At 50.3% G+C, this 72089-nt stretch overlaps 1 protein-coding gene and 1 pseudogene across 1 annotated transcript; both read right to left on the reverse strand.

The window, feature by feature from the left end:
• Nucleotides 1-3560: 3560 nt before the first annotated feature.
• Nucleotides 3561-24190, reverse strand: LOC147119244 (uncharacterized). Its single transcript, XM_085984053.1, has 2 exons — nucleotides 24143-24190; nucleotides 3561-7157 (listed from the first exon to the last, which is right to left on the reverse strand). Exons 1-2 carry the CDS (start codon nucleotides 24188-24190, stop codon nucleotides 5961-5963), a joined length of 1245 nt encoding a protein of 414 aa, XP_085840179.1. The 3' UTR covers nucleotides 3561-5960.
• An 8237-nt stretch (nucleotides 24191-32427) lies between these two features.
• LOC147119245 (uncharacterized) lies at nucleotides 32428-33608 on the reverse strand (annotated as a pseudogene).
• Nucleotides 33609-72089: the final 38481 nt, after the last annotated feature.

A 72089-nucleotide genomic window follows, 5' to 3' on the forward strand; every position in this document is an offset into this window, starting at 1 on the left:
ATGACCTGACCTTCCACATCTGTAACACTCTCTGGCGCCCCTTGCATGCCTATCCGGTGTAGCTGCTACCCTGTACACTCTTGTTGCAGCCCCCAACAGCTGTGCATCTTTAGCTGCTAACTCCATAGACAGAGTGAGCTCCACTGCTGATTTAAGCATCAGTTTGTCAGTCGTGAGCAAGCGCTTCTGTGTTGCTTCACATCTTAATCCACACACAAACCTATCACGGACAGTGTCATTTAGAGTTTCACCAAACTCACAATGCTCAGTTAGCTTCTTTAGCACTGCAACATATTCGGCTATGGACTCACCCTCCCCTTGGTTTCGTTTGTGAAACCTGAACCTCTCGGCAATCAGCAACGGCTTGGGTGCGAAATGTGTTTCCAAAACTTCCACAATCTGATCATATGTCTTAGCGCCGGGCTTATCCGGGTGCATCAAACTCCGTAACAAGCCAAATGTTTTTGCTCCGATCACACTGAGGAACGTCGCCACTCTCACGTCATCTTTAATGCCATTAGCAGTCACGAAAAATCCGAAACGCTCTGTATAAGCACTCCATTGCTCCGCCGTTTCATCAAATGGTCCAAATGCTCCGGTTAGCATAGCCATTTTGTTTTCCTTTTTCTTTTAATCTTTAAAAAAAAAGTGGAGGAAAAGGACTGTAAATAGTCCTTTTCCTCCACTTCGTTTCACTGTATCGTTACTCTCCCCTTCTTATTTGTGTAACACACGAACCGCCACCTTTACGAGGCGATTGCACCAGCACTAAACTGCGGGCGCACCATTGAGAAAAGACAGGAACTTCTTACTTCAAATATCGTCGATTCCAGTGCAAAGTGATGCGCAAGTCCGTCGTCCTCGTCGCCAGTTTTATTGTGTCTCAAGGGGTTTTATACCCTTACCTATAAACGATTAAGAAGGACTCCGGGGTGGAGAGTTTAGTTAACGGCCATTTTATTTACAATGTGCTTCTTCACTCAATGCACTACATTTCCCATAGTGCACTGCAAATCACCACTACGGTATCCCATGTGGGACAATTCTAATACACATTCAAAATACACAACAGTCCCCAAATGTTGCCCCTCCAGTCTGGTACAGCAATCCCCTCGGCACGGGAATGGAGACAAGTCCAGTTATAGTGACGGGATGAGTTAAAGGTATTTACTCAGACGGCCGGAAGGTGGGAAGTGGTGTTCCACGGGGATCGGTGCTGGGACCACTGTTGTTCACCATTTACATGAATGTTGTTCACCATTTACATGAATGATTTGGACTCTGGAATCAGAAGTTCAATTTCAAAATTTGCTGATGACACTAAATTGGGGGGTGTAGTTAATACTGAGGAAGACTGCGATAGCATCCTTGTAGAATTATTCAGTTGTGTTCAGTAAATAGCAGCATCTTTTAATTTGCTTTGACTGATCACATCACTATATAGTTATGTGAAAAACAGAAATCATTAACAGCTCCCAATTTCAGAATTGTCAGATTCAAACTCAACTTCTTCCAAGTACAATCTAACATTTCAAAAATTGTAATGGATGTAGGCGAGATATTAGGACTGTTGTCTAACACAATCCAAACACAGTGACACACAGACAGATGGGCAGGTGTAGCTTCACAGCGAATTCTTTCAAGCCTCACTAAAAAGTTGCAGACTGGCAATCCATTGTTCACTAATGGAGTTGTGATCTTTGTAAATTAAGAAAGGAAATGCATGGAAATGTGTCAAAGAGTTGATTAACAGAATGGGGCATCATCTCCCTTTGATTTCTATTTCTGACACCAGGCAACAGAAAAATGTCATTACAACACGACATAAACAGACTCTTCAGGTGTGAGACATCAGACTTCAGAACAACACGTCTGCCAGCTCTGGCCACAAACCTCAGTACAGTCAACCTTTCAGCAGCTGCAGCCCCGATTAAATAACTAGTCGTTTAACATGTCTAGTAGAGCTTTTGTATCAAAATAGAAGAAATGTATTTGTGACACACACACACAATTAATAATTACATCACAATGTGATTGTGATGATGGGTTAAAGAGGCGATAATCAGAGGTGTCCACCATTCGAGGAAGGTATCAAGTGAACCGGTGGACACCGCCTGCTCCCTCTCCAGGGCCACCCGGGCAGGGACAAGACCGCGAAAGAGAGGCAGGCAGCCAGAGTGACCCCCCATGGGCCCCGCCCACCCTGGGCCTACAAATTGCTGTTTTCGCCAGGCCCAAGAGCAGGTCCAGGAGAAGATCCTCTGACTTACCCACCCCCCTCCGCACCGGGTGGCCAAAGATTAGGAGCGTGAGGCTAAAGTGTAACCAAGAGTTGAGGAGCAGCCCATTCAGGTAACTATACAGGGGCTGCAACCTCTCACACTGAATATATACACGGCCCATGGACTCCTCTAGGCCGCAAACATCACATCTGGCATTGGAGTCCGGAAAGGAGCTTAAAAACTGTTGCACACGACAGCTCCTTACAACAGTCTCCACCACAGATCCCCAATGGTGCAGGGAAGGACCCCCGCGTAGAGAGCCCTCCATTGGGGAACCTCACCTCCGCCGGACAGCAAGATGACCCGTCCGTCTGATTGAGATTGGGCAATAAACAAATTAATCAATAAATGATACAGAAACCAGAGTCCCCGGGTCCTCAGCCCTGGTGTGAAGTACGCTGGCCACCAATTTTTCGTTACTAACTCACACCTCAGGCCCCGCCCAATCTGGTTTAATTACTAAATGTTTTCTAACTCGGGTTCAGGCCTGTCAGTGAGGGAAACAAGGCCTCATTTATTGGTGTGTCCCACCCGAGTGGCTGTTAATGGCTTTAATAAACTGGCAGCAAGGTTGTTTTTAAAGGTGGAAAGTGGTGAAAAACGCCACTAGCGATGCTTCAAAACTCACGGACAGAGAAATCCACTTCATCAGTGCCCCTGCCACAGGACTCAATATCCACCCCCTCCACCACTGGTGCACTGTGTCTGCAGTATGTACGGTCTACAAGATGACCACAGTCAGGCCGTGTGGAGTCAAAGGTCAGGCAGCAGAATGGATGGAAAGATCACAACAAACTTCCCTTAACTCCAACCCTCTGATTTCTGTTTTGTAGCCATCTTTCCATCCATTCTGCTGCCTGGCCCTTCACTCCACACGGCCTGACCTTGGTCATCTTCTAGATCTTACATACTGTTTATGGATAGCAAGCTGGTTACAAAACAGAAAACAGAGAGCAGGGGTTGGGAGTAGCTACTCAGACTGGCAAAAGGTGGGAAGTGGTGTTCCACAGGGATCGATGCTGGGACCAGTGTTGTTCACCATTTACAGAAACAATTTGGACTCAGGAATCAGAGGTACAATTCCAAAATTTGTCCATGACACCAAATTGGGACAAATGTAAGAAGTCACACAACACCAGGTTATAGTCCAACAGCTTTATTTGAAATCACAAGCTTTCGGAGCGCTGCTCCTTCGTCAGGTGAAGTGGAGAAATGCACTTCTCCACTTCACCCGACGGAAGAGCAGCGCTCCGAAAGCTTGTGATTTGAAATAAAGCTGCTGGACTATAACCTGGTGTTGTGTGACTTCTTACATTTGTCCACCCCAGTCCAACTCCGGCATCTCCACACCATGACCAAATTGGGAGGTAGAGTTAACACTGAGGAAGACTGTGACAAAATCATGGGTTAAACTCCCTTCCTAACAGCACTGTGGGAGCAACTTCACCACACGGACTGCAGCGGTTCAAGGCGGCAGCTCCTCACCACCACCTTCACAAGGGCAACTAGGGATGGGCAATAAATGCTGGCCTTGCCAGCGACGCCCACATCCCATGAACGAATATTTAAAAAATGCAAGACTTCCAGAATGGGAGGGCAATTAGCAAATTAATTTTAAGAAAGGTGGTGCATTTTGGTAGGAATAATAAGGAGGCCGCATACTACTTAGAAAATAAGAATCTAAATGGGGTAGAGGAGCAAAGGGATCTCGGGGTCCAGATACACAAATCACTAAAAATAGCGACGCAGGTTAATGAGGCCATAACAGGAGCAAACAATGGACTGGGGATCATTTCTAGAGGGATAGAATTAAAAAGCAGAAAAGTTATGTTAAACTTGTATCGAACCTTGGTTAGACCACACTTGGCATACAGTGCACAGTTCTGGTCACCATATTATAAAAAGGATAGAGGCACTGCAGTGGGTGGAAAAAGGCTTTGCAAGGATGATCCCAGAACTGAGATGATATACTTATCAGGAAAGGCTGAACAGGCTGGGGCTCTTTTCTCTAAAATAAAGAGGAGGCCGATGGGTGACCTGATCGAGGTCTTTAAGATTATGAAAAGGTTATATAGGGTGGACCTGGAGAAAATGTTACCACTTGTGGGGGGAGTCCAAAACTACAGGTCAAAAATATAACAGTCTCCAATAAATCCAATGGGGAATTCAGGAGAAACTTCTTTACCCAAAGAGAGGTCAGAATGTGGAACGTGCTACCACAAGGAGTAGTTGAGGTGAATAGCACAGATACATTCATGGGGAAGGTAGATAAGCACATGAGGGAGAAAGGAATAGAAGGATATGCTAATAGGGTTAGATGAAGAGTGGTGGGAGGAGACTCGTGTGGAGCAGAAACACCGGCAGTGACCAGTTGGGCTGAATGGCCTGTTCCTGTGCTGTAGACTCTGTAATTCTATGTAACTCTGTGTAACTATGTCTTCTGACTCCTGACATAGCTGGAAAAGATTTTACTATTATTACCACAATTGTGCACCATCTTCATGTCCAAAGATCTCTGAGCCTCTCTAATGGCTGCTTTTGACTCCCTCAATTGTGGGTGATATTTGTCCCTATTCTCCTGTAAACTGAACTCATCTTGTTACAAATTGGGTTCAATGTAAGACAGTTCGGGGAGTCAGGCATCATAGACCTATGCTGGCCGGTAAAACCCCAGACGGTTCCTCAGTAAGGATTCCTCTGGTTCCTCGCCATATATTTGTCAGGATACCGAAGCCCAGCTTTCGCACCGTCCACTCCTGGAGGCCCCACTCCCTGAGCCTACAACCTTCAGCAGGGTCAGTGGTGGAGTTCCACAGCGGGAGTGATCCCAGAGTAACTGTCGGGATCGCACCCCGTGGATGTTCCGGGTTGTGTATTTTTAGTTATCCTGGTGACTAACACACACACATCAATAAAACAGGGAATTCCTGGAAACACGCTGCAGGTCCTTCTTTATCTGGAGATCAAATGTCTGTTGTATAATTGTACCAGCAGTTAACAGGCTCCTGTGAACTCCTCCCTCTGCTATTTTAATGCAGACTTTAACCAATTTATTTTAAACAGGTTTATTTTAAATGGGTTAATGCCTGCCTTAAAATGGTAGACTCAGGACTGTCAGGTAAACACTTTAAATCTTCATAGAATAATTGCCAATCATTTTTAGACTGGAAACTTAAACCTGCCATTTGACTTTCAGTCAGGAACAGATCGCAGTTTGACACCAATCTCTGATTTGACAGCACGTTCCCTGCATTCACCGTTGTTCATCCTGACTCTAAGCACAGTTGTAAAGGAGCCTTCTGTTCCGTGCCTTGGAGCTCTGAACCATGGAAGAGAGCGGATGGGACACATTTCTTACAGGCCTCAAGATTAACCCTCACGGAGCCGTTGCTGTCAATGAAGAGAGACGAGAAAGACCAAAGTGTCATTTGCCCCTCTCAGTGTGGCCCTGAAGGACTGTGTCCAGGCTGAAGTTCTGTTCCCGCCGTACGATCCTCCCCCAGATTGTCCTTTGAGCTCCGGCCAGGTGATGCTGAACACTCAGGTGGGAAAGACAAAAATCTACAACAATGTGTTTAACACAAAGCTGACACATATCCAGAATATTAAACTCCAGCCCAATTATAGGGGTTATTAACCTCAGCAGAAATAAATCCCAACTGTCACAATTAACATGGTTCAGTCCTGGATGTGATTAACAGCAGCAATAACAGCAGAATCCAACCCCTGCAGTGAATTGTGAACTCGCTGGTGTCTCAGCAGGGTGGATGACTGAGTGAATCCCTTCCCACATACGGAGCAGGTGAACGGCCTCTCCCCAGTGTGAACTGGCTGGTGTCTCAGCAGGGTGGATGACTGAGTGAATCCCTTCCCACACATGGAGCAGCTGAACGGCCAATCCCCAGTGTGAGTGCGTTTGTGTTGTATCAGTTTCCTTTTGCTTTTAAAACTCTTCTCACAGTCAGAACATTTAAAAGGTCTCTCATCAGTGTGAACAAGTTGATGATCAGTGAGGTGGGATGAGCGAGTGAATCCCTTCCCACACACGGAGCAGGTGAACGGTCTCTCTCCAGTGTGGGTGCGCTGGTGTACAGTGAGTTCAGATGACTGCCTGAACCCAGTCCCACAGTGAGAGCACCTGAACGGTCTCTCGTCAGTGTGAACACGTTGATGGCACATCAGTTCCCCGGAACTTTTATAGCACTTCCCGCAGTCCGAGCATTTAAAAGGTCTCTCCTCAGTGTGAACTCGCTGGTGTGTCAGCAGGTTGGATGAATTAGTGAATCCCTTCCCACACTCGGAGCAGGTGAACGGCCTCTCCCCGGTGTGAGTGCGCTGGTGTCTCAGCAGACCAGTTGCACTTTTAAAGCTCAGCTCACACTTAGAACATTTAAAAGGTCTCTTATCAGAGTGAACAAGCTGGTGTTTCAGCAGGTTGGATGACTGAGTGAATCTCTTCCCACACACGGAGCAGGTGAACGGCCTCTCCCCAGTGTGAACTCGCTGGTGTATCAGCAGTGTGGTTGAATGAGTGAATCCATTTCCACACACGGAGCAGGAGAATGGCGTGTCTCCAGTGTGAACTCGCTGGTGTCTGATCAGGTAGGATGAGTGAGCGAATCCCTTCCCACACATGGAGCAGGTGAACGGCCTCTCCCCGGTGTGACTGCGTCGATGAGTTTCCAGGTGGGACGGGCAACTGAATCCCTTTCCACAGTCCCCACATTTCCACGGTTTCTTCGTGGTGCGGGTGTCCTTGTGTCCCTCCAGGTTGGACAATCGGTTGAAGCCTCGTCCACACACAGAACACGTGTACGGTTTCTCCCCGCTGTGAATGGTGCGATGATGTTTCAGGCTGTGTAACTGGTTAAAGCTCTTTTACAGTCAGTGCACTGGAACACTCTCACTCGGGTGTGTGTGTCTCGGTGCTTTTCCAGTCACTGATGTTTGAAATCTTTTCCCATAGAAAGAACAGAGAAAAAGGCCGAGGATATTCAGGTCCTGATGAATTGAGCGACTCTGTCAGATCTTGACGTGATGTTTGGTTTGAGTTTCCCGTCTGTCAATCCTCCCCTTCTCACAGCCTGTAAAATGAGTTTACAAAAGTCATTACTGGAAGTACAGGATAGAAATTCAAAACAGACAATTCTAGTTTCCATGGAACATTCTTTCCTATCTTGTTCCCCCAAAGCTGTAAATCCCCGTCCCACACACTCTCCCTGTGCTGAAATCCAAACCCATCGCACCATCTCCAACATTTCTTTCCTCCACGCCCAGTTTTCCCCCTCCCTCTACTCTGGTTGGATTCAGTTCTCCACCCGCTGTGTGCAGAGTGAGAATAAAATCAATGAGTCAATGATTGTCTCTCCTGGTCACTGGGACCCTGAAGCCCCGCCCACTCCCTGTTCCTGTACCAAGATGGCCACGCATGCGCTGTGCTGCAGGTAGAACCGGCATGTCTTTCCTCCACCAAGATGGCGGCGCATAGCCCGGGCCTATCACCGAGAAAAAGCCTCACCGCTGCCCTCCGGTGGAACACAGACCGGGCCGCGGGATCTCATTTGGGCCCGAGGCCGTTTTCCAACTTTATAAACCCTGAGGCGTGGCCTACCCGCAGTTTATTAATCTCCCGACCCCGCTCCCGCCGACCTGCAGCTCCGCCCGGCGACCTCACGAAGCTTGCTTTGTAAAGTTGGCGAGGGACGCGTGACCCAGGCCCACCGCCTGATTGACGGGAGCTTCTGACCAATAGGGAGCGAGCGGGGCAGGGCTGGAGGAGCGAGCCGGCGGCGGGTCCTCCAACCAATCGGGGAGCCCGAGGGGCGGGACTGGCGCCGGCTGATTGTCTGATCTGCAGGGCAGCGAGTTTCTCCAGTCCTATTTTGAGACTCTCCAGCCAGGGGAAACAACCTCATAGCATCTACCCTGTCGATTCCCCTCAGAATCTTATGTTCCTATGAGATCACCTCTCATTCCTCCAGGTCCCATCAAGGACTACCAGGGCAGGTACAGCACAGGTTAGATACAGAGTAAAGCTCCCTCTACACTGTCCCATCAAACACTCCCAGGGCAGGTACAGCAAGAGATAGATACAGAGTAAAGCCCCCTCTACACTGTCCCATCAAACACTCCCAGGGCAGGTACAGCACGAGATAGATACAGAGTAAAGCTCCCTCTACACTGTCCCATCAAACACTCCCAGGGCAGGTGCAGCACGAGATAGATACAGAGTAAAGCCCCCTCTACACTGTCCCATCAAACACTCCCAGGGCAGGTACAGCACGGGTTAGATAGAGTAAAGCCCCCTCTACACTGTCCCATCAAACACTCCCAGGGCAGGTACAGCACGAGATAGATACAGAGTAAAGCCCCCTCTACACTGTCCCATCAAACACTCCCAGGGCAGGTGCAGCACGGGTTAGATAGAGAGTAAAGCTCCCTCTACACTGTCCCATCAAACACTCCCAGGGCAGGTACAGCACGGGTTAGATAGAGAGTAAAGCCCCCTCTACACTGTCCCATCAAAGACTCCCAGGGCAGGTACAGCACGGGTTAGATACAGAGTAAAGCTCCCTCTGCACCGTCCCATCAAACACTCCCAGGGCAGGTACAGCACGGGTTAGATACAGAGTAAAGCTCCCTCTACACTGTCCCATCAAACACTCCCAGGGCAGGTACAGCACGGGTTAGATACAGAGTAAAGCTCCCTCTACACTGTCCCATCAAACACTGCCAGGGCAGGTACAGCACGGGTTAGATACAGAGTAAAGCTCCCTCTACACTCCCATCAAACACTCCCAGGGCAGGTACAGCACGGGTTAGATACAGAGTAAAGCTCCCTTTACACTGTCCCATCAAACACTCCCAGGGCAGGTACAGCACAGGTTAGATACAGAGTAAAGCTCCCTTTACACTGTCCCATCAAACACTCCCAGGGCAGGTACAGCACGGGTTACATACAGAGTAAGGTTCCCTCTGCACTTCAGCCAATGTCCCAGATTCCTCCATCACCATCCCTGGATATGTCCTGTCACACTGGCAGGACAGACCCAACAGGGCTGGTGGTGGTACAGTGGTATACAGTTGGGAAGGAGTGGCCCTGGGAGTTGTCAACATTGACTGTGGACCCCATGAAGTCTCATGGCTTCAGGTCAAGCAAGGGCAAGGAAACCTCCTGCTAATTACCACCTACCGCCCTCCCTCAGCTGATGAATCAGTACTCCTCCGTGTTGAACACCACTTGGAAGAAGCACTGAGAGTAGCAAGGGCACAGAATGTACTCTGGGTGGGGGACTTCAATGTCCATCACCAAGTGTGGCTCGGTACCACCACTACTGACTGAGCTGTCCCATTCCTGAAGGACATAGCTGCCAGTCTGGGCCTGCGACAGGTGGTGAGAGAACCAACACGAGGGGAAAAACCTACTTGACCTCGTCCTCACCAATCTACCTGTCGCAGATGCATCTGTCCATGACAGTATTGGTAGCAATGACCACCGCACACAGTCATTGTGGAGACGAAGTCTCATCTTCACACTGAGGACACCCTCCATCATGTTGTGTGGTACTACCACCGTGCTAAATGGGATAGATGCAGAACAGTTCTAGCAGCTCAAAACTGGGCATCTATGAGGTGCTGTGGGCCATTAGCAGCAGAATTGTATTCCAACAAAATCTGTAACCTCATGGCCCGGCATATCCCTCACTCTACCATTACCATCAAGCCAGGTTTAATAAGGAATGTAGAAGAGCATGCCAGGAGCATCACCAGGCGTACCTAAAAATGAGGTGCCAACGTGGGGAAGCTGCAACACAGGACTACATGAATGCTAAAAAAAAGTAGAAGCAGCATGCTATAGACAGGGCTAAGCAATCCCACAATCAACAGATCAGATCAAAGCTCTGCAGTCCTGCCACATCTAGTCATGAATGGTGACCATTAAACAACTAACAGGAGGAGGAGGCTCCATGAATATCCCCATCCTCAATGATGGTGGAGCCCAGCATGTGAGTGCAAAAGACAAGGCTGAAACATTTGCAACCATTTCCAACCAGAAGTGCCGAGTGGATGATCCATATCGGCCTCCTCTTCAGGTCCCCAGCATCACAAATGCCAGTCTTCAGCCAATTCGATTCACTCCACGTGATATCAAGAAACAGCTAAGCGCACTGGATACAGCAAAGGCTATGGGCCCCGACAACATCCCGGCTATCATGCTGAAGACTTGTGCTCCAGAACTAGCCCCACCTCTAGCTAAACTGTTCCATTACAGCTACAACACTGGCATCTATCCGACAATGTGGAAAACTGCCCAGGTATGTCCTGTCCACAAAAAGCAGAACAAATCCAATCCGGCCAATTACCGCTCCATCAGTCTACTCTCAATCATCAGCAAAGTGAGGGAAGGTGTCATCGACAGTGCTATCAAGCGGCACTTACTCACCAATAACCTGCTCACTGATGCCCAGTTTGGGTTCCGCCAAGACCACTCGGCTCCCGATCTCATTACAGCCTTGGTCAAAACATGGACAAAGGAGCTGAATTCCAAGGTGAGGTGAGAGGTAAGCGTGACTGCCCTTGACATCTACAAGGCACAAGTAAGTAGTGTGATGGAATAGTCTCCACTTGCCTGGATTAGTGCAGCTCCAACAACACTCAAGAGCCTCAACACCATTCAGGACAAAGCAGCTCGCTTGATCAGCTCCCCGTCCACCACGTTAAACATTCACTCCCTCCACCACCGGCGTACCGTGTCTGCAGTGTGTACCATCTACAAGATGCACCCCAGCAACTCGCCAAGGCTTCTTCAGCAGCACCTCCCAAACCCGTGACCTCGACCACCGAGAAGGACAAGCGCAGCAGGCGCATGGGAACACCACCACCTCCAAGTTACACCAAGTCACACTTCATCCTGACTTAGAAGTATATCGCTGATCCTTCATCGTCGCTGGGTCAAAATCCTGGAACTCCCTGCTTAACAGCACTGTAGGAACACCTTCACCACACGGACTGCAGTGGTTCAAGAAGGCGGCTCACCACCACATTCTCAAGGGCAATTAGGGATGGGCAATAAATGCTGACCTTGCCAGCGATGCCCACATCCCATAAAAACGAATACATTTTGATTTTAAAAACACTGTCCCCACCATCAAATACTCCAGTGCAAATACAGCATGGGTTAGATACAGTGTAAAGCTCCCTCTACACTGTCCCATCAAACACTCCCAGGGCAGGTGCAGCACGGGTTAGATACAGAGTAAAGCTCCCTCTACACTGTCCCATCAAACACTCCCAGGGCAGGTGCAGCACGGGTTAGATACAGTGTAAAGCTCCCTCTACACTGTCCCATCAAACACTCCCAGGGCAGGTACAGCACTGGTTAGATACAGTGTAAAGCTCCCTCTACACTGTCCCATCAAACACTCCCAGGGCAGGTACAGCACGGGTTAGATACAGAGTAAAGCTCCCTCTACACTGTCCCATCAAACACTCCCAGGGCAGATACAGTATGGTTTAGATATAGTCACTGACACCAATCTCTTCCTGTCTGATATAAACCAATCCCACAGGCCCAGAAAGATTAAACTCAGCCAGTTACTTGGATTGGACTTGTCTCCATTCCCGTGCCGAGGGGATTGCTGTACCAGATGGGAGGTGAATCATTTGGGGACTTTCGATTCTCCAATTCCCATTCCCCTTCTTTCTGGTGGATAATGGAGGTGCCACTGTGTGTAATGTGCAAGTCAGTAAGAATTGTCAGTGAGGATTAATCAGCACTTTCTAACTGGAGATGTTAATCAGTGGAACTTTTCAGAGAATAAATTGTAGATTTTGTACCAAAGGTCAATTTAGGGTTAAAGTAAAATTCATAAGAAATTATTTGACAATAAAATTATGAAAGTCCTGAATTAAGGGGAAAGATCAAAGACAATGATTCTTAAAGGGACACTGCAGCCCCAACAAGTCAATCAGCTATATATCCAGAATATTAATAACCCTATAACAGGCTGGAGTTTAACATCAGCAGATGGCTTGTAATAAGGGAACAGCTATAATCATGGGGGATTTTAACTTTCATATTGACTGGACTAATCAAATTGGGCATGGCAGCCTTGAGGAAGAGTTCATAGAGTGTATTAGGGACGGGTTCCTTGAGCAGTATGTAACTGAACCAACCAGGGGGGCAGGCAATCTTAGATCTGGTCCTGTGTAATGAGACAGGATTAATAAAAAATGCCCTAGTAAAGGATCCCCTTGGAATGAGTGACCATAATATGGTTGAATTCCAAATTCAGTTTGAGGATGAGAGAGTTGGATCTCAAACCAGCGTACTGAGCTTAAATAAAGGAGACTATGAAGGTATGAGAGTAGAATTGACTAAAGTGGACTGGGAAAACAGATTAAAGTGTAAGACGGTACAAGGGCAGTCGTCTACATTCAAGGAGATATTTCACATCTTTCAAGATAAATATATTCCACTGAGGAAAAAGGGGAGTAAAAGAAAAGACAGCCATCCATGGCTTAGTAAAGTAATAAAGGATAGCATCCGACTGAAAACAAGGGCATATAAATTAGCCAAATCTAGTGGGAGGATAGAAGATTGGGAAGCATTTAAAACCCAGCAAAGAATAACTAAAAGATTAATTAAGAAAGGGAAGATAGATTATGAAAGTAAACTAGCAAAAAATATAAAAACAGATAGCAAGAGTTTCCACAGCTATATAAAAAGAAAAAGGGTGGCTAAAGTGAACATTGGTCCCTTAGAGGATGAGACCGGGAAACTAGTGGTGGGGAACATGGAGATGGCAAAGACGCTGAACAAATATTTTGTATCAGTCATTACAATAGAGGATACTAAAAATATCCCAACACTGGACAAACAGGCGGCAATGGGGGGGGGGGGGGGCGGCGGGGGGGAAAAAGAGTAAACACGTTTAAAATCACTAAGGAGATGGTACTCGGTAAAATAATGGGACTTAAGGCGGATAAATCCCCCGGACCTGATGGCCTACATCCTAGGGTCTTGAGAGAAGTGGCGGTAGGGATTGTGGATGCATTGGTGATTATTTTCCAGAACTCCCTGGACTCAGGAAACGTCCCGGCAGATTGGAAAACTGCTAATGTAACATCCTTATTTAAGAAGGGAAGTAGACAAAAAGCTGGAAACTATAGACCAGTTAGCCTAACATCTGTGGTTGGCAAAATGTTGGAGTCCATTATTAAGGAAACAGTATCAGAGCATTTGGATAAACATAATTTAATAGGACAGAGTCAGCATGGTTTTATGAAGGGGAAGTCATGTTTGACAAATTTGCTCGAATTCTTTGAGGATGTAACATACAGGGTGGATAAAGGGGAACCAGTGGATGTCGTGTATTTGGACTTCCAAAAGGATTTGACAAGGTTCCACACAAAAGATTACTGATCACGATAAAAAAAATCACAGGATTGGGGGTAATATACTGGCATGGGTGGAAGATTGGCTATCTAACAGAAAACAAAGAGTTGGGATAAATGGTTCGTTCTCGGGCTGGCAATCAGTAACTAGTGGTGTTCCGCAGGGGTCAGTGCTGGGACCCCAACTCTTCACAATCTATATTAACGATTTGGAGGAAGGGACCGAGTGCAACATATCCAAGTTTGCCGACGATACAAAGATGGGAGGGAAAGCAGTGAGTGAGGACATAAAAAACTGGCAAAAGGACACAGACAGGCTAAGTGAGTGGGCAGAGACTTGGCAGATGAAATATAATACTGGAAAGTGTGAGGTTATGCACTTTGGCAGAAAAAATCAAAGAGCAAGTTATTATCTAAATGGAGAGAAACTGCAAAGTGCTCCAGTACAAAGGGATCTGGGGGTCCTGGTGCATGAAACACAAAAAGTTAGTATGCAGGTGCAGCAGGTGATCAGGAAGGCCAATGGAGTCTTGGCTTTTATTGCAAGGGGGATGGAGTATAAAAACAGGGACATCTTGCTGCAGTTATACAGGGTATTGGTGAGGCCACACCTGCAATACTGCGTGCAGTTTTGGTTTCCATATTTAAGAAAAGATATACTTGCTCTCGAGGCGGTTCAGAGAAGGTTCACTCGGCTGATTCCGGAGATGAGGGGGTTGACGTATGAGGAAAGGTTGCGTAGGTTGGGACTCTACTCATTGGAATTCAGAAGAATGAGAGGCGATCTTATCGAACCATATAAGATTGTGAGGGGGCTTGATCGGGTGGATGCGGTGAGGATGTTTCCACTGATGGGTGAGACTAGAACTAGGGGGCATAATCTTAGAATAAGGGGCTGCCCTTTCAAAACTGAGATGAGGAGAAACTTCTTCACTCAGAGGGCAGTAAATCTATGGAATTTGCTACCCCAGAGAGCTGTGGAAGCTGCAACATTAAATAAATTTAAAATGGAGATAGTTTCCTAGCAGATAAGGGAATTAGGGGTTATGGGGAGAGGGCAGGGAAGTGGACGGGAGTCTAGATTCGGATCAGCCATGATCCTATTGAATGGCGGAGCAGGCCTGAGGGGCCGTATGGCCTACTCCTGCTCCTACTTCTTATGTTCTTATGAACATGGTTCAGTCCTGGATGTGATTAACAGCAGCATCCAACCCCTGCAGTTACTTGTGAACTTGGTGTCTCAGCAGGTTTGATGACTGAGTGAATCCCTTCCCACACACAGCGCAGGTGAACGGCCTCTCCCCGGTGTGAACTCGCTAGTGTGTCTGAAGGCTGGAAGAACAAGTGAATCCCTTCCCACACACGGAGCAGGTGAACGGTCTCTCCCCAGTGTGAGTGCGCTGGTGTACAATGAGATTGGATGAATACCTGAACCTCTTCCCACAGAGGGAGCAACTGAAATGGTTTATCGTCAGTGTGAACTCGCTGGTGTTGAATCAGTTCCTCAGAGCTTTTAAAGCAGTTCGCACAATCGGAGCCTTTAAAAGGTCTCTCGTCAGTGTGAACTCGCTGGTCTCTCAGAAGGTGGGATGAATTAGTGAATCCCTTCCCACACACTGAGCACGTGAACGGCCTCTCCCCAGTGTGAACTCGCTGGTGAGTCAGCAGGTTGGATGACTGAGTGAATCCCTTCCCACACATGGAGCAACTGAATGGCCTCTCCCCAGTGTGACTGTAGCGATGAGTTTCCAGCTGGGTTGGGGAAATGAATCCCTTCCCACACACGGAGCAAGTAAATGGCTTCTCCCTGGTGTGACTGTGTCGATGAGTTTCCAGCTCAGACAGGTAATTGAAACCCTTCCTACAGTCCCTACATCTTCACAGTTTCTCCGTGGTGTGGGTATCCTTGTTTCTCTCCAGGTTGGATGATCGGTTGAAGCCTCGTCCACACACAGAACACGTGTACGGTTTCTCCTCGCTGTGAATGGTGCGATGTTTTTTCAGGCTGTGGAACTGGTTAAAGCTCTTTCCACAGTCAGTGCACGGGAACACTCTCCCTCGGGTGTGTGTGTCTCGGTGCTTTTCCAGTCACGCTGATGTTGCGGTGATGTTTGGTTTGTGTTTCCTGTCTGTAAACCCACCCCTTCTAATACCCTGTAAAAGGAGTTTACAAGAGACATCACTAAGTACAGGATAGAAATTCAGAACAGACAATTCTAGTTTCTGTGGAACAATCTTTTGTCTCTTTTTCCCCAACGCTGTAAATCCCCGTCCCACACACTCTCCCTCCTCCCTGTGCTGAAATCCAAATCCATCGCACCATCTCCAATATTTTTCCTTTTAACCGACTTTTCTTCCTCCCCCTGAAGGTGTTGACTCTGATGGGTTCAGTTCTACACTCATGAGGGACTGGAAGCCAGCACCCTGCAGGGACCGGACTCTGTCATACAATAATGGCTTCAGAAGAGAAATTGAAGAAACTATTTGAAAAAAGGTGTGGTGGTGAAATGTTGGGCGGTGCTCAGCATCTCACACATTGTGTAAGGTTAACATTCCACATGTCTGAACCTTTCATTCCGTCCCTGATGTGGGCATCTCTTGAGCTGGCACTTCTTGTCCCATTATACCGAGTTGGTGCAACAGGAGAGCCGGGGATCAGGGAGATTTTGGACAGGAAGCACACAGCACGGACATTACACTGCAGGTGGGATATACGAGAGCGTTACAGTGAAGGCTTCGGGCACTTTATTAAACACACCCACAGCAAAGCACATTAATCTGATGGGAGACCACTGACACACGAGCAGCCAGCGGTGTGGAGCCTCCTGAGAGTCCGGCCCCTTTCCAGCCAGTATTTACAGGAGCTGGGACACAGTCTCATTAAAATCACTGATATATTTGTTCACACAAACCAACACCCAAAAATTGCTGAATGATTTCTCCCAGATGCTCCCTGACCAGTCTCCATTTCTCCTCCATTTACAGACGCTCCCCGACCAGTCACCGTTTACAGACGCTCCCGGGCCAGTCACCGTTTACAGACGCTCCCGGGCCAGTCACCGTTTACAGACGCTCCCGGGCCAGTCACCGTTTACAGACGCTCCCGGGCCAGTCACCGTTTACAGACGCTCCCGGGCCAGTCGCCATTTGTCCTTCATTTACAGACGCTCCCTGACCAGGCTCCATTCCTCCTCCATTTACAGACGCTCCCTGACTCACTTCCTGTCTGTCCCGGAGTTTGGCGCTTTGTTGAGATTCGGGCCGGAGTGCAACGGGAACCCGCGGGTGGGGGCGGATAATGTTCACTGCTCTTATAATCGGGCCTGGGGCCGCACTCGGGGTGTGAAGCCTGCGTCCCCCCGGGGTTTATTAACCCGCCTTTACCTGCTGTAGTCTGTCGACTTCGGACTCGTCGCCCAACAATCAGCCTCTCCCACGCATGCTCAGATCACCTTCTGTTGTTCAGGTTTAAAGGTCAAGCCCCGCCCCCACACACTCCGATTGGTTGGAGGACACGCCCCGCTCTTCCTATTGGTCCGGAGCTCCCGTCAATCTGAGCTGAGCATGCGCGGACCTTGACAGCAGCCGCTGACACATCAGGTGAGAGAGCTCAGGGAGCGGGTTCATGAACCCCGGGGGGGACGCGGGCTGCTCACACCCCGAGCTCAGGGAGCGGGTTATATTATCAACATTTTATTTTCTGTATCTGATAAACCATTGCTAACTGAAATACTGAGTTGCATACAATCAAGGAAAGGGAAATCAGTTGAGTTCTTTCTTTGAAATATTTCCGAACATACGAATTAGGAGCAGGAGTGGCCACTCGGCCCTTCGAGCCTGCTCCACCATTCAATGAGATCGTGGCTGATCCGATTACTCCAGTTTCCCGCTACCCCCCAATAACTTCTCAGTTTCTTGCTGAAATAGTTCTACTTTTTGTGGCTTCTTCTTTCAATCTACTATTTCATGAGTGAATTACAGTATTTTACTGTGACATGTCAGTCTTTTTGAAAGTGCTGTACTACAAAGTATTGACACTTTTACAAAAATAGAATGCTTATGTTTTGTGTTCTTTTGGACTCTTTCTGGGCTTTTGAATAATTTATATTTTAGCCCAAGAAGCTTCTTGGCTGATTGGTGGATTCATGTTGCTTTAGAAAGTGGTGTTCCACAGGGATTGATGCTGGGACCACTGTTGTTCACCATTAGAAACATAGAAGGAGTAGGCCATTCGGCCCCTCGAGCCTGCTCCGCCATTCAATGAGATCATGGCTGATCGTCCAAATTCAGTACCCTGTTCCTGCCTTCTCTCCATATCCCTTGATCCCTTTAGTCTTAAGAAATATATCCAACTCCTTCTTCAATATATTTAATGAATTGGCCTCTACTGCCTTCTGTGGTAGAGAATTCCACAGGTTCACCACTCTCTGGGTGAAGAAATTCCTCCTCATCTCTGTCCTAAATGGCTTACCCCTTATCCTTAGACTGTGACCCCTGGTTCTGGACTCCCCGACCATCGGGAACATCCTTCCAGCATCTAGTCTGTCTAGTCCTGTTAGAATTTTATAAGTTTCGATGAGATCCCCTCTCATTCTTCTAAACTCTAGTGAGTACAAGCCCAATCGACTCAATCTCTCCTCATACGTCATTCCCGCCATCCCAGGTATCAGCCTGGTGAATCGTCGTTGCACTCCCTCCATGGCAAGAACATCCTCAGATAAGGCGACCAAAACTGCACACAATACTCCAGATGTGGTCTCACCAAGGCCCTGTACAACTGCAGCAAGACATCCTTATTCCTGTACTCAAGCCTTCTCGCTACGAAGGCCAACATACCATTTGCCTTCTTAACTGCCTGCTGCACCTGCATGCTTACTTTCAGCGACTGGTGCACAAGGACGCCCAGGTCTCGTTGCACTTCCCCTTTTCCCAATCTATTGCCATTCAGATAATAAACTGCCTTCCTGTTTTTGACACCAGAGTAGATAACCTCGCATTTATCCACATTATATTGCATCTGCCATGCTTCTGCACAATCACCCAACCTATCCAAATCATACTGGAGTTTCTCGGTCTCCTCCTCACAGCACACACGCCCACCCAGCTTTGTGTCATCTGCAAAATTGGAGATATTACATCTAGTTCCCTCATCCAGATCATTAATATATATTGTGAATAGCTGGGGTCCAAGGACCGATAGCTGCGGTACCCCACTAGTCACTGCCTGCCATTTGGAAAAAGAGCTGTTTATTCCAACTCTTTGCTTTCTGTCTGCCAACCAGTTCTCTATCCAAGTCAATACCTTGCCCCCAATCCCATGTGCTTTAATTTTACACGCTAATCTCTTATGCGAGACCTTATCGAAAGCCTTTTGAAAATCCAAGTACACCACATCCACTGGTTCTCCCTTATCTATTTTACCAGTTACATCCTCAAAAAATTCCAGTAGATTAGTCAAGCACGATTTACCTTTTGTAAATTCATGTTGACTTTGTCCGATCCGGTCACTTTTTTCCAAGTGCTCTGCTATTACATCCTTTATAATGGACTCTAGCATTTTCCCCACTACCGATGTCAGGCTTACCGGTCTGTAATTCCCCGTTTTCTCTCTACCACCCTTTTTGAACAGTGGGGTAACATTAGCTACCTGCCAATCCATGGGTACTGTTCCAGAGTCTATCGAATTTTGGAAGATGACCAGCAATGCATCTACTATTTCTAGGGCCACTTCCTTAAGTACCCTAGGATGTAGATTATCAGGCCCTGGGGATTTATCGACCCTCAATCCCATCAATTTCCCTAACACCATTTCCCTACAAATACTGATTTCTATCAGTTCCTCCCTTTCATTAGACCCTATCTTCCCCGATATCTCTGGGAGGTTATTTGTGTCCTCCTTTGTAAAGACCGAACCAAAGTATGTATTTAATTGGTCTGCCATTTCTTTGTTCCCCATTATAAATTCCCCTGATTCTGACTGCAAGGGACCTACGCTTGACTTCACCAATCTTTTTCTCTTCACATATCTATAAAAGCTTTTACAGTCAGTTTTTATGTTCCCTGAAAGCTTTCTCTCATACTCTATTTTCTCCCTCTTAATTAATCCCTTGTCCTCATTTGTTGAATCCTAAACTGCTCCCAATCCTCAGGTTTACTGCTTTTTCTGGCCAATTTATATGTCCTCTCCTTGGATCTTATGCTATCCCTAATTTCCCTTGTTAGCCACGGTTGAGTCACCTTTTTTGTTTTATTTTTATGCCAAATTGGAATGAACAAATTCTGTAGTTCATTCATGCGATCTTTGAATGTTTGCCATTGTCCATCCTCTGTCAACCCTTCGAGTGTCATTCCCCAATCAATCCTTCCCAACTCTCACCTCATACCATCGTAGTCCCCTTTATTTAAATTCAGGACCCTAGTCTCTGAGTCAACTATTTCACTCTCCATCTTAATGAAGAATTCTATCATATTATGATCGCTCTGACCCAAGGGGCCTCGCACAACAAGATTGCTAATTAATCCTTTCTCATTACATAATACCCAGTCTAAGATGGCCTGATCTCTAGTTGGTTCCTCGACATATTCGTCCAGGAAACCATCCCGTATACACTCCAGGAATTCCTTCTCCACGTGTTGTTACTAATTTGGTTAGCCCAATCTATATGTAGATTAAAGTCACCCATGATATCTGCTGTGCCCTTATTGCACGCTTCTCTAATTTCCCGTTTAATGCCATCCCCGACCTCCGCATTACTGTTTGGACGTCTATATACCACTCCCACTAACGTTTTCTGCCCCTTGGTATTTTTCAATTCTACCCATACAGATTCCACATCATCAGAGCTAATATCCTTCCTTTCAATTGTGTTAATCCCCTCTTTAACCAGCAATGCTACCCCACCTCCTTTTCCTTTTTGCCTATCTTTCCTGAATATTGAATACCCCTGAATATTGAGTTCCCAGCCTTGGCCGCCCTGGAGTCATGTTTCCGTAATCCCAATCATATCATATTCGTTCACCTCTATTTGCACAGCTAATTCATCCACCTTATTACGAATGCTCCTTGCATTAAGACACAAAGCCGTCAGGCTTGTTTTTTAATGCTCTTAGATCCTTTAGAATTATTATATACCGTGGCCATGTTTGATTTAAACCCTTGATTTCTCTGACTGCCACTTTTGTTTTTCTCCTTCCTGTCTTTTGCTTTTATCCTTGTTTCCCTTTCCTCTGTCTCTCTGCTCAGGTTCCCAACCCCCTGCCATTTTAGTTTAAACCCTCCTCTAGAGCATTAGCAAACACTCCCCCAAGGACATCGGTCCCGGCCCTGCCCAGGTGCAAACCGTCCATTTTGTACTGGTCCCACCTCCCCCAGAACCGGTTCCAATGTCCCAGGAATTTGTATCCCTCCCCCTTGCACTATTCCTCTAGCCACGTATTCATCTGAAATATCTTTCTATTTCTACTCTGACTAGCACGTGGCACTGGTAGCAATCCTGAGATTACTACCTTTTGAGGTCCTATTTTTTTAATTTACCTCCTAACTCCATTGACAGAAACGATTTGGACTTGGGAATCAGAGGTACAATTTCAAAATTTGTCAATGACACCAAATTGGGAGGTAGAGCTAATACTGAGGAAGACTGCGACAACATGCAAGAAGACATTAATAAACTTGCAGAATGGGAGGGTAATTGGCAAATTAATTTTAAGAAAGGTGGTGCATTTTGGTACGAAGAATTACTACTACTTGGAAAATAAGAATCTAAATGGGGTAGAGGAGCAAAGGGATCTCGGGGTCCAGATACACATATCACTAAAAGTAGCGACGCAGGTTAATGAGGCCATAACAGGAGCAAACAATGGACTGGGGTTCATTTCTAGAGGGATAGAATTGAAAAGCAGAAAAGTTATGTTAAACTTGTATAGGACATTGGTTAGACCACACTTGGTGTACAGTGCACAGTTCTGGTCTCCATATTATAAAAAGGATATAGAGGCACTGGAGAAAGTGGAAAAAGGCTTTGCAAGGATGATCCTAGAACTGAGAGGATATACTTATCAGGAAAGGCTGAACAGGCTGGGGCTCTTTTCTCCAGAATAAAGAGAAGGCCGATGGGTGACCTGATCGAGGTCTTTAAGATTATGAAAAGGTTATATAGGGTGGACCTGGAGAAAATGTTTCCACTTGTGGGGAGTCTAAAACTACAGGTCATAAATATAACACAGTCTCTAATAAATCCAATGGGGAATTCAGGAGAAACTTCTTTACCCAAAGAGAGGTAAGAATGTGGAACGTGCTACCACAAGGAGTAGTTGAGGTGAATAGCACAGATACATTCATGGGGAAGGTAGATAAGCACATGAGGGAGAAAGGAATAGAAGGATATGCTAATAGGGTTAGATGAAGAGTGGTGGGAGGAGACTCGTGTGGAGCAGAAACACCGGCATTGACCAGTTGGGCTGAATGGCTGTTCCTGTGCTGTGGACTCTGTAATTCTATGTAACTGTGTAACTATGTCTTCTGACTCCTGATGTAGATGGAAAAGCTTTTACTATTATTACCACAATTGTGCACCATCTTCCAAAAGATCTCTTAGCCTCTCTAATGGCTGCTTTTGACTCCCTCAATTGTGGGTGATATTTGTCCCTATTCTCCTATAAACTGAACTCAGCTTGATCCGAACTGGGTTCAATGTAAGACAGTTCGGGGAGTCAGGAATCATTCACCCCGAGACCTACGCTGGCCAGTGAAATCCCAGACGGTTCCTCAGTAAGGATTCCTCTGGTTCCTCAGTGTATATTTGTCAGGATACTGAAGCCCAGCTTCCTTACCGTCCACTCCTGGAGCCTACAACCTCCAGCAGGGTCACTGGTGGAGTTCCACAGTGGGAGTGATCCCAAAGTAACTGTCGGGATCGCACCCCCGTGGGTGTTCCGGGTCGTGTATTTTTAGTTATCCTGGTGTCTAACACACACACATCAATAAAACAGGGAATTCCTGGAAACACACTGCAGGTCCTTCTTTATCTGGAGATCAAATGTCTGTTGTATAATTGTACCAGCAGTTAACAGGCTCCTGTGAACTCCTCCCTCTGCTATTTTAATGCAGAATTTAACCAATTTATATTTTAACCTGCCTTACAATGGTAGACACAAAACTGTCACACAAACACTTTAAATCTTCATAGAATAATTGCCAGTCATTTTACACTGGAAACTTAAACCTGTTTCACTTTCAGTCAGGAACAGATCGCAGTTTTACACCTCTTCTTCTTAGGCAGTCCCTCGGAACCGAGGATGACTTGCTTCCGCATTAAAAATGAGTTGTCAGGTGACTGATGAGTCCATGCGGGACCTACAGTCTCTGTCACAGGTGGGGCAGACAGTGGTTGAAGGGGCAGGTGGGTGGGGTATTGGGTTGACGTGCGCTCCTTGTGCTGCCTGCGCTTGGCTTCTGCTTGCTCCCGGTGAAGAGACTCGAGGTGTTCGGCGCCTTCCCGGATGCTTCTCCTCCACTTTGTGCGGTCTTGGGCCAGGGATTCCCAGGTGTCGGTGGGGATGTTGCACTTTTTCAAGGAGGCTTTGAGGGTGTCCTTGAAGCGTTTCCTCTGCCCACCTGGGGCTCTCTTGCCGTGTCGGAGTTCCGAGTAGAGCGCTTGTTTTGGGAGTCTCGTATCGGGGATGCGGACGATGTGACCCGTCTATCGGAGCTGATCAGGCGTGGTCAAATCTTCGATGCTGGGGATGTTGGCCTGAGCGAGAACACTGATGTTGGTGCACCTATCCTGCCAATGGATTTGCAGAATCTTGCGGAGGCAGCGTTGGTGGTACCTCTCCAGTGCTTTGAGGTGCCCGCTGTACATTGTCCATGTCTCTGAGGCATACAGCAGGGCGGGTATCACTGCTGCTCTGTAGACCATGAGCTTGGTGCTGGGTTTGAGGTCCTGGTCTTCAAAAACTCTCTTCCTCAGGCGACCGAAGGCTGCACTGGCACACTGAAGGCGGTGTTGGACTTCGTCATCGACGTCTGCCCTTGTTGACAGTAGGCTCCCGAGGTATGGAAAGTGGTCCACCTTGTCCAAGGCCTTCTCATGGATTTTGATAATCAGGGGGAAGTACTGTGTGACAGAGGCAGGTTGGTAGAGGACCTTTGTTTTACGGATGTTTAGTGTAAGGCCCATGCCCTCATACGCTTCAGTGAAGGTGTTAACGATGGTTTGGAGTTCGACCTCCGAGTGTGCGCAGACGCAAGCATCGTCTGCATACTGTAATTCGACGAGAGAGGATGGGACGACCTTGGATCTGGACTGGAGGCAACGGAGGTTGAACAGTTTCCCATTTGTTTTGTAAATTAGCTCCACTCCAGCGGGGAGCTTCCTGAGGGTGAGATGGAGCATTGTCGCAAGGATGATTGAGAAGAGCGTTGGTGCGATGACACGGCCTTGCTTGACCCCGGTCCGTACATGAATTGGCTCTGTGGCTGAACCATTTGTCAGGATCATGGCTTGCATGTCGTCGTGAAGCAGGCGGAGGATGGTGACAAACTTTTGAAGGCAGCCGAATTTGAGGAGGACACTCCATAATCCCTCACGGTTGACAGTGTCAAGGCCTTTGTGAGATCAAAGAAGGCCATGTACAGTGGTTGGTGCTGTTCCTTGTATTTCTCTTGTCATTGGCGCGCGGTGAAGATCATTTCCATTGTGCCCCCTAGTGGGCGGAATCCGCATTGCGACTCTGGGAGGAGCTCTTCAGCCACTGGGAGAAGGCGATTGAGGAGGATTCTTGTGATGACTTTCCCTGTGGCAGACAGCAGAGAAACTCCTCTGTAATTACCGCAATCGGACTTGTCACCTTTCTTGAAGATGGTCATAGTTACAGTGTCTCTGAGATCCCCTGTCATGCTCCCCTCCTTCCAGAGAAGAGAAATTAGTTCATGAATTCGCGCCAGTAGTGCTTCTCCTCCATGCTTTAGTGCCTCAGCAGGGATTCCATCTGCTCCTGAGGTCTTATTGTTCTTCAGTTGTCGGATGGCCTTTTCAACCTCATGCCGGGCTGGGGTTGTGCTGAAATGGTGGCGGGTCGCATGCTGCGGGATGGAGTTGAAGACACTCTCGTCGAAGACAGAGTCTCGGTTAAGGAGATCTTCGAAGTGCTCCTTCCAGTGTGCAATAACTGTGCACCCTGTCCTTGATGAGTACCTCTCCGTTCTTGGCCCACAGTGGGGTAGGACCTTGGGTGCTTGAGCTGTAGGCGGTCTTGACTGCGTTAAAGACTCCATGTGGTTGTCGGCTAGCTGCTGGATCTCCTGCGCTTTCTCCACCCACCACCTGTTCTTTAGGTCGCGAGTTTTTTGTTGGATCTCGGCCTTCAGGCGTCTGTAGAGCTGCTTTCTTACTCTTGAGTTGTGTTGCTGTTTCTAGATCAGGAATGCCTTGCGCTTGCAGATTAGCTCCTGGATCTCCTGATCGTTCTTGTCAAACCAGTCTTGGTGTTTCCTGGTCGAGTGACCGAGCGTCTCTTCACAGGTGCTCACTATGGAGGCCTTGAGTGCAGACCAGGTGCTGTGGACACTCTGTGTCTCTGCATCACTGGGAGTCGTCAGGTTGGTTGTGAGGCGCAGGCTGAATAGGGCTTTCTTAGCCGGGTCTTTGAGTGCTCCAGCGTTGATTTCCCTGCGGCATTGTTTCTGTTGCCGCTGCTGTTTTGGGGCTACATTGATGGAGATGACAGAGCGGATTAGGCGGTGGTCTGTCCAGCAGTCGTCAGCTCCTGTCATGGCGTAGGTGATGCGGATGTCCTTGCGGTCCCTCGCTCAGACGATGAAGTAGTCCAGCAGATGCCACTGCTTGGAGCGAGGGTGCTGCCATGAAGCTTTGTACTTGTCTCTCTGCCGGAACAAGGTGTTGGTTATGACAAGGCCATGTTCTAAGCATTTCGTCAGGAGGAGGGTACCGTTGGAGTTGGCTTTCCCTACCCACTCTCTGCCGATCACACCTCCCCAGAGGTCTGTGTCCTTTCTAACTCTGGCGGTAAAGTCCCCAAGGAGGATCAGCTTGTCGCCCGTTGGGACTCGGGACAGGGATTGTTCGAGGCTGGAGTAGAATTCCTCTTTGGTCTCGTCTGTGGCTTCCAGTGTTGGGGCGTACGCACTGATGACCGTAGCACACTGGTTCCGGGCTGGGGTGTCAGTGTTGGGGCGTACGCACTGATGACCGTAGCACACTGGTTCTGGGCTAGGGTGTCAGTGTTGGGGTCTACGCACTGATGACCGTAGCACACTGGTCCCGGGCTAGGGTGTCAGTGTTGGGGCGTACGCACTGATGACCAAAGCACACTGGTTCCGGGCTAGGGTGTCAGTGTTGGGGTGTACACACTGATGACCAAAGTACACTGGTTCTGGGCTAGGGTGTCAGTGTTGGGGTGTACGCACTGATGACCGTAGCACACTGGTTCCGGGCTAGGGTGTCAGTGTTGGGGTGTACGCACTGATGACCGAAGCACACTGGCTCCGGGGTAGGGTGTCAGTGTTGGGGCGTACGCACTGATGACCAAAGCACACTGGTTCCGGGCTAGGGTGTCAGTGTTGGGGCGTACGCACTGATGACCGAAGCACACTGGTTCCGGGCTAGGGTGTCAGTGTTGGGGTGTACGCACTGATGACCGTAGCACACTGGTTCCGGGCTAGGGTGTCAGTGTTGGGGTGTACGCACGGATGACCGAAGCAGACTGGTTCCGGGCTAGGGTGTCAGTGTTGGGGTGTACGCACTGATGACCGAAGCACACTGGTCCCGGGCTAGGGTGCCAGTGTTGGGGTGTGGTAAACCACTTTTATCGTTACACTATAGTTATCACTGTTGTATTGTTATCACCGTTATCACTGTTGTATCACGATACGAGGTCGCCTCTTGTCGCGCTGTTATACCTGGGCTGACCACCTCCGACTCCGCCCATGGCTCCACCTACCTGCCCAGGTATAAAGGTAGTCGACTGGCTGGTATTCCTCCTTGTTGGACCCGATCACCCACGAGGGTGGGCTCTGTTATTTAGTCAATAAAAACCTTTAGTTACGTTCCTAACTCGTCGCTTTTTATTGGACGAATTGATAGGTATATCAATTTTATTGACTAAATTTTAAAGATGTCTACTACTGGCCAGCCAGAAGCCCTCCCAGAAGCACAGCCACACCAGCCGGCTTGGCTGCAAGCCCTCAAACCACCGTACCTGGATCTAAACCCACAGGCAGCAAACGCAGCCCTCAACTTCAAACACTGGCTGGACTGCTTCGAATCCTACCTGGAAGAATCCGGCGCCCCGCAGAGATCCAAACTAAGACTTCTGAACGCCCAAGCGAGCCCGAGAGTATATGCACTCATCCAGGACACGACTACGTACGAGGCCGCTATCAACCTACTGAAACAGCAGTACCGCAGCCCGGTAAATTACATGTACACCAGGCACCTCCTAAGATCCCGCCCGCAACAGCCAGGAGAGTCTGTAGCTGAATTTTTACGGGCGCTAAGAGCACTCGGCAGGAACTGTGACTTTAAAGCGGTGACGGCTGTTGAAAATACGGAAGATAATATCCGCGATGCCTTTGTGAAAGGCCTACGGTCCGACTACTCACGGCAAAGACTGCTTGAAGCTAAAGACCTCGACCTGGACAAAGCTGAAGCCCTCGCTCTCTCCCTGGAGGTGGCCCATCAGGACCAGGAGGCGTTTTCCAGGTACTGCTCGCGACCCTGGGACTCGGGCCCGACCCCTACCGCAATACCCTTCGCAGCGCCGCCCCCGGGACCTACCTCAGCGTCGGCGTCCCGGACCCGACCGGGCCCGCCACCCCCGGTACCGGCTCCGACATCGGGCACCCGCGATCGGGCCGCCGGCTGCTTCTTTTGCGGCCAGGAGAAGCACCCGAGGTCGCGCTGCCCAGCCAGGAACTCTACCTGCGCAACCTGCAGGAAGAAAGGCCACTTCTCTAAGGCCTGCAGGAGCGGATCTTCAGAGGCCAGCAGTGCCTCATGCGAACTGTGGGGGCGGCCATCTTCTTTCACGGCAACTGAGGCCAGTATCCCCACACGTGAGTCATGGGGGCGGCCATCTTTGATCAAGGCAACCGACCCCAATAGTGCCTCATGTGAGTTATGGGGGCAGCCATCTTCTCCGCCATTTTGTCCTACCTCGTGGGAGACGCCATTTTACCCACCACGCCCGACTGCCACCGGGCCCCCGGACCCGACGACCGCCTCGCCCGCAGACGACAACGACTCGCTTACCTACACGCTAGCCTCCGTCACTCTGGATCAAGCCCGCCCACACCACCTGTCCAAGTCGATGATGGACATCAAAGTAAACGGCCACGCCACGACCTGCCTGTTCGACAGCGGAAGCACGGAGAGCTTCATCCACCCAGACACGGTGAGCCACTACTCCCTCCCTGTCCTGCCAACGCGCAACCGAATCTCGATGGCATCGAGGTCCCACGCCACGGACATTAGCGGCTACTGTGCTGTGACCTTGTCGGTTAAGGGTACAGAGTATAAAAACTTTAAACTCCTCGTCCTCCCCCAGCTCTGCGCTGCCGTCCTACTAGGGCTGGACTTCCAATCCCACCTCCAAAGTGTAACCCTAGCATACAGTGGACCCCTCCCCCCACTCACAGTCGACAACCAGCGAAGGTTAAACCGCCCACCGCGTAACACCTGCAGCCTATCCACCCTCAAGGTGCCGCCACCTTCCCTGTTCGCTAACCTCACCCCCGACTGCAAACCCGTCGCTACCAAGAGCAGGCGGTACAGCGCTGGGGACAGAGCTTTCATTAGCTCTGAGGTGCAGCGTCTCCTGAAGGAGGGCATCATCGAGGGGAGCAACAGCCCCTGGCGTGCCCAGGTCGTGGTCGTTAAGACCGGCGATAAAAATCGCCTGGTCATCGACTACAGCCAGACCATAAACAGATACACCCAGCTGGACGCATACCCCCTTCCCCGCATATCTGACATGGTCAATCAGATTGCACAATACCGCGTATTCTCGACCATCGACCTTAAGTCGGCCTACCACCAACTCCCTATCCACCCCGAGGACCGCCAGTACACCGCTTTCGAGGCGAATGGGCGCCTATACCACTTCCTTAGGGTCCCCTTCGGTGTCACCAACGGGGTCTCGGTCTTCCAAAGGGAGATGGACCGGATGGTTGACCAGAACGGACTGCAGGCCACATTCCCCTACCTAGATAACGTCACCATCTGCGGCCGCGACCGGCAGGACCACGACGTGAATCTGGAGAAATTCCTCCGTACAGCCCAACGGCTGAACCTCACCTACAATAAGGAGAAATGTGTGTTTAACACCTCGCGCCTTGCCATCCTTGGCTGTGTAGTAGAGAACGGACTCATCGGCCCCGACCCCGAAAGAATGCGCCCCCTCATGGAGCTACCCCTCCCCCACTGCCCTAAGGCACTTAAGAGAACCCTGGGGCTCTTCGCCTACTATGCCCAATGGGTGCCCAATTATGCGGACAAAGCCAGACCCCTCATGAAGTCAACATCCTTCCCCCTTACGGAGGAAGCGTGCGCAGCCTTCTCCCTCATTAAGGGAGACATTGCCAAGGCCACTATGCACGCAGTGGATGAGTCCATCCCCTTCCAAGTCGAGAGCGATGCATCCGACTTCGCCCTAGCCGCCACCCTTAACCAGGAGGGGAGACCGGTGGCCGCCTTCTCAAGGACCCTACAGGGCCCTGAGATCCGACACTCGTCGGTCGAGAAGGAGGCCCAGGCGATTGTGGAGGCGGTACGACGCTGGAGGCACTACCTGGCAGGCAAACGATTTACCCTCCTTACCGACCAACGTTCGGTCGCTTTTATGTTTAATAACAAGCTGAGGGGCAAAATCAAGAATGACAAGATCTTGAGGTGGAGAATCGAGCTCTCCACCTACGATTATGATATCTTGTACCGGCCAGGTAAGCTGAACGAACCCCCCGATGCTCTGTCACGAATTACATGCGCCAGCACGCAAAGTGATAGACTTCAGACCCTCCACAACGACCTCTGCCACCCCGGGGTCACCAGACTTTACCACTTCATTAAGGCCCGCAACCTGCCCTACTCCATCGAGGAGGTCAGGACCATAACCAGGAACTGCCAGACCTGTGCCGAGTGCAAACCGCACTTCTTTAGGCCGGACAGAGCAAGCCTGATCAAGGCCACCCGCCCCTTCGAGCGCCTGAGCATCGACTTTAAGGGGCCCCTCCCGTCCTCTGACCGTAACGTGTACTTCCTCAACATTGTTGATGAGTACTCCCGTTTCCCCTTTGCCTTCCCCTGCCCAGACATGACCAGTACCACGGTCATTAAATGCCTGAACGACCTCTTCGCCTTGTTCGGGTTCCCAAACTATATACATAGTGACCGGGGCTCCTCTTTCATGAGCGAGGAACTCCGTCAGTTCCTACTAGCGAGAGGTATTGCAGCAAGTAGGACCACCAGCTACAACCCCCGAGGGAACGGCCAGGTGGAAAGAGAGAACGCGACGGTATGGAAGGCCGTCCTCTTAGCCTTAAAGTCTAAGGGCCTCCCAACCTCCCGCTGGCAGGAAGTCCTCCCGACAGCGCTGCACTCCATCCGGTCACTACTTTGCACTGCCGTTAACGCCACCCCCCATGAACGAATGTTTGTTTTCCCCAGGAAGTCGACTACGGGAACCACTCTACCAACCTGGCTGACCTCTCCGGGGCCCGTCTTGCTGCGAAAGCACGTGAGGGCCCATAAAACAGACCCCCTGGTCGAGAGGGTGAACCTCCTGCACGCCAACCCCCAGTACGCCTACATGGCTTACCCAGACGGGCGGGAGGACACTGTCTCCTTACGAGACCTCGCACCCTCGGGCACTCCGGAGACACCACCTTTACCCCCCCCCACCACCCCCCCAATTCCAGCCTAGGTAGACGGCATGCCGGAACCCCACGAGCCTTCGCCGACCACGCAGACACCAGCACTAACACCGGATAATGCAGCACCGCCGCTGCGACGATCGGAGAGGCTTACGAGGCCTCCGGACAGACTGACATACCAGAACTGGTAGTACACTTCACCCCGCCGGACTCAAATCTAAACAAGGGGTGAATGTGGTAAACCACTTTTATCGTTACACTATAGTTATCACTGTTGTATTGTTATCACCGTTATCACTGTTGTATCACGATACGAGGTCGCCTCTTGTCGCGCTGTTATACCTGGGCTGACCACCTCCGACTCCGCCCATGGCTCCACCTACCTGCCCAGGTATAAAGGTAGTCGACTGGCTGGTATTCCTCCTTGTTGGACCCGATCACCCACGAGGGTGGGCTCTGTTATTTAGTCAATAAAAACCTTTAGTTACATTCCTAACTCGTCGCTTTTTATTGGACGAATTGATAGGTATATCATGGGGTGTATGCACTGATGACCGTAGCACACTGGTTCCGGGCTAGGGTGTCAGTGTTGGGGTGTACGCACTGATGACCGAAGCACACTGGTCCCGGGCTAGGGTGCCAGTGTTGGGGTGTACGCACTGATGACCGAAGCACACTGGTTCCGGGCTAGGGTGTCAGTGTTGGGGTGTACGCACTGATGACCGTAGCACACTGGTTCTGGGCTAGGGTGTCAGTGTTGGGGTGTACGCACTGATGACCGAAGCACACTGGTTCCGGGCTAGGGTGTCAGTGTTGGGGTGTACGCACTGATGACCGTAGCACACTGGTTCTGGGCTAGGGTGTCAGTGTTGGGGTGTACGCACTGATGACCGAAGCACACTGGTTCCGGGCTAGGGTGTCAGTGTTGGGGTGTACGCACTGATGACCGTAGCACACTGGTTCTGGGCTAGGGTGTCAGTGTTGGGGTGTACGCACTGATGACCGTAGCACACTGGTTCTGGGCTAGGGTGTCAGTGTTGGGGTGTACGCACTGATGACCGAAGCACACTGGTTCCGGGCTAGGGTGTCAGTGTTGGGGTGTACGCACTGATGACCGTAGCACACTGGTTCTGGGCTAGGGTGTCAGTGTTGGGGTGTACGCACTGATGACCGAAGCACACTGGTTCCGGGCTAGGGTGTCAGTGTTGGGGTGTACGCACTGATGACCGTAGCACACTGGTTCTGGGCTAGGGTGTCAGTGTTGGGGTGTACGCACTGATGACCGTAGCACACTGGTTCTGGGCTAGGGTGTCAGTGTTGGGGTGTACGCACTGATGACCGTAGCACACTGGTTCTGGGCTAGGGTGTCAGTGTTGGGGTGTACGCACTGATGACCGAAGCACACTGGTTCCGGGCTAGGGTGAGCCGAAGAGTCATGAGGCGCTCATACGTTTCACTTTCAGTCAGGAACTGATCGCACTTTGACCCCAATCTCTGATTTGACAGCACAGTTCCAGCATTCGCCGTTCTTCCTGACTCTAAACACAGTTGTAAAGGAGCCTTCTGCTCCATGTCTAGGAGCTTTGAACCATGGAAGAGAGCGGCTGGGACACGTTTCTTACACATCTCAAGATTAACCCTCACGGGTACTTTGCTGTCAGTGAAGAGAGACGAGAAAGACCAAAGTGCCATTTGCCCCTCTCAGTGTGGCCCTGAAGGACTGTGCCCAGGCTGAAGTTCTGTTCCCGCCGTACGATCCTCCCCCAGATTGTCCTTTCTGAGCTCCAGCCAGGTGATGCTAAACACTCAGGTGAGAAGACAAAAATCTACAAAAATGCATTGAAAACAAAGCTGATTTATTTGACACATATCCAGAATATTAAACTCCAGCCCAGTTATTGGGGTCATTAACTTCATCAGAAATAAACCCCAACTGTCAGAATGAACATGGTTCAGTCCAGGATGTGATTACCAGCAGCAATAACAGCAGAATCCAACCCCTGCAGTGACTTGTGAACTAGCTGGTGTCTCAGCAGGGTGGATGACTGAGTGAATCCCTTCCCACATACGGAGCAGGTGAACGGCCTCTCCCCAGTGTGAACTCGCTGGTGATTCAGCAGGGTGGATGACTGAGTGAATCCCTTCGCGCACACGGAGCAGGTGAATGGCCAATCCCCAGTGTGAGTGCATTCATGTTGTATCAGTTTCCTTTTGCTTTTAAAGCTCTTCTCACAGTCAGAACATTTAAAAGGTCTCTCGTCAGTGTGAACAAGTTGATGGCGCATCAGTTCCCCAGAACTTTTATAGCACTTCCTGCGTTCCGAGCATTTAAAAGGTCTCTCATCAGAGTGAACTCACTGGTGTGTCAACAGGATGGATGAATTTGTGAATCCCTTCCCACACTCGGAGCAGGTGAACGGCCTCTCCCCGGTGTGAGTGTGTTGGTGACACAGCAGTCCACTTGCACTTTTAAAGCTCAGCTCACACTTAGAACATTTAAAAGGTCTCTTACCAGAGTGAACAAGCTGGTGTTTCCGCAGGGTGGATGACTGAGTGAATCTCTTCCCACACATGGAGCAGGTGAATGGCCTCTCCCCAGTGTGAACTCGCTGGTGTCTCAGCAGTGTGGTTGAATGAGTGAATCCATTTCCACACACAGAGCAGGAGAACGGCCTCTCCCCAGTGTGAACTCGCTGATGTCTGATCAGGTAGGGTGAGTGAGTGAATCCCTTCCCACACGCGGAGCAGGTGAACGGCCTCTCCCTGGTGTGACTGTGTCGATGAGCTTCCAGGTGGAACGGGCATCGGAATCCCTTTCTACACTCCCCACATTTCCACAGTTTCTTCGTGGTGCGGGTGTCCCTGTGTCCCTCCAGGTTCGATGATCGGTTGAAGCCTCGTCCACACACACAACGCGGTTTCTCCCCGCTGTGAATGGTGCGATGTTTTTTCAGGCTGTGTAACTGGTTAAAGCTCTTTCCACAGTCAGTGCAATGGAACACTCTCACTTGGGTCTGTGTGTCTCCGTGCTTTTCCAGTCACACTGTTGTTTGAAATCTTTTCCCACAGACAGAACAGAGAAAAAGGCCGATGATATTCAAGTCCTGATGAATTGAGTGACTCTGTCAGATCTTGTTGTGATGTTTGGTTTGAGTTTCCTGTCTGTAAATCCTCCCCTTCTAACACCCTGTAAAATGAGTTTACAAAAGTCATCACTGTAAGTGCAGGATATAAATTCAGAACAGACAATTCTAGTTTCTATGGAACATTCTTTCCTCTCTTGTTCCCCCAAAGTTGTAAATCCCCATCCCACACACTCTCCCTCCTCCCTGTGCTGAAATCCAAACCCATCGCACCATCTCCAACATTTCTTTCCTCCACTCCCAGTTTTCTCCCTCCCTCTACTCTGGTTGGGTTCAGTTCTACACCCACTGTGTGCAGAGTGAGAATAAAATCAATGAGTCAATGATTGTCTCTCCTGGTCACTGGGACCCTGAAGCCCCGCCCACTCTTTGTTCCTGTACCAAGATGGTCGCGCATGCGCTGTGCTGCAGGTGGAACCGGTCTGTCTTTCCTCCACCAAGATGGCAGCGCGTAACCCGGGTCTGTTACCGAGAAAAAGCCTCACCGCTGCCGTCCGGCAGAACACATTCGGCCACTGGATCTCATTCGGGCCGGAGGCCGTTCTCCAACTTTATAAACCCTGCGGCGCGGCCTACCCGCAGTTTATTAATCTCCCGACCCCGCTCCCGCCGACCTGCAGCTCCGCCCGGCGACCGCGCGAGGCTTTCTTCGTAAAGTCGTCGAGGGACACGTGACCTGGGCCCGCAGCCTGATTGACGGGAGCTTCCAACCAATAGGGAGCGAGTGGGGCGGGGCTGGAGGAGCGAGCCGGCGGCGGTTTCTCCAACCAATCGGGGAGCCTGAGGGGCGGTACTAGCGCCGGCTGATTGTCTGATCCGCAGGGCAGCGAGTTTCTCCAGTCCCTTGTTCAGGGCCAGGGGCCAGGGGAGGCTGTGGGCCTTTATTCCCCTTATTGGACACAAGGCTCTTTGTCTCACAACACACTGGCTCAGGTTTTAATAGAGACTTTTAAAATTCATCAATAAAAGCAAATAAACCTGGCTGCTTCTGAAGAATAAACTTTTTAATATTTGGGAGAAAAAGGACAAGTTTCTTTCCCTCTGGGGAATTTGTTATTAGTTTCAGGAAACAACAACAACCACTTGTATTTATAAAGCGCCTTTAATGTAGTAAAACGTCCCAAGGCTCTTCACAGGAGCGTTATAAAACAAAAATTGACACCGAGCCACATAAGGAGATATTCAGGCAGATGACCAAAAGCTTGGTCAAAGAAGTAGGTTTTAAGGAGCATCTTAAAGAAGGAGAGAGAGGTAGAGAGATGGAGAGGTTTAGGAAAGGAATTCCAGAGCTTAGGGCCCAGGCAACTGAAGGCCCGGCCACCAATGGTGGAGCGATTAAAATCAGGGATGCTCAAGAGGCCGGAATTAGAGGAGCGCAGATATCTCGGGGTGTTGTGGGGCTGGAAGAGATTACAGAGATAGGGAGGGGCGAGGCCACGGAGGGATTTGAAAACAAGGATGAGAATTTTAAGGATGAGACACTTGAGGAAAAGCAGAGAGTGGGGGAGGGTCAAGCCCTTATGGGACAGGGTCGTTAATTCTGTTCTGCAACAGTTACTGGGACAGACTGTATCTCCCCCTCTCCTCCACACAGGGATTTGTGGTAGTTAAAGGGACAGTGATTCTCCTTGTTCTGCGAGATTGTAATTAAAGGGTCACTACTCTGAGATGGCTGTGAACTTTTAGTGCCGCCAGCCTTTCTAAAACATCTTCCTTTCTTTGAAGATCTGTGTGAACTCGCTGGTGACTCAGCAGGTTGGATGAACTCTGAAACCTCTTTGCACAGTCAAAACATTTAAAGGGTCTCTAATTGGTTCTGGGGCAGGAGGGATCTGGTTAACGGTGATCACAATATCAGTAGGTTTAAAGTAGTTATGGAAAGGGACAAAGAAAAATCAACGGTGAAAATACCCAGCTGGAAGAGAGCCAATTGCAGTGATTTGAGAAGGGATCGAGCACAGGTGGACTGGAAACAAAGATTGTCCAGGAAAACAGTGAATGACCAATGGCAGGCCTTCAAGGCTGAGATCGTTCGGGTACAAACCAAGCATATTCCTATAAGGAGGAAAGATGGGGCATCCAAAGCTAGAGCTCCCGATGACAAAGGATATCGAGGTTAGAATAAAACAGAAAAAGGAGGTTTGCAACAAATGTCAGGTACAGAATACCGTCAAAAACCAGGCAGAATACAGAGAGTGCGGGGGAAATTGAAACAGGATGTAAGAAGGGCAAAGAGACATTATGAAAAAAGTTTAGCGGGTAACATAAAAGAGAACCCAAAAATCTTCTATAAACATATCAAAAGTAAAAGGATAGTTTAAGGAATGGTGGGGCCAATTAGGGACCAAATAGGAGCTCATCATACGGAGGCAGAGGGCGTGGCTGAGGTACTGAATGAGTACTTAGCATCTGTCCTCACAAAAGAAGAGGATGAAGTTAATGTCGCAGTAGAGGAGGGGGGAGTAGAGAAATTGGATAAAAATGGATAGAAAGGAGGTGCTAAATAGGTTGTCATCACTCAAAGTTAACAAGTCACCCGGTCCAGATGGGATGCATCCTAGGTTGCTGAGGGAAGCTAGGGTGGAGATAGCAGAAGCTCCGACCACAATCTTTCAATCTCCCTCAGATATATGGGAGTGGTGCCAGAGGACTGGAGGATTGCAAATGTTACACCCTGTTCAAAAAAGGGGAGAGGGATAAACCTGGTAACTACAGGCCAATCAGTCTAATGTCAGTCATGGGTGAACGACTAGAGACCATTGTCAAGGACAAAATTAATTCTCACTTGGAGAAGCATGGGTTAATAAGGGGCAGCCAGTATGGATTTGTTAAAGGTAAATCCTGTCTGACAAACCTGATTGAGTTCTTTGATGAAGTAACAGAGGGTTGATGAAGGTAGTGCAGCAGAGGTTGTATATATGGACTTTCTAAAGGCATTTGATAAAGTACCACACAAGAGACTTACTCGGAAAATAGAAGCACAGGGAATTAAAGGGCTGAAGGTAATTTGGGTATGTAATTGGCTAAGGGAGAGGAGGCAGTGAGCAGTGCTGAGGGATGTTTTTCTGACTGGAGGGAAGTATGCAGTAGGTTCCCCCAGGTGTCGGGATTAGGACCATTGCTTTTCTTGTTATATATAACTGACCTGGACTTGGGTATAGGTGGACAAGTTTGAAGTTTACGGATGATACAAAACTTGGCAACGTAGTAAATAGTGAGCGTAGTAGTAGCAGACTTCAGGAGGACAGAGACAGACTGTGAAATGAGCAGACACAAGGCAGATGAAATTAAATGAGGATAAGTGTGAAGTGATGCACTTTGGGAGAAACAACAGGGAGAGGCCGTATAATCTAAATGGGACTATTTTGAGGGGGTGCAAGAGCAGAGGGACCTGAGGGTCCAAATATCACAAATCTTTGAAAGTGCCATGGCAAGTTGGTGAGGCGGTTCAGAAAGCGTATGGGATACTTGGCTTTGCAAATAGGGCCATTGAATACAAAAACAAGGAAGTTACACTAAACCTTTACAAATCACCAGTTAGGAACATAGGACAGGAGGAGGCCATTCAGCCCCTCGAGCCTGTTCCGCCATTCAATGAGATCATGGCTGATCTACGACCTGACTCCATACACCTGCCTTTGGCCCATATCCCTTAATACCTTTGGGTAACAAAAACCTATCAATCTCAGATTTAAAATTAACAATTGATTTCGCATCAATTGCCGTTTGCAGAAGAGAGTTTGTGTGTAGAAGTGTTTCCTAATTTCACTCCTGAAAGGGCTGGCTCTAATTTTTAGACTATGCCCCCGAGTCCTAGAATCCCCAACCAGCGGAAATAGTTTCTCTCTATCTACCCTATCTGTTCCCCTTAATATCCTGAAAACTTCGATCAGATCACCCCTTAATCTTCTAAATTCCAGGGAATACAACCCTAATTTGTGTAATCTCTCCCCGTAACTTAACCCTTGGAGTCCAGGTATCATTCTGGTAAACCTATGCTGCACTCCCTCCAAGGCCAATATATCCTTCCTAAGGTGTGGTGCCCAGAACTGCTCACAGTACTCCAGGTGTGGTCTAACCAGGGTTTTGTACAGCTGCAGGGTTTTGGCCTCAGCTGGAGTCTTGTGTACAGTTCTGGGCACCACACTTTAGGAAGGATGTCAAGGCCTTGGAGAGGGTGCAGAGGAGGTTGAGCAGGATGGTACCAGGGATGAGGGACTTCAGTTATGTGGAGAGATTGGAGAAGCTGGGATTGTTCCCCTTAGAGCAGAGAAGGTTAAGAGGAGACCTAATAGAGGTGTTCAAAATGATGAGGGGTTTTGATCGAGCAAGTAGGGAGAAACTGTTCACTCTGGCAAGTGGGTCAGTAACCAAAGGTCACAGATTTAAAATAGTTGCTAAAAGAACTAGAGGGGAATGAGGAGAATTGTTTTCACACAGAGGGCTGTTAAGATCTGGAACGCACCATCTGAAATGATGCTGGAATCAGGTTCCACAGGAACTTTCAAATGGTAATTGGATGTGTACTTGAAGAGGACTAGTTTGCAGAGTTCTGGGGATAAAGCTGGGGTTTGGGGCTAAATTGGACAGCTCTTTCAAAGAGCTGGCACAGACAAGATGGGCCGAATCACCACCTTCTGTGCTGTTAGATTCTATGATCAGTGTGAAGACGCTGGTGTCTCTTAAGGTTCTTAGAGCTTTTAAAGTTCTTCCCACAGTCAGAACATTTAACGGGTCTCTTGTCAGTGTGAACAAGCTGGTGTGACAGCAGGTGGGATGATTCAGTGAATCCCTTCCCACACACTGAGCAGGTGAACGGCCTCTCCCCAGTGTGAACTCATTAGTGTCTCTTCAGCTCCCCGGAGCTTTCAAAGCTCTTCCCACAGTCAGAACATTTGAAGGGTCTCTCTTCAGTGTGAGCTCGCTGGTGTCCCTTCAGTTCCCCAGGGCTTTTAAAGCTCTTCCCACAGTCAGAACACTGAAATGGTCTCTCATCAGTGTGAACAAGCTGGTATCCCTTCAGATCCCTGGCGCTTTTAAAGCTCTTCCCACAGTTAGGACACTGAAATGGTCTCTTATCATTGTGAACAAGCTGGTGTCCCTTCAGTTCCCCGGGGCTTCTAAAGCTCTTCCCACAGTCAGAACACTGAAATGGTCTCTCATCAGTGTGAACTTGCTGGTGTCCCTTCAGATCCCTGGGGCTTTTAAAGCTCTTCCCACAGTCAGAACACTGAAATGGTCTCTCATCAGTGTGAACATGCTGGTGTCCCTTCAGATCCCCCGGAGCTTTTAATGCTCTTCCCACACTCAGAACATTGAAATGGTCTCTCATCAGTGTGAACTCGCTCATGTACCAGCAGGTTGGAGAGCTGAGCGAATCCCTTCCCACACACGGAGCAGGTGAATGGTCTCTCCCCAGTGTGAACTCGCTGGTGTCCCTTCAGATGCCCGGGGCTTTTAAAGCTCTTCCCACAGTCAGAACATTTAAAGGGTCTCTCATCAGTGTGAACTCACTGATGTACCAGCAGGTTGGAGGGCTGAGCGAATCCCTTCCCACACACGGAGCAGGTGAACGGTCTCTCCCCGGTGTGTAGGTTTTGGTGTCCCTTCAGTTCCCTGGCGCTTTTAATGCTCTTCCCACAGTCAGAACACTGAAATGGTCTCTCATCAGCGTGAGCTCGCTGGTGTCCCTTCAGTTCCCCGGGGCTTTTGAAGCTCTTCCCACAGTTAGGACACTGAAATGGTATCTCATCAGTGTGAACTCGCTGGTGTTCCTTCAGATCCCTGGGGCTTTTAAAGCTCTTCCCACTGTCAGAACACTGAAATGGTCTCTCGTCAGTGTGAACTCGCTGATGTACCAGCAGGTTGGACGGCTGAGCGAATCCCTTCCCACACACGGGGCAGGTGAACGGTCTCTCCCCAGTGTGTAGGTTTTGGTGTCTCTTCAGCTCCCCGGAGCTTTTAAAGCTCTTCCCACAGTCAGAACACTGAAATGGTCTCTCCCCAGTGTGAACTCGCTGGTGTGTTTGCAGGTGGGATGAAAAAACAAATCCCTTTCCACACACGGAGTAGGTGAACGGACTGTCCCTGGTGTGACTGCGCCGTTGAACTTCCAATGCAGACGGGGAACTGAATCCCTTCCCGCCGTCCGCACCTCTACCCGATTTCTCCCCGGTGTGACGGTGCACGTGTCTCGCCAGGTCAGGCAATCGGCTGAATCCGCGTCCACACACTGAACACGTGTGCAGTTTGTCATCGCTGCTTTCTCCTTCCATGTGCAAAGGCCGATGATATTCAGGTCCTGATGAATCGAGTGACTCTGTCAGATCTTGACATGATGTTTGGTCTGAGCTGCCCGCCTGTAACTGCTCCACTTCTATAACCCTGTAAAATGAGTTCAGAAAAGCATCAGAGGCAAACTGTTGTTTAATTTTCCGCTTTCCCAACCTACTGGCAGTGAAGCTGATTTTCAGGCCCCAGCTGCTGCACAGGTTGGTTGAAAGGATCAGTAGTAATGGTGGCTGTAATACCCACAAGCCTCGGCGCTCCAGAAAGTGCTCTGTTGACTGAGTCCTGCGCATGCGCCTCATGGCCCCCGCGTTCTCCCTCCTGCTCCACAATCGCCCGTCCCGATCGGTCCGCAACGCGCATGCTCAGCACACAAAACCCCGCGGTTGGAACATCGGTCGCGCATGCGGAGCCGCAACATCTGGTACGCATGCGCGGCTCAGGTGGGGGCGAGCCGGTGTTTCACCTCGGCGGCCAGGGAGGTGCGCATGCGCAGGACGACCCAACATTCTTCCTGTCAGCAATCACTCCCTCGTTTCTTTAATAAAAACAGAAACTGCTGGAAATACTCAGCAGGTCAGGCAGCATCTGTGGAGACAGAAACAGAGTTAACGTTTCAGGTCGATGACCCTTCATCATAAACATAGAAGATAGGAGCAGGATTAGGCCATTCGGCCCCTCGAGCCTGCTCCGCCATTCAATGTGATCATGGCTGATCATCCAAAATCAGTACCATGTCCCTGCTTTCTCTCCATATCCCTTGATCCATTTAGCCTTAAGAAATATATCTAACTCCTCCTTGAATATATTTAATGAATTGGCCTCTACTGCCTTCTGTGGTAGAGAATTCCACAGGTTCACTACTCTCTGGGTGAAGAAATTCCTCCTCATCTCTGTCCTAAATGGCTTACCCCTTATCCTTTAACTGTGACCTCTGGTTCTGGACTCCCCGGCCATCGGGAACATCCTTCCTGCATCTAGTCTGTCTAGTCCTGTTAGAATTTTATAAGTTTAAATGAGATCCCCTCTCATTCTTCTAAACTCCAGCGAGTATAAGCCCAATTGACCCAATCTCTCCTCATATGTCATTCCTGCCATCCCAGGTATCAGGCTAGTGAATCTTCATTGCACTCCCTCCATGGCAAGAACATCCTTCCTCAGCTAAGGCGACCAAAACTGCACACAGTACTCAAGATGTGGTCTCACCAAGGCCCTGTACAACTGCAGCAAGATATCCTTGTTCCTGTACTCGAACCCTCTCGCTACGAAGGCCAACATACCATTTGCCTTCTTAACCGCCTGCTGCACCTGCATGCTTACCTTCAATGACTGGTGTACAAGGACAACCAGGTCTCGTTGCACTTCCCCTTCTCCCAATCTATTGCCATTCAGATAATAATCTGCCTTCCTGTTTTTGACACCAAAGTGGATAACCTTGCATTTATCCACATTATATTGCATCTGCCATGCTTCTGCCCAATCACCCAACCTGTCCAAATCATCCTGGAGTTTCTCGGCATCTTCCTCACAGCACACACGCCCTCCCAGCTTTGTGTCGTCTGCAAACCTGGAGATATTACATTTAGTTCCCTCGTCTAGATCATTAATATATATTGTGAATAGCTGGGGTCCTAGGACCGATCGCTGCGATACCCCACTAGTCACTGCCTGCCACTCGGAAAAAGAACCATTTATTCCAACTCTTTGCTTTCTGTCTGCCAACCAGTTCTCTATCCAAGTCAATACCTTGCCCCCAATCCCATGTGCCTTAACTTTACAGGCTAACCTCTTATGCGGGACCTTATCGAAAGCCTTCTGAAAATCCAAATACACCACATCCACTGGTTCTCCCTTATCTATTTTACCAGTTACAGCCTCAAAAAATTCCAGTAGATTAGTCAAGCATGATTTACCTTTTGTAAATCCATGTTGACTTTGTCCGATCGTGTCACTGTTTTCCAAGTGCTCTGCTATTACATCTTTTATAATGGACTCTAGCATTTTCCCCACTACCAATGTCAGGTTTACCGGTCTGTAATTCCCCATTTCCTATCTACCACCTTTTTTTGAATAGTGGGGTAACATTAGCTACCCTCCAATCCATGGGTACTGTTCCAGAGTCTATCGAATTTTGCTAGATGAAGTAAAGGAGATCTTCTATGCTGACCTGGATAAAACCTTGTCTGGTATCCCAAAAGACGATAAAGACATTCTTCTTGGGGACTTCAATGCCAGGGTTGGTCGGGATTATCAACTATGGAAAGGCATCATAGGAAAAAAGTGGGCATCGGATAGTCCAACTCAAACAGACTACTACTTCTCACTAAATGTGCCGAGCACAACCTCATAATCACAAACACTTTCTTCCGACAAAAAAACAAGTGCAAAACCTCCTGGAGGCACTCCCGCTCAAAATTGTGGCATCTCATTGACTATGTCATTGTACGGGCAAGGGATCGTTGTGATGTTCTGGTCGCTAGGGCCATGTTCAGCACTGATGACTGCTGGATAGATCATCGCCTTATCCGAGCAACTATGTCCCTCAAACTAAAGCCCAAGATATGTGCTCAGAAGAAGCAGTTCCTGCCAAAATTAAACATTGAATGTCTTGAGGACACTGCCATACAGCAGTGCTTTCAGGATTCCATCAGGCAAAGTCTTCCAAAGGAATACCCACATGATACTGGAGAACATTGGGAACTGCTGAAAGCCACTATCCTCAACACCTCCCAGAACATACTCGGTTTCAAGTCCAGAAAACATCAGGACTGGTTTGATGAGAACGACTCAGAAATTGAACAGCTCATAGAAAGGAAAAGGAAAGCTTTCTGCGCCTGGCAAAACAACATCAGCAGCAAGGCCAAAAGAGATGCTTATGCCAGAGTTAAGGCAGATGTCCAGCAGAGAATAAGGGAGATGAAGAACAACTGGTGGTCTCAAAAGTCCCTAGAAATACAACGTATGGCTGATACTGGGGACTCCAGAGGCTTCTTCAGTGCCACCAAGGCAGTTTTCGGACCAAGCTACCGTGGCTTAAACCCCTTACGCTCTAAGGACGGTTTAATTCTGCTCAATGACAAGGAGGCAGTTGACACAAGATGGAGGGAGCATTTTCAAGAACTGCTCAACCGACACAGTAACGCAGATCTGGAGTCCATCAATCAATTACCGCAGAGACCAGAAAGGAAGGAAATGGGGGCACCCCCAAGAATTGTAGAAGTGCAGAATGCCATCAGGTCTATGAAAAACAACAAAGCTGCCGGCTTAGATGGGATTCCAGCAGAAATCCTTAAAAAAGGTGGCCCTGAGCTCCTGACACACATACATGCCTTCCTCCTAAAAATATGGCAGCAGGAAGAAATTCCACAAGATCTCAGAGACGCTTTGATTGTTACTATCTTTAAAAAGAGGGAAAAGTCGGTGTGTTGTAACTACCGAGGTATCTCCCTTCTTTCTTCCACAGGAAAAGTGCTTGCCCGTGTCCTTGCTAACAGACTTTTGCCGTTATCTGAGGAGGTGCTTCCGGAGTCGCAGTGTGGTTTCCGACCATCCAGAGGAACAGCTGATATGATCTTCACAGCACGTCAATTACAGAAGAAATGCCGTGAGCAAAAGCAACCACTATTCATAGCTTTCAAAGACTTAACTAAAGCTTTTGACACCGTCCACCGCCAGACTTTATGGCATATCTTGTCTAAGCTTGGTTGGCCTGATAAATTCATCTTAGTCCTGAGGCTGCTACATGATAACATGTCCGCAGCAGTTCTCAGCAGCAGCGGTTCTATTTCAGAGCCCTTTACAGTTGAGATAGGAGTAAAACAGGGCTGCATCATTGCTCCAACCCTTTTTGCAGTGTTCATCTCAGTTATCCCCCATCTCATCGGCAATGATCTGCCCACCGGAATTCAAATCCTTTACCGTACTGATGGCCGACTTTTCAATCTCAATAGGCTTAAGGCCAAGAGCAAAGTCTCCATCACTACCATTATGGAGTTACAGTATGCAGATGATAACGCCATCACAGCTCTTTCCGAGCATGATCTACAAAACACCTTGAATGCTTTTTCCAGAGCCTATAAACTTCTGGGCCTCACCATGAACATAAAGAAAACCCAGGTGCTCCACCAGCCATCACGTAATCAGCTTGCAACTCCGCCCTCTATAAAGATTGATAATAACACCCTTGAAAATGTCAACACCTTTCCATATCTGTAAGGGGTTTTCCTCAAGAGATTTCCCTCAGGTTTCTCTCTCGAGAGGCCTCTCTCTCTTGCACAGTAAAACCTTGAGTGGTTCGACCCACTCGCCCCTTAGATTCTATACTCTGGACTTAGGGGCAGGAACTACAGTGTAGAGAAAACTCTTGTAGACCAAGTTTGATGAAACAAAATGAAATTTTATTGCATAAGGAAAAATATCAAATCAAATGCAAGCAGATAAGAGAGTACATGGGAGGGAAAAACACAAACAAATCATAACGACACAGTACTAACTAAAGCAAATACAGGCATCTTATACTCTACAAAGATCATCATGAAATAAGGAAACACACGGAACATCGAGGGACAACAACTCATGTTAATTGTACCCTTAAATCCACCCCCTTATTAAACCTATCTAGGTCTGATTGTGAAGGGCCAGAAACATGCTCACCAATCCCACTAGGAAGTGCAAGGTTTTGAAATCGATTCTGTGTTTGGTCCTCTCAAGCGTTTCATCTCCACGTGGATCGTGGAGCCCCTGCGAGCTGTGCCACACCTCTCTCCCGAGGTGGGGGTCGGGGTTGGTTGGACACCGGCGGGCCTGGATGTCGGCGGGGTCGAGGATCGTCAGCTCGCTCCTGATTAGAGGAGCCTTGGGCTGGATCCCATCGCTTCTTCAGTTTCCTTTTCTCTCTTCTCCCGAGCCGGGGTGGCTGAAAGGTTTCATCTCTTGGGACCTTTATTTTTTTGTCTCTTCTCCCAAGTTGGTTCGATGGCCTCTCATTCCGGCAACGGCCCGGGGACGGTCGATGATGTCCTGATGTGCTTCCCGGGGGCGGAACGCCGGTTTCGAGACGGCCTTCTCAATGTTGGATTTCTTCTTCCTCCTGCGATTGACTGCTCCTTCTTCTGGGTGTCTGGATTCAAGCTGCGTGTTACCAGCTCTCCAACCCGGCGTGTCTGTGTGCCAACTGCAAGCCTGCAAGCTGTGTCGAGTGTGTCCCCGAGTGCTTTTTGCTGTGTCCCACTGCTGAAAAAGTCTTCTAGATATACCTTTCTTCCAGAGGCTTCACTTCCCAACCAAAATCAGCTTAGTCTTTGTTTTAATTTTGGCGGGCTGCGAGCACAGTGGGGTAGCCATTATTTTTAAATGTTTTAAACGGCCTGTAAAGGCCCATCTCTGGTCGGGAAATACCTTCATTGTTTTTAATGGCCTGCTGATCTCGTTATCTAGTCCTGGGTTCTGTTCTCATGAATATGAAATTGTCCCCTTTTGTCTGGGGCAACATTTTGATGGCCTCTGTCTCCAGGCCGATCTTGACTAGATCTGCATACGTGTGGGTCTGGTTTCGTTCTCTCAGGAACGGCTTCCAGAACTTGCTGTAGGTTGAATCCACAAATCTGTCTGAGGTTGCGCAGGAAACATTTTAAAGTGTCCCAATAAGCTGGTCACATGGTATGGTGGCCATTTTGTATGCCCCTTTTTCTGGGCTTCTTTTAAAACAGTATTTCAAATCACAGCCTCTTCTGCCATTTAAACCTTATTAATACAAAGTCCAATTTTGCGAATCCTACACACTCCCAGGGCAGCTACAGCACGGGTTAGATGCAGAGTAAAGCTCCCTCTACACTGTCCCATCAAACACTGCCAGGGTAGGTACAGCACAGGTTAGATACAGAGTAAAGCTCCATCTACACTATCCCATCAAACACTCCCAGGGCAGGTACAGCACGGGTTAAATAAAGAGTAAAGCTCCATCTACACTGTCCCATCAAACACTCCCAGGGCAGATACAGCACGGGTCAGATACAGAGTAAAGCTCCCTCTACACTGTCCCATTAAACGCACCCAGGGCAGGTACAGCACGGGTTAGATACAGAATAAAGCTCAAAGCTCCCTCTACACTGTGCCATCTAACACTCCCAGAGCAGGAACAGCACCGGATGGATATAGAGTAAAGCTGCCTCTACACTGTCCCATGAAGCACACCCAGGGCAGGTACAGCACGGGTTAGATACAGAATAAAGCTCCCTCTAAACTGTTCCAGCAAATACTCCCAGGGCAGGTACAGCACGGGTTGGTTACAGAATAAAGCTCCCTCTACACTGTCCCATTAAACGCACCCAGGGCAGGTACAGCACGGGTTAGATACAGAATAAAGCTCAAAGCTCCCTCTACACTAACATCTAACACTCCCAGGGCAGCTACAGCACGGGTTAGATGCAGAGTAAAGCTCCCTCTACACTGTCCCATCAAACACTGCCAGGGCAGGTACAGCACGGGTTAGATACAGACTAAAGCTCAAAGCTCCCTCTAAACGGTCCCATCAAACACTCCCAGGGCAGGTACAGCCCGGGTTAGATACAGAGTAAAGCTCCCTCCACACTTTCCCATCAAACACTCCCAGGGCTGGTACAGCACGGGTTAGATGCAGAGTAAAGCTCCCTCTACACTGTCCCATCAAACACTCCCATGGCCGGTACAGCATGGTTTAGATACAGAGTAAAGCTCCTTCTACACTGTCCCATCAAGCACTCCCAGGACAGGTACAGCCCGGGTTAGATACAGAATAAAGCTCAAACCTCCCTCTGCACTGTCCCATCAAACACTTCCAGGGCAGGTACAGCACGGGTTAGATACAGAGTAAAGCTTCATCTACACTGTCCCATCAAACACTCCCACGGCAGATACAGCACGAGTTAGATACAGAATAAAGCTTAAAGCTCCCTCTGCACTGTCCCATCAAACACTACCAGGGCAGGTACAGCACGGGTTAAATAAAGAGTAAAGCTCCATCTACACTGTCCCATCAAACACTCCCAGGGCAGATACAGCACGGGTTAGATACAGAGTAAAGCTCCCTCTACACTGTCCCATTAAATGCACCCAGGGCAGGTACAGCACGGGTTAGATACAGAATAAAGCTCAAAGCTCCCTCTACACTGTGCCATCTAACACTCCCAGAGCAGGAACAGCACCGGATGGATATAGAGTAAAGCTCCCTCTACACTGTCCCATCAAACACTCCCAGGGCAGGTGCAGCATGGGTTAAATACAGAGTAAAGCTCCCTCTACACTGTCCCATCAAAGACTCCCATGGCAGATACAGCACGGGTTAGATACAGAGTAAAGCTGCCTCTACACTGTCCCATGAAGCACACCCAGGGCAGGTACAGCACGGGTTGGTTACAGAATAAAGCTCCCTCTACACTGTCCCATTAAACGCACCCAGGGCAGGTACAGCACGGGTTAGATACAGAATAAAGCTCAAAGCTCCCTCTACACTAACATCTAACACTCCCAGGGCAGCTACAGCACGGGTTAGATGCAGAGTAAAGCTCCCTCTACACTGTCCCATCAAACACTGCCAGGGCAGGTACAGCACGGGTTAGATACAGACTAAAGCTCAAAGCTCCCTCTAAACGGTCCCATCAAACACTCCCAGGGCAGGTACAGCCCGGGTTAGATACAGAGTAAAGCTCCCTCTACACTTTCCCATCAAACACTCCCAGGGCAGGTACAGCACGGGTTAGATGCAGAGTAAAGCTCCCTCTACACTGTCCCATCAAACACTCCCATGGCCGGTACAGCATGGTTTAGATACAGAGTAAAGCTCCTTCTACACTGTCCCATCAAGCACTCCCAGGGCAGGTACAGCCCGGGTTAGATACAGAATAAAGCTCAAACCTCCCTCTGCACTGTCCCATCAAACACTTCCAGGGCAGGTACAGCACGGGTTAGATACAGAGTAAAGCTTCATCTACACTGTCCCATCAAACACTCCCAAGGCAGATACAGCACGAGTTAGATACAGAATAAAGCTTAAAGCTCCCTCTGCACTGTCCCATCAAACACTACCAGGACAGGTACAGCATGGGTTAGATACAGAGTAAAGCTCCCTCTGCACTGTCCCATCAAACACTCCCAGGGCAGGTGCAGCACAGTTTAGATACAGAATAAAGCTCCCTCGACACTGTCCCATCAAAAAATCCCAGGGCAGGTACAGCACGGGTTAGATACAGAATAAAGCTCAAAGCTCCCTGTACACTGTGCCATCTAACACTCCCAGGGCAGGTACAGCATGGCTTAGATACAGAATAAAGCTCCCTCTACACTGTCCCATCAAACACTCCCAGGGCAGGTGCAGCACGGGTTAGATACAGAGTAAAGCTCCCTCTACACTGTCCCATCAAACACTCCCAGGGCAGGTACAGCACAGGTTAGATACAGAATGAAGCTCAAAGCTCCCTGTACACTGTGTCATCTAACATTCCCAGGTCAGGTACAGTACAGGTTAGCTACAGAGTAATGCTCCCGCTACACTGTCCCATCAAACACACCCAGGGCATGTACAGCATGGGTTAGTTACAGAGTAAAGCTCAATCTACATTGTCCAATCAATCGCTCCCAGGGCAGATACAGCACGGGTGAGATACAGAATAAAGCTGAAAGCTCGCTCTAACCGTTCCCATCAAACACTCCCAGGGCAGGTACAGCACAGGTTAGATACAGAATAAAGCTCCCTCTACACTGTGCCATATAACACTCCCAGGGCAGGTACAGTACCGGTTAGATACAGAGTACAGCTCCCTCTACACTTTCCCACCAAAGACCCCCAGGGCAGGTACAGCACGGGTTATATTCAGACTAAAGCTCCCTCTACACTGTCCCTTCAAACACTCCCATGGCAGGCACAGCACGAGTTAGATACAGTGTAAAGCTCCCTCTACACTGTCCCATCAAGCACTCCCAGGGCAGGCACACCACGGGTTAGATGCAGAGTGTGGTAAACCACTGTTATACCTGCCTGTGTGGGTGTTTGTATTCCACTGTGCACATGTCTGTACATGCCTCGGCTGACTCCTCCCACCAGTCCAGGTATAAAGGTGACTGCTCCACAGTCCCTCTGTATTCTGGACTGGTCGACCACTCGAGGCACACCTTCATTCTCTTGTTAATAAAAGCCTGTTAGTTACTCGCTTAACCTCAGTCTTTTGAGTAATTGATGGCGCATCAATTTTATTAACAAGATTTTTTTATAATGGAGAAGATCCTCACACCAGCATGCCTGGACTTAGACCATCGGGAGGCGGGTGCATCCACCAAGTTTGCTCACTGGCTTAGGTGCTTTGAAAGATTCCTGATCGCCTCCGCCGCAACGGTCAAATCGGATGAGGACAAACTGGATGTCCTGACCTCCAAAGTGAACCATCGAGCGTACTCGGTCATCCAGGACGCGACCTCATACACGGCTGCTCCCAAGCTCCTCAAGGACCAGTACACGCGCCCAGTGAACGAGGTGTACGCCAGGCACCTCCTGGGGAGTCGTAAACAACAACCTGGGGAATCGACCGAGGAATACCTTCAGGCACTGTCTGTGCTTGGCTGGGCCTGTGGTTGTAAGGATGTAAAGACCGCCGTGTACACAGAGGAACTTATCCGGGACGCTTTTGTAGCGGGCCACAGGTCCAATTACACCCGACAGCGACTGTTGGAGCAGAGTGACCTCGACCTCAACAAGGCCTCTGAACTCGCACTATCATTGGACGCAGCCTACCGGGGCATGGATGCCTACTCCTCTGCACCGTGGACGCCACGGGGAACGACAGCCTGGGACATGGTAGGATCATCTCATAGCGCCGTGCCACCCCAGCCACATTCCCGCAATGGCCCAAGTACCGCAGCAGTGTCCCAAGGCCAGAAATGCTACTTCTGTGGCCAGGCCAAACACCCCAGAGCGCGCTGCCCGGCGAAAAATGCGATCTGCTCGGGCTGCGGGAAGAAGGGACACTACACCAGCGTCTGCAGGGCCAAAGCCACCCCGAACCCCAGCAGCGCCGCGTGTGGGCCATGCGGGCCGCCATCTTGGGCCTCCCCAGCCATGTGCGAACCACCGGAACAGCAGCCATTTTGGACGCCTCCAGCCACATGGGGATCATGGACGCCGCCATCTTGGACGCCAGCCGGGACGCAGCAGGCCCCCAACACCGCCTCATCTGATACCCGCAGCGACACACCGACCCCTACGCTGGCCTCCGTTACGCTGGACCAAGCGAGACCGCACCAACTGGCCCGGTCCACAATGGACATTAAGGTAAATGGTCACGAAACAACCTGCCTTTTTGACTCTGGGAGCACGGAGAGCTTCATCCACCCCGACACGGTGCGGCGTTGCTCTCTCCCAGTCCTGCCTGCGCACCAGCGGATTTCTATGGCCTCCGAGTCCCAGTCGGCGGACATTGGCGGCTACTGCGTGGTGACACTCTTAGTAGACGGGACTGTGTACGATAATTTTAAACTTCTGGTCCTGCCCCACCTCTGCGCTGCCGTTCTACTGGGGCTAGATTTTCAGTGCCACCTTAAAAGTGTTACGATGGCGTACGGTGGACCCCTCCCCCAACTCACAGTCCGCAGCCAGCAGCTTCCAAATTGCTCGCCGCGCACCAGGTGCAACCTCTCCACACTCAGTCACCCCCTCCCCACTGTTTGCTAACCTCACCCCCGACTGTAAGCCCATCGCCACAAAGAGCAGGCGATACAGTGCCAGGGACAGGGTTTTCATTAAAACCGAAGTGGAGCGGCTCCTGAAGCAGGGGATTATTGAGGGCAGCACCAGCCCCTGGCGAGCCCAGGTTGTGGTCGTTAAGACCGGCGAGAAGTAGCGCCTGGTCATCGACTACAGCCAGACAATAAATCGCTACACCCTGCTGGATGCTTACCCACTCCCCCGCATAGCTGATATGGTCAACCAGATTGCGCAGTACCACGTCTTCTCGACCATTGACCTGAAATCAGCGTACCACCAGCTCCCTATCCGCCCTGAGGACCGCCAGTATACTGCCTTTGAGGCAAACGGTCGCCTCTATCACTTCCTTAGGGTTCCCTTTGGCGTCACCAACGGGGTCTCCGTCTTCCAAAGGGAGATGGACCGGATGGTCGATCAAAATGTGTTGCAGGCCACTTTCCCATATCTGGACAATGTGACCATCTGCGGCCATGACTTGCAGGACCATGACGCAAACCTCGAAAAATTCCTCTGCACCGCCCAACTCCTGAACCTGACGTATAACAAGGAGAAGTGCATATTCCGCACAACCCGCCTCGCCATCCTTGGCTGTGTTGTGGAACACGGAGTCATCGGTCCCGACCCCGACCGGATGCGTCCCTTTATGGAACTCCCACGGCCCCACTGCCTCAAGGCCCTGAAGAGGTGCCTAGGGTTTTTCTCCTATTACGCCCAGTGGGTCCCCTACTATGTGGACAAGGCCCGTCCGCTGATCAAGTCCACCTCTTTTCCCTTGACGGCAGAGGCCCGCTTAGCCTTCCACCGTATCAAGGAAGACATTGCCAAAGCCAGGTGGAAAGCGACGCGTCCGACTTTGCCCTGGCCGCTACCCTTAATCAGACGGGGAGACCCGTGGCCTTCTTTTCATGAACCCTCCAGGCCCGGAGACCAGACACTCCGCTGTTGAGAAGGAGGCCCAGGCTATTGTGGAGGCTGTGCGTCATTGGAGGCACTACCTGGCTGGAAAACGATTTACCCTGTTCACTGACCAGCGTTCAGTTGCTTTTATGTTTAACAACAAGCAGAGGGGCAAAATCAAAAATGACAAGATCTTGAGGTGGAGAATCGAACTTTCCACCTACAATTACGAGATCTTGTACCGGCCCGGGAAGCTCAATGAACCCCCGGATGCTCTATCGCGTGGCACCTGCGCCAGCGCGCAGATCGATAGACTGCGGGCCCTCCACAATGACCTCTGCCACCCGGGGGTCACCAGGTTCTTCCACTTCATCAAGGCCCGCAACCTGCCTTACTCCATTGAGGAGGTCAGGACTATGACCAGGAACTGCCAAGTCTGCGCTGAGTGCAAACCGCACTTTTATAGACCAGACAGGGCTCACTTGATAAAAGCCACTCACACCTTCGAGCGCCTGAGTGTTGATTTTAAAGGGCCTCTCCCCTCCTCCGACCGCAATGTGTACTTCCTCAACATTATTGATGAGTACTCCCATTTCCCGTTCGCCATCCCCTGCCCGGACATGACCAGTGCCATGGTCATTAAATGTCTGAACGACCTCTTCACCATGTTCGGTTTCCCCAGCTATATCCATAGCGACCGGGGCTCATCGTTTATGAGCGACGAACTCCGCCAGTACCTGCTCGCTAGGGGTATTGCCACAAGCAGGACCACCAGTTACAACCCCCGGGGGAACGGACAGGTGGACAGAGAGAATGCGACAGTTTGGAAGGCCGCCCTGCTAGCCTTAAAGTCTAGGGGCCTTCCGACCGCCCGCTGGCAGGATGTGCTCCCCGATGCACTCCACTCTATTCGGTCACTGGTCTGCACTGCCACTAACGCCACCCCTCATGAGAAAATGTTTGTCTTCCCAAGGAAGTCCACATCGGGGACATCGCTACCGCCATGGCTGACGTCCCCAGGGCCGGTCCTACTGAGAAGACACGTGAGGACCCATAAAACGGACCCCCTGGTCAAGAGGGTCGACCTCCTCCACGCCAACCCCCAGTATGCTTACATTGCGTACCTGGACGGGCGGGAGGACACAGTCGCCATACGAGACCTTGCACCCTCGGGGGCCCCAGTAACCCACTACCCACTACCACCCCCCCCATGATCCAATATCCAACCCCAGCTGACGGCACGCCTGGGCCCTGCGACCCGCTCGACACCCACGAGGACTACACACCAGTGCCCCAGCTTACGCGGGACTCGACGCCGGAAGCTTCACTACCCCTGCCATCGACACGTCGATCACAGCGGCAGACAAGACCTCCGGAGAGACTCCAATACACAAACTTTTAATACACTTCACCCCGCCGGACTCATTTTTAAACAAGGGGTGAATGTGGTAAACCACTGTTATACCTGCCTCTGTGGGTGTTTGTATTCCACTGTGTACATGTCTGTACATGCCTCGGCTGACTCCTCCCACCAGTCCAGGTATAAAGGTGACTGCTCCACAGTCCCTCTGTATTCTGGACTGGTCGACCACTCGAGGCACACCTTCATTCTCTTGTTAATAAAAGCCTGTTAGTTACTCGCTTAACCTCAGTCTTTTGAGTAATTGATGGCGCATCACAGAGTAAAGCTCCCTCTACACTGTCCCATCAAGCACTCCCAGGGCAGGTACAGCCCAGGTTAGATACAGAATAAAGCTGAAACCTCCCTCTACACTGTCCCATCAAACACTTCCAGGGCATGTACAGCACGGGTTAGATACAGAATAAAGCTGAAACCTCCCTCTACACTGTCCCATCAAACACTTCCAGGGCAGGTACAGCACGAGTTAGATACAGAATAATGCTCAATGCTCCCTTTACACTGTCCCATCAAACACTTCCAGGACAGGTACAGCACAGGCTAGATACAGAATAAAGCTCTGTCTACACTGTCCCATCAAACACTCCCAGGGCAGGTGCAGCACGGGTTAGATACAGAGTAAAGCTCTCTCTACACAGTCCCATCAAACACTCCCAGAGCAGGTACAGCACGGGTTAGATACAGAATAAAGCTCAAAAGCTCCCTCTACACTGTGCCATCTAACACTCCCAGGGCATGTACAGCACAGGTTAGATACAGAGTAAAGCTTCCTCGACACTGTCCCATCAAAAAATCCCAGGGCAGGTACAGCACGGATTAGATACAGAATAAAGCTCAAAGCTCCCTGTACACTGTCCCATCAAACACTCCCAGGGCAGGTACAGCACGGGTTAGATACAGAGCAAAGCTCCCTCTACACTGTCCCATCAAACACTCCCAGGGCAGGTACAGCACAGGTTAGATACAGAATGAAGGTCAAAGCTCCCTCTACACTGTGTCATCTAACACTCCCAGGTCAGGTACAGCAGAGGTTAGCTACAGAGTAATGCTCCCATTACACTGTCCCATCAAACACACCCAGGGCAGGTACAGCACGGGTTAGTTACAGAGTAAAGCTCAATCTACACTGTCCAATCAATCGCTCCCAGGGCAGATACAGCATGGGTTAGATACAGAATAAAGCTCAAAGCTCGCTCTACACTGTGCCATCAAACACTCCTGGGGCAGGTACAGCACGGGTTAGATACAGAGTAAAGCTCCCTCAACACTGTCCCATCAAAGACTCCCAGGACAGGTACAGCACGGGTTAGATACAGAGTAAAGCTACCTCTGCACTGTCCCATCAAACACTCCTAGGCCAGGTACAGCATAGGTTAGATACAGAGTCATGCTCCCTCTACACTGTCCCATCTAACACTCCTAGGCCAGGTACAGCATAGGTTAGATACAGAGTGAAGCTCCCTCTACACTGTCCCATCAAAGACTCCCAGGGCAGGTGCAGCACAGTTTAGATACAGAGTAAAGCTCCCTCGACACTGTCCCATCAAAAAATCCCAGGGCAGGTACAGCACAGGTTAGATACAGAATAAAGCTCAAACCTCCCTCTACACTGTGCCATCTAACACTCTCAGGGCTGGTGCAGCATGGGTTAGATACAGAATAAAGCTCCCTCTACACTGTCCCATCAAACACTCCCAGGGCAGGTGCAGCACGGGTTAGATACAGAGTAAAGCTCTCTCTACACAGTCCTATCCAACACTCCCAGAGCAGGTACAGCACGGGTTAGATACAGAATAAACTCAAAAGCTCCCTCTACACTGTGCCATCTAACACTCCCAGAGCAGGAACAGCACCGGATGGATATAGAGTAAAGCTCCCTCTACACTGTCCCATCAAACACTCCCAGGGCAGGTACAGCAAGCGTTAGATACAGAATAATGCTCAAACCTCCCTCTACACTGTGCCATCCAACACTCCCAGGTCAGGTACAGCACGGGTTTGCTACAGAGTAATGCTCCCTCTACACTGTCCCATCAAACACTCCCAGGGCAGGTACAGCACGGGTTAGCTACAGAATAAAACTCAAATCTCCCTCTACACTGTGCCATCTAACACTCCTAGGGCAGGTACAGCACAGGTTAGATACAGAGTAAAGCTCCCTTGTTGGGAGTTTGCACAATTCCCCCACCTCTCCTGCTTTCCGAATCAAACAAAGTTGGCCACTTTTTAAACGTACAAAATGGAGTTCTGGGACACGTGACCAGAAAGCTGCTGGAAGCGAGTCATTTTTCTCCCCAGCAACAAGACTGGAGACAGGGCCTGGAATTCCACAGTCCCTATGTGGATTCCAGGCCAGACATGGAATTGAATATGTAATAGCAAGTCTCCAGTAGGCCGGTAAGAACAATGAACCTGGTTGCACTGCAATCAGGGTTAAGCTAGTTAAAACCATCATCGGGCCCATCCTAACAGATCCAATCATATCAGAAACCATTTTACAGGACTAGGCACCAGAGACACCATTGTGTGACTGAAACCAAATACAATGAGGGCCGGTGATAAGGCTGTTAGTGGGATATCGGCCGTTTTGCAGCCATTTACAGTTAACGAAGTAACTTGGGGCACCTCTCGATCTGGGGGAGGCAAGGCAGATTGAGAGAGTATAACTGTTTTTAGTAAGCAGACAGAAAGGGCAGTTCGAGACACTTCGACTTGGAACACACTTCGGGAGAGATAGCTTCTACACTTCACTTCGACTTCATCCTGGGACTTCGCTGCAAAAGGAAACCTCGAGGACTCTACTGGGAGAAGCAGTCTCCAAGATGGGGAAGGCTATGCGCAGCAGGCCCATGCTTTGGTAAGCAGGTGAAGCTCCCGGTCCCTATTGCCTCCCGATTTAAACCTGACTGTTCCCCCCCGCCCCCATGCCCACCACCTCAGGCAGGGATTCAGAGTGGAACCAGGAAGACACGGGACGGAGTGCACCATCCCGGTACGGACTGGAGCCCAGAGCGGGCCTCGCTAAATGGCGCAGCCCGACCCAGGAGGGAAGCCTTTTTGCCCAGCCAAGGAGGAAAATCCACTACCTGACTGACGGGAGAGTGTGTGGCCAGTGCACACTGAACTTTACCAGGCCAGACCAACTAAAGCTGCAGTCCCAGGACAACCTAAAGGCCTTTGTTCCAATGTGTTAGGTGAGCATGAGAGTCTGACCCCCCTTTAGTTCGACCTAGGTTAGGGATAGTGCAGGAGGTGGGGATAAGGCTAAGGGGAGTGTTAATGTGCGATACCCCTCGATGTGTCGTACTCCTTCCCGCACTCGCGTGCCCTCTGTTTTGAATATATAGTATTCCTTTTTTTTCTCTTTTTAAAGTGTATAGAGCTGTAGCCTTGGTTTAGTATCGTTGAACCAATTAATTTCTCTGCTTGCTTGTTTTGTTTTATTTTTCTCTCAATAAAACCGTTATTATTTTAACCTTTCACCTGCTTGTCTGTCTCGAGCTTGTTATTCTGCGCATCAGCTGCCTGGTAGGATCCCAGTGTCAGAACTGAGTGGGAGTGTGGGGACGCCTCGAAAACGTCCACTGGGTCTGGCCCGGGCCAAACCGACCACCCAACCAACAACCCCTACAAAATGGCGACCGCGGCAGGACACTGGGCGCAGGCATCTGGTGTTGTAGATGGCGAGTCGAATGAGACAAGCTTGATGGACGAGAGAATCTCGGACTGTGTGTTCAGGAAGGTGAATCTCACTAAGAAGTGGATCACCGCTCTGCTGAAGGCTGGCCGTCCGGTGGACGCCGCAGCTCAGTGGACGCAGGGGGGGGAACACAAGAGATCTTTTGAAAAGGCTGTGTGGCTGTGCTGCTACAAAAAGCAGGTACAGCTCCTGGATGGGCTCGTCGCAGCCCAGGCAGCCAGGCTAAAGGAGCTGGAACTGGAAGTCCAGGAGAAGGCTCAGGCAGGAGAGAAGTTAGTTGTGGCGCTGCAGGCTCTCGCACAGGAGAGGGTGCAGCTCTTAGGGGATTATAATTCCCAGTTGGAATACCTGCGGTGTCAAGTCACCGAGGCCAAGGGGAATGAGTTTAGGCTGCGGGACAAAAGTGCCCGCTTGGTAAAGGAAGTAAAAGAACAGGAGGAGAAAGTCAGGGAAGTGAAGGCAGCCTATAAGCTGGCCAGTGAACAGGGGTTCGGGGAAGCTGACCACAGCCCCTGTCAGGAGAAGATAGAGAGTCTTAGCCGAGCCCTCCGGAAGGCCAAGGGCATGGTATGCCTGATGAATCTGAAGGTGGGTCAGGCGGATTTTCTGGGGAACGAGGGTAGGACCATTTCACCATCCCAAGTGGTACCTAGGGAAGCAATAGAGGAAAGAGAGGAAACCGCGCGTCCACCACCCACTACTCCGAGTTTCGGGGAAGTGTGGCACCAAGGGGAGGTGAAGGCGGAGGTGGTCCAAGCCCCGGCTAGGACGGGAGCGGGGCCCATGTGGCCGGCCCGGCAGCTGAGGTTAGGTCCGCCCGCCGAAGGGGAAAGGGAAGGGCCCCTCCAGAACCAGTTTGTGGTCCCTTTTAATACCCAACAGCTTAGGAGTATGGTGGGCCATATTCCAAAGCTCTCCCAGAAGGGAGATCCCTCGGTTCATTTTAGGGAGGTAGAGCAGGCAGCCAGCGTCAATGACTGTGATGATGCTGAGCAGGCCAAAATGCTGCTATTTTCCCTAGAAAGCAGCCTCCTCCAGTCCCTCTCTGACGGGGATAAAAAAGGTCAGAGTGGGTACGAGGAGCTCAAGGACGCAGTCTTAGAGGCATTGGGCATGGATGAGGGTAGTCCGTTCTCCCGTGTGGAGAAAACGGTCCAATTGGTGGAAGAGACTCCGCAAGCTTTCGCGGACCGGCTGTGGCCGGTGTACCGGAGAGCTTGCCTAGGGACACCCAACCGGGCGTTCCTGAACGGAGATCTCCTGACCCATTGGCTCCGTTGCTTGGTGGCGAACAGCCTGCCGCAAGTTAGAGCAAAAGCGGAAGTTTGGTTCGACCCCAAGGACCCCGGGGCCACAGAAGCCGGGGTGATCCGGCAGCTCAGCCTAGCCTACAAGAACGGTCGGGCAGCCGAAGCGCTCCCAGCGAAAGGGAAGCTGCATGAGGCAAAACCCGGGCCGGGTAGGAAGGAGTGGCGCCAGGAAGGGACTACCCCAACACACCCCAAACTTAATTGTTACGGGTGTGGTAAAGATGGCCACTGGCGGAAGGAGTGTAGAAACCCTTGGAAAGAGACCAGGGGGAAGGTGCCCACTGCCCCAGCCCAACCGGCGGGGGCAGGACCCAGCCAGGTCGAGATAATACTGGACGCCGTACGGTCCATATTGTCTGGCATGGGGAAGGTAGCAATGGCCACCGGCGCTCTTACTCCGGCAGCCCCAGCCAATTCCCAACCCTGACTAGCAAGAACGCAACTGGTCCACCTGTGCTCTGTCCGCTATGACGAGTGGGGGAGACCCCCCGTGGAGATAGAGGTGGAGAGGCTGAAGGGGACCTATCTGCTGGATACGGGAGCATCAAGCACCATAATCTATGCAGATAACCCCGCCGCCTCGCCCCTCTCCAGCGGGGTCCCCTACAGTCTATCGGGATTTACAGGGAAGGAACAGGCTGGGTTGGTGTCCATCCCGCTTTCCATCAAGTTGGGACCACTCCACACCACATGGAAGTGCATCCTGATGAGGTGGAGGGTGGAAGGGGAGTCCTGGGGGCCGACTTCATTGTAGGTCACGGGATTCTGGTGGATCTAAGGAACCACTGCTTGTGGGGAGCAGGTGGAATAAAGGATGGTGAGGTAGTAGTGATCCCGGGAAAGGAAGGGAAGGGGACTCTCTGCACCATGAAGCCAAAGGGAGGCTACGACCTCGGGCTTATGGTCAGTGGTGTCCCCGAGGAGTTTCGGGCATTCGTGAAGGCGCACCTGGCCACGTTTGCCACTCACCAGCATGACTGCAGTAGGGTCACGGGGTTTGAGGTCACGGTAGACGGGGATCCCATGGCCAGACCACAGAAACAGTATAATTTCCCAAGGGAAGCTGAGCCAGACATGGAAGCAGCCATGTCCTCCCTAGTGCAGCAGGGAGTTCTGAGACCTATAGCAACCCACGTGAACTCTCCATTGTGGCCGGTGAGGAAACCGGACGGTGCCTGGAGAGCCACGGTGGACTATCGGGTCCTCAATAGTAACATTCCTGCCTGCGCCCCCACCGTGGCAGCAGTCGCTGACCTAATTAGGAGTATCCCAGCATCCGCGACCACGTTCACGGTACTGGATATTTCAAACGGGTTTTGGTCCATCCCTGTACGGAGGGAGGACCAGTACAAGTTTGCCTTTACGTTTAGGGGGCAACAGTACACTTGGAACTGCTTGCCACAGGGCTTTCACAACAGCCCCAGCATCTTCCATCAGTGCATGGCAGGTAGCATCAAGGAGTTTAGCCAGCCCAGACAACTAGTCCAATATGTGGACGACCTACTCCTCTTCACCGATTCAAAGGAGGAGCACGGCCCACTATTGGCCGAGTTGCTGGAGCTGTTAGGGCAGAAGGGGTTTAAAGTTAACCCCAAGAAAGCGCAGATCGGCCGGCAGGAGGTAAAATTCCTGGGCCTGACCGTGCGCGCTGGAGAAAGGGCCATAGATAAGGCCAGGAGGGAGGCGGTGCAAGAGCTACCGATCCCAAAAACAGTATCGGGTGTGAGGTCGTTTCTAGGACTGACCGGTTACTGTCGAGATTTTATTGAGGACCAGGCAGCCTCGGCAGCTCCTCTGCTCTGACTCCTGCACAAGGGAGTGGAGTGGCGTTGGGATGAGGAGTGCCAGGCAGCGTTTGTCGGGCTCAAAGAGAATCTGCAGACCGCACCAGCCCCGGGAGCCATAGATGAGGGAAAGGAGTTTTTTCTGGAGGTAGCAGCCAGCGGGGACAGCCTGAGCTCAGTGCTGCTTCAAGAGCGGCACGGCCGGCTGCGGCCCGTGGTATACTCCTCCAGGGTGCTCACTGATGTTGAGAGGAGCTACTCCAATTGCGAGAGGCATCTGTTAGCCACGCATTGGGCTCTGAAGAGGTCCCTAACCTTCACAGGCACCTCTCCCATCACCCTCCTCACGCATCACACGCCGACTCAGATGCTACTGGATGGGAGAATTAACGATGGGACAGTGAGCAGTGCCCGCATTGCTTGCTGGACCTTGCTCCTCTCCCAGATGGATCTGAGGGTGAAGGGTCTCTGCGAGCCAAAGCTCGCGGCCAATTTGGTCTACCCGGGAACAGCCCATCGGTGTTCCGTAGAAGGGGTTTGGGAGGTGAACATAGGTTTACGGGCCGGGATACATCCCACAGGCCGCAAAATCTATGTTGATGGTTCCAGCACGGTGTCCGCTGGCAAGCGTCTCACGGGATGTGGGATTTATGACCCTACGGCAAGCATTGCCCTAGCAATTAAACTCCCCAGCACCATGAGTGCCCAGCAGGCTGAACTGTCCGCGGTGGTGTATGTCGTTACACACCCCGAAATCTTCCCTACCCCCTACACGATTGGCTCGGACAGCATGTTCACGTGCAACTCGTGTACGGAATATTTGGCCATCTGGTCCCGCCGCGGATACACCTCCGCTGACGGGAGACCCCTCACAGTGAAGCCCTTGCTGGAAAAGATTCTGGCAGCCGTGGGGGAGGAAGGGGACGTGTTCATCCATAAGGTGAAAGCTCACTCCTCCACAGAACCCAGCGGTCAGGGTAACCAGCAGACGGACCTGCTTGCCAAGGAGGGTGCCCGCACCGGCATTTTCTGGGATCCATTCGGGTCCGGACCTGTGGCAGTGGTCAGAGGTAGGGACGGGACACAAAGGAAGGTAGGGGTAGCATTAGCCCCGGACCTTAAGTCCGTCCAGGCTCAGGACCCGGTCCTGAAGGCTGTCCTCAGCGCAGTCATTGAGGGCAGGAGGGTAGAGGGGCTGTATGGGACAGCGACCCTCTCCGTTAAAGAGGGCATGCTGTTCAGGGGGGAGCAGTGGATTGTGCCGCAACAATACCGGAGGGAGTTCCTGCAACTGGCCCACGAGCGACCGGGAGCGGGACACCCCGGGCCCGAGGCCACCTGGCAGTGGGTGGAACAGGCGGGATGGCGGCCGGGACTCAGGGAGGACGTCCGCGAGTTCTGTGCGACTGTCTCGTGTGCGCTGCAAACAACCCTGACCCCCGGAAAAGGAAGGTGCCCATCGGACACATCAGGCGGGTAGAGGGACCATGGCAGTCGATCCAGGTCGACTACATCGGGCCCCTGCCCACCGCCCAGGGAGGCTTTAAGTACTGCCTAGTCCTGGTGGATGTGTTCACCAAGTGGGTGGAAGCCTTCCCCTGTAGAAATGCCACGGCTCTGGGAACTGCAAGGATCCTAGTCCGAGAGGTGTTCTCGCGGTGGGGACTACCACAGTATGTGGAGTCCGACCAGGGGAGTCACTTCACCGGACAGGTGATGCAGACGGCCCTTATGCTGTTGGGCATTGAGGGAAAGTGGCATGTAGCTCACAATCCACAGTCATCCGGGATTGTGGAGTGCATGAACCGGACCCTCAAGGAACGGTTGAGAAAGGAGACGGTGGACTCGCCCCGCAAATGGGCCGAGATCCTGCCGTTAGTGTTGATGGGGATCCGGGCCAGCCAGTCAAAAAGCACGGGGTACTCCCCGTACGAGCTGATGACAGGCAGGGTCATGTGGACCCCCACCCATGTGTTAGCGTCGCTGCTTACGGAGGGGCAACTCCGGGAGGTGAATCGGGACAAGTTCGCCCGAACCCTCTATGAGCACCTGAAGCAGGTCCATGGGCAGGCAACGGGGAACATGGGGAGGCAGCATCAGAGTAACCGATTGCTGCTGGAACCGAAAGGGCACCAAGAATGGGAAGTGGGAGACCAGGTCATGGTCAGGAATTATGCCAGAGTAGGAAGTCTGGAGCCTTTGTACATGGGGCCCTTTAGTGTGGTAGACAAAGCCAGCCCCATGGTGTACGCTGTGAAAATGCCCCGGTGTACAAAGTGGTTTCATATCAACCAGTGCAAGCTGTTTAAGCCAAGCAGGGCTGGACAGCTGGCTGGTCAGGGGTTGGGGAATAGAAATCCTCAGCCCGATATGGGAACCAGGTCACAGACCGCAGCAGGTCTGGTGACGTGTCTGAAGGGAGGAGCCACCGGCGAGTGGGGCGTTCCTCCACTTCTGTGGGATGTGGCTGAGGGGGAGGAACCTGAGAGCGGCGTCTCCAGCCTCAGCTCGGGTATAGAGGGGGAGGAGCCCGAGGGCAGCGCCTCCGCTCTCAGTTCGGATGAGGAGGGGGGGAGACCGAGGAGAGTAGTCCCGCCCCTAGCTCAGGTGTAGGGAAGGAGGGACCTGAGGTCAGGAACCCCGCCCCGGACCCCGTCGTGGGAACAGGGAGCGGAGACCTGCGGGTCGCAGCAGTAGGCTGCAGCGGGACGTTTGTCCCAACAGTAGGAGGGGGGGATGGATGCAAGGAAGCGGCGGCCCGAGTCAGGGGACCACCGGCCAGGAAAGCTCCACCCGCCCTCAGGAGGTCTTCCCGCACACCCCAGCCCAAGAAGACGTGGTCACCCGTCTTCCATTTGCCCAGAGCCGTCCCGAGGATTAGGAAAGCTGGGGACAGGGGTCCCCAGCGGCCGGCCACAGACCGCGAAGGGGCCATAGGTAGGGACACCGCGGGCCTGCCGGAAGCAATGACAAGCCGAGGCCCTACCAGGGACTGACTTAGCCGTCTGGAGACGGGCAGCGGATGTATATAGTATATTATAAGTTAAGTTAGGTTTATAAGTTTAGCGGTTAAGTAAGTCTTGTTGCTCACAGTGTATGTGTTTGAGTTCGAGGTCGAGGGACCCAACCACTGCTTAACCTAGGCCAGAGCATCTCCGGAGAGACCTGGCTGCATGTTCCTTTTTGTTTTACAGAGAGGCGTTCGCGCATGGCAGCTGGCCACCCTGCTCGCCCTAATCGAGGGGAGCAGAGGCCTCCGGGGAGACGTAGAAGACTCCCACGTTTTTGGGTGCTCCGGACCGAGATCTCCGGTAGTCACTGCAGGGAGCTGTGAGAGAGGCTCCGAGGGACCCGCCACCTACACCCAACAGGGGCGCTGGCCCGGATGGGTCGGGTCCAATTCCACCCGGTATTCTGACCAGCCCGATTTCACCTACGGCGAGGCATCCCTAGTGTGTCCCACGGTGGAAATAGTGGCTGCACGTGTGGGAGTCATCGTTGGCAAGAAGGTCTACCTGACCTGCACCGGAAGGATCCCGGCCGCACGATGGTGGTGGATCCGCAAGTTAAAGAATGACTTAAAAGACGCTTCATCCACATGGGTGCGAATGGACAATGACACCCACCGAACTGTCACTGCTATGGCAGAAAGGACAAGTGTCTGTTGGGACAAATGGTGGGAATCCAAGCAAGGGATTTATGTGTGTATGTGGTGATCGAAGGAGGCCTGCCCCACAGGAATCTCAGTTGTCTTCTCTGCCGCCTGGCAGGACCAGGGGAAGGGGATAAGGTGGGGCTCTCACATACGTTCATGCGTGGTTTTTCAAGGGGCAGCCCCAGTTAAAGCCACGGAACTGGTGGCGCACACCCGCAAGCTGTTACCCACCAATCCACCTAATACGACACCCCGGGAAGGGTGCCCTACCACCACTAAGGGACCTGGGAATGGACTGGTACTAGTGCCTACCGATCAGGTGCTGTACCAGGGGGTACACTACGCGGTGGCCTCGGTGATCTTAAATCTCACCGAGGTACGTCTACCCGAGTGGTGCCCCAAGGAAACAGAACAGTTATACCAGGCCCTCTTAAAGGACATGTTCGGGAGGTTTTACGAATTAGATTTTTCTATTGGGGATAGGACTGAACTCTACACTACACCACGCGAGTTTTTGGGCGACACGGGGAGACAGAGAAGGGGTATTTTGGGTGATACTTTCACCGCGTTTAATACTGGGACTTCTGTCATCAACTCTTTAGACGACTTGAGTTACAGACCCAGATAAATGAGCTGAAAACACAGCTAAAGGGGATTCTCATGGATGAGAACAAAGTAGTGAGCTCGGAGTTGCATGAGGACCAGGCTATGACGGTCCATTTGAAGGAAATCATAGCAGAGTTGAAGAAGCATGCGAAAACGGTAAATGCTCTCACACGGGAGGACAGGAATGTGTTTGACCAAGCAGCGCAGAGCGCGGTGTGCGTACTGTACGGGGCATGGTTACTGGGCGAGGGCCGCAGTAATCTGGAGGACCTGAAACAGGGTTTGGTCCCCTCCTGAATCAGTAACAAACACCTCGCCGCCCTCCACCCGTATGATAACGCATTGAGCCCGTGCCAACTCCGGCTAGCCTCCGAGGCTTATCCAGTTCCCATGGACTGTGGTCGGTCTAACCACACAGTCATGGGGGTGGTTGTTAGGATGCCGGTCATGGGTAGGACAGCCCGACCCGCACCGGTGTACAGGGTGGAGAATATTGGCGTGATCCAAGGGGGTGCGCACATTCGTTTCGCCGCGGTCCCGCCTTACGTCATCAAGTGGGAGCACGAAATGATGGGCACGGACCTTTCAGGGTGCCGGAGCCGGGGAGCACACATAATCCTGGGTCCCCAGCACTTGAATGCCTTTTTAAGACCGCAGTGTGTGTTCAGAGCTGCTGGCGCGAAGCCTATACATTGCACCATGGAGGCGATGGCACAAGGCCACGTTCCCCCCCAGGTGGCATATATAGGAGGTGGGACCTACTGTGTCACCACCGGCGCGTCCCACTACCGGCACGGACAGCACAGCTGGTGTGCGGTGAGTGATAGCAGTTTCTGTTTCAAACCCGAGGCAGAAGTTCAAGTGGCCCAGGAATGAATTGTCCCCATCCCGGAGCCCTCGACCGTTCACCTCACGGTTAAAGAGAATGTAACCAACTTGTTACAGTATGTAGCACACTTCGGCTACGAGATTCCCCCTCTCCCTGAACACCTCGCAAAGCTACTGAAGGCCGTGGTGGTTTCCCAAAAACACTTTTACACCCTAGAGCAAAAGACGATAGATATAGGGTCCAAGGTTTTGGATATACTGGTTCCACCGTGGTGGGACATTTTTGAGAGTATAGAGGTCCCCTCGTGGATCCGTCTGGCCTCCCACATCCTGGTGGTGTGTCAGATAGGGATCGTACTGTGCCTAGTCTGCGTGCAGTGTAGAGGGAGGGGTCGGTTGACACAGTTCCACAACCAAAGAACTTGGCAGGAACACTACGTGGGAATCAACGGGGATTCGTCTGCGTAAACCCTCCCAAGGGACTCTCCGTACTATGAGAATTCTTGCGGCGTGGTTGTTAATAAAGATTGTGAATGATGAATGTACCGAACTGAGCAGGGACGTCGGAGCCCCTCCATGTTTGGATGTAAGTAATGTAATATACTTGGTTGATTTTTCCTTTTCTAGCTGCTTGTGTACACCACAGTCTCGCGTTATGGGAAGTGCGATGTATCGCGGGTATCTGTAGAGGGGAGAGATTAATCTAAGGGGAAGGTCGACTAAGGAGGGCCAGAATTATGATACGTAATGGAATTTTCAAGAAAAATTATTATGTATCACAGGGGGGTGTAGGGAGTTTGCAAAATTCCCCCACCTCGCCTGCTTTCCGAATCAAACAAAGTTGGCCACTTTTTAACCGTACAAAATGGAGTTCTGGGACACGTGACCAGAAAGCTGCTGGAAGCGAGTCATTTTTCTCCCCAGCAACAAGACTGGAGACAGGGCCTGGAATTCCACAGTCCCTATGTGGATTCCAGGCCAGACATGGAATTGAATATGTAATAGCAAGTCGCCAGTGATAGGACGGATTCTTTTACCCTCAGTCTGGTTCAGCAATCACTGAGTCGAATACAACCGGAGAGTTCAAACGATTTATTATCCGCGGAGTCTTACTCTGATATATCGGCACCGACTCCTGCAAGAGTCTGACGAATCCAACAGAGTAAGCAATTTTTCATACAGCATGCTACATTATTATACCTGCATTGAGAAAGCATTAACACATTGTACATTCTGCGCCAATCCTGAGCTGTGCACGTATACTTTTAATTTGATTTCCTGGCCTGGCAGTTCGAGCTGGGCAAGCCACATTTTACTGAATGGGTTACAGCTAAGTAAACATCCCGGTAATGCGTTTACGATCACCTATTGTCAGTATAATTTCTGCACGCCGCCCTACATTGTTCCTCATCAGCAAGGTGTACCATCATGGGCGCCAGCCACATTAGCAGCTAAAGATCAGGTTAGCCTTTTTATTTTACTTTTTAGCTGCCTTTACAGTTTCTCATTTCTTTTCCATTGACCTTGGTATTCTCATTCCCTCCTTTTATCATTCTATGATAACCAACCGTTATTCGGTTACGTTTATCCTATTTAGTCGGTCAAATTCTTCATTATCATCGTACTTTGCTTCCTTCATTTCACATTCATTGGTCTGTCTTACTATTAACATCTTCGGGCCACCTATTTTCTCCAAAGCTAGCTGCATTCTTCCTAACACACATTTCATGATTGCTAGTCCAACAAAAATACAGACGATTGCAACTACTAGGTACATAGCCATATTTATCAACCAGTCATACCATCCTCCAAATCCCCAGTTTCCCCAGTTACTTGCTCCCTTCATATCATCCATTTGTTCCCTTATCTTTGTGATAAAGCGGGTGATGTTCTCTGCCTGGTCTCGGACTCCCATAAGGCATTTACCATTTACTATTGCACAACCACCTTCTTCTCGGGCCAGCAGGTAGTCTAGGGCATATCTGTTCTGCATAGTGAATAACCTGAGTTCTGACAATTCTTTAGTGACTGCATCGAGGGCCCCCATGGTAGCATTACCCAGGATGGTGAAGCCACAGATAAGGTAGTTCCGGTTATTGGTGGCCAAATAGGCTCCAGTGTAGCCTATAGAGAACAGGCCAGCAAATCCATATCCTACAGAGGTTCCGTGTCCTCCTAGGGATTCAGGATCTTTCCACTTGGAGCAAAACTCTTTCGAGGCTGCCCTGGCTACTATTCTTTGGTGGGATGTCCATTGGGAGGGGCAAGGTACTGTGGTAGGGGTTAAGGTAGCGATGGCTACAGTCCGGGGGGTGGTATCTATTACCATGAAATTAGTGGCTTTTCCTTGGCCCAAGAAAAAGTAGCCTGGTTTGGTATATATCACGGATATGTGTTTCTGCCTTGTGCTTAAATGGCTCGGGGGAAGGAAATAGTCAAAACCTCGGATTTCAAGAGTATCAGCAGGCTGGGTATTAGCTATTTTTACTAGCATAAAGGTTTCCCCCCCTACCTTCAGAGTTGTCCCATCCCCTTCGCCACATAAAACTTGTACTCCTTCGGTTATCGATACACATACAGATTGCTCACATGTGCAGCTACCGGTGTCAGGTCCTATCGTACACCGATGGTGGAGGCAGCGTGTCACCAAGCAGGTGTAGTTCTGTTTAACCCATACTGACCTACAACCATAGCCCGTCCCATTCCAACAATTCTCATAGCCACCAGGGTTCCTGCTTAGTTTCAGGCAATTGGCGGGCGGGGTTAAGGTATAGGGTAATGTTATATTGGTTGTGGGAGTGGGGAGGTGAGTATCTAAAAGAAAGTCCGGTGGAACAATAACCGGGGTTGGGGCAAACACCCCCTCAACAGATATCAGGGGCGGATAACAAACAATTGACTCTGGTGAGTATAGGGCTGCGCGAGTCTGGAGGAATAGGTTGCCCATCGGGGTTTCTTCAGGGAAAGTGTGTTGGAGATCTCGTTTACGTCTCTTTGTGAGGGTACCTTCTACCCTGAAATAGTCGAAGCTGCTCATAGTGGGTATGATGAAATATTCCATTCATCACTCATCATTATTTCTCTGCCTGTGACTGTGGTTGGTTTCAGTTTCATTTCCATTGTATTGTACTGTGTGTAGGGCTCCGCCCATACCTGGCTCCTATGTAAGCTGGCCCAGCCTGCAGCACATCCAGTACGGCAGACCTCTGGATGGAAGATACATTCTCCTCTGTGTGTTACCTTCTAAGTCAATAAAAGCCTTGTTTTGTTTCGCTAACATCGAGTCTCGGATTTATTGAGGCACATCAGGGGGCAGCCCATTTCTCTTCCTTTCCTGATTGAACTTCAGATAACAACTTTGTCCTTTGGTATCGGTAGTTCTACTACATGGCCCTGCAGTAACAGACTTGGTCACCTGGCGTCAACAAACGTAATCAAATTTGCACTCGGTCCAATAGCATGGCAATGTTCCTCTGTGTTTGTTTCTCAGCACTAGCGAGCGGTGGGGCTGTCTAATAAGCCCAATGTAGGTGTCCCAGTTGATCACGTTCCATTTCCCGAACCTGCCTGGGTTATCATCATTGCACCGAAGCACGTCTCCTTGGCATAGGTGGTGTACCCGCTTGGGTTGGTTCCGCCGGCATGTTCTCCTTCTGGGCTGTTGAGTTATTCCAGGAGTGAGCAAGACACTGATGGAGAGGATCCACAGTGGCGTCTGCATGGCCGGTCGGCGCGGCACGTCTGTTTAACGAGAGATTTCTTGGAAGCAAGAGAGGTTAGCATTCTTTAAGTTTTAGGCATAGCATTACTGACAATTTTACAGTGGTGGAGGTGAACCCAAGCACTCTTTCCCTCTACTTTGGCAGCAGTTGGGGTGGTGAGTAGGACTTGATAGGGTCCTTCCCAACGAGGTTCCAATCCTTTTTGCGTCCAATTCTTGGTCAATACATACGCTCCGGGCTCGATTTTGGACGGACTGACTATAGGAGGGAGGTCGATGTAAGCAGCGCGTACCCGGGAGTGCAGACTTCTCAATGCCCTGGTTAACGACAAAATATAGTTAGTCATTTCTGCCGGCATGTGGTGAAAGTGGACAGTCTTTGGGACTTCCTGGTTCCACGGGGTTTTGAGAGGTCTGCCATATATGATTTCAGCAGGGCTTAACCTTGCTGCACCAGCCGGGGTAGTACGTATTTGGAACAAGGCCACGGGGAGTAATTTGAGCCATGTAGTTCCCGTCTCGGCCTGTAATTTGGCAAGTTTATTTTTCAAGGTCTGATTAGCCCGCTCGACCAGTCCGGCGACCTGTGGCCTGTAGGCACAATGTAGCTGCTGTTGGATGCCCATTTGAGCGCAGAATTCCTTGGTTACCTGACCCACGAAGTGAGGGCCGTTGTCTGAACTTAATCGGTTTGGAATTCCGTACCTGGGAATAATTTCTCTCATTAAAACTTTTACAACAGTGGAGGCTTTGTTATCCGTAGTCGGGTAGGCCTCAATCCACTTACTAAATACATCAACAATAACCAGTACATATTTATAACACTGACACCTTTCTAACTCAATGTAGTCCATCTGGAGGGTCTCAAAGGGACCCGTGGGTAACGGCGTCTTACCCATTTCACAAGGTATGCCTTTTCCCGGGTTATGCTGCTGACAAATGAGGCAGCGGCTGCTAATACCTTGAGCCAGAGCTTGTAATCTAGGATGCCACCATGTAGCTAATAACGTCTCGCTAGTTGCTCTGACACCACAATGAGTTGCAAAGTGTATACATTCAATAACTCATAATGCTAGCTCATCTGACATACAAGTTTGCTCGGCAGGGGTGACCCATAATTTAGACACACAATCATATGTACAACCGAGCTGTTTCCACAGTCTCTTATCACGGTCAGGAGCGTCCTCCTGTAACTTAATGACGTCTTGGATGGTTGGCATTGGCTTTTCCGAGGGAGACTTGCTTTTATTTGAGCTTTTAGTCTGGCTCATCATTCTAGGCACAACCACTCATTGTTCCTGGGACGCTTCCCTAGCTTCCTGGTCTGCGCATCTATTCCCTATATCTACTGGGGTTTGTCCTGCTGTGTGTGCGGAGCACTTTATCACGGAGATCTGTTTTGGTAGCATGAGGGCTTGTAGCAAATCAGATACTAATTTCTGATGGGATATCTGTGTTCCTGCAGAGGTTAGGAACCCTCTGTTTTTCCATAATTGTCCGAAATCATGAACCACTCCGAAGGCATATCTCGAGTCTGTATAAACATTAACCTTTAAGTCCTTCTCTAAGATACAAGCTCGTATTAATGCGAACAGTTCTGCTTGTTGGGCGGAATACGGAAACTCAAAGGCAGCCGACTCCAAAGTGTTACCGTCCTGATTTATGATTGCATATCCAGAAAGTCTTTTCCCAAGGGGACTGACGGACGCACTTCCATCTACATACATGGTTGTGTCAGGACTCTGCATTGGGGCATCAGATAGATCATCCCTGACGGAGGTATCTTCCTTGATTAAAAATAAACAATCATGTTCTGGGTCTGTTTGTTCGAGGGGTGGTTCTGTGAGAAAACATGCTGGGTTGATAGTAGTACAATGCTTAAATTGCAGTTTAGGATTATTCAACAGGTATATCTCGTACTTGTTCTGTCAGGCCATAGTGAGGTGCTGAGTTTGTAACTGGCCTAATAGTGCCGTTACCGAGTGCGAACTGTATACAGTAATATCTTGTTGCAAAGTTAGATTGGCAGCCAATTGTAGGCTATTATAGATGGCGGTCAGAATCTGGGTGCATACGGGATGCCCGAGCGCTACCGGATCTAACTTCGAGGAGTAGTAAGCCACTGGCCTATGCTTGTCCCCATGTTTTTGAGTTAGGACAGCAGTCGAACAATCAGTGAGGATAGTGCAGTATAGCTGGAAGGGCCTGTCATACAGGGGTCTCCCCAGCGCTGGTGCTTGTAACAATGCTTCCTTTAGGTTTTCAAACGCTCCCAAGGCGACAGGGTCTAGCTGAAACTCGCCCTCCATACTGGTGTATGGTGTTAGTCGTTTGGTTTCTAGAGCGATGTTGGGTATCCAATGTCTACAGTAGTTTACCATCCCCATCCATTGCCTCACTTGTTTCGCACTACGGGGTACGGGAAACTGACAGATTGGCTCAATCCTGCTTTTCTCTAGACTCCGCTCGGTTGCTGAGAGCATGAAGCCGAGGAACTTAACTTTCTGTTGAGCCACCAGTACCTTTGATTGGGAGACTACGTACCTGAGTGAGAATAGGTGATTAAGCAACTGGGCGTTGTCTTCCCGGTTACTTTGTTCATCAGGGCTAGCTATTAGCAAATCGTCCACGTATTGGACCAGAGCGGAACCATGTTTCAAGGTCAAAGTCTGCAACTGTCCTTGTAGGCACCTAGAGAATAATGTTGGAGAGTTTACAAAACCTTGTGGCAGTCAGGTCCACGTATACTGTTGTCCATTATGAGTGAAGGCAAAGAGACACTGGCTTGCCGGTTCCAGTGGCAAGGCGAAAAAGGCATGTTGGAGATCGACTACTGCAAAGATTTTCGCTTGTGCAGGGACCTGACCCTGTGAGCTGGGTTAGGTACTAGTGCATGGAGCGGTTGTACAATAGCATTGATAGATCGTAAGTCCTGTACTAATCTGTACTGGTTTGGCTTTCCTGATTTTGGAACTGCAAGTATGGGCGTGTTGCACGGGGACTGGCATTCAATCAGGATTCCTTGTTTCAGTAGTCCCGTGATCAGTTTATCAATGCTGGGTATCGCTTGTTGTTTCAGTGGATACTGTCGTATGGAGGGTAGTACAACATTCTCCTGTAGGGCGATTTGGATGGGAGTTATTTTAACGCATCCTACCTGTGTGGGGTCTTCTGCCCACACTTGCGGATTAACGTATTCCGGTACCTCATTCCCAACGTGGTGGTGCAACTGTGTCAAGGCTACCTTTGGTTCTTGGTAGAACAGGATAGCTCGACCGCCTGACAGGGCCTGCTCCTGCCGGTCATCTGGGTTAGCTTGTTCAACTGCCTGTTTTACCATGGGTCCCAGATCTTTCGCACGGTAGGGGGAGTTTACTTCCCGGGTGATGTGTGGGGCTACGGTTAGGGGTTGCTTCCACAATTCCGAGGGAACCTCAA

The sequence above is a fragment of the Somniosus microcephalus genome, chromosome 4 (assembly GCF_052327205.1).
Source record: "Somniosus microcephalus isolate GS21.2 chromosome 4, FLI_Smic_1.0, whole genome shotgun sequence".
NCBI lineage: Eukaryota > Metazoa > Chordata > Chondrichthyes > Squaliformes > Somniosidae > Somniosus > Somniosus microcephalus.

What these genes read in the sequence shown, in the direction of transcription:
- LOC147119244 (XM_085984053.1), bottom strand. Translation starts at nt 24,190, where the DNA reads ATGCAAGCCATGATCCTGACAAATGGTTCAGCCACAGAGCCAATTCAT. An exon ending in CAGCCACAGAGCCAATTCAT is followed by an intron (nt 7,158 to 24,142) that starts GTACGGACCGGG and finishes TGACTGTAAAAG; the next exon opens with AGCTTTAACCAGTTACACAG.